This window comes from Cervus elaphus, chromosome 23, assembly GCF_910594005.1.
Source record: "Cervus elaphus chromosome 23, mCerEla1.1, whole genome shotgun sequence".
Lineage (NCBI taxonomy): Eukaryota > Metazoa > Chordata > Mammalia > Artiodactyla > Cervidae > Cervus > Cervus elaphus.
This window is the reverse complement of record NC_057837.1, coordinates 71,370,168-71,440,487: the sequence shown is the minus strand read 5'-3', so window position 1 is coordinate 71,440,487 and position 70,320 is coordinate 71,370,168. Positions and strand designations below refer to the sequence as shown.

General features: G+C 48.4%; 3 protein-coding genes across 7 annotated transcripts in view; all 3 read right to left on the bottom strand.

Moving 5' to 3' along the window:
- The window catches only part of SGK2 (serum/glucocorticoid regulated kinase 2), a 28,616-nt gene extending 23,231 nt beyond the window's left edge, over nucleotides 1-5,385 (bottom strand). For 3 of the 4 annotated variants that reach the window (XM_043884447.1, XM_043884449.1, XM_043884448.1), the window contains exon 1: nucleotides 5,201-5,383. The gene's annotated coding sequence lies outside the window, so the exon portion shown is untranslated. Of the gene's footprint in view, nucleotides 1-5,200 lie in introns of all 4 variants that reach the window. The other variant, XM_043884450.1, reaches the window with a different exon arrangement.
- Nucleotides 5,386-13,657: 8,272 nt separating this feature from the next.
- L3MBTL1 (L3MBTL histone methyl-lysine binding protein 1) lies at nucleotides 13,658-44,606 on the bottom strand. 2 transcript variants are annotated; one of them, XM_043884456.1, is made up of 21 exons: nucleotides 44,574-44,606; nucleotides 37,971-38,116; nucleotides 37,571-37,797; nucleotides 37,096-37,237; nucleotides 36,648-36,798; nucleotides 36,354-36,486; nucleotides 35,677-35,761; nucleotides 31,842-31,930; nucleotides 31,250-31,354; nucleotides 30,274-30,409; nucleotides 29,844-29,935; nucleotides 28,242-28,393; nucleotides 27,554-27,630; nucleotides 26,624-26,709; nucleotides 26,328-26,438; nucleotides 25,494-25,608; nucleotides 24,607-24,706; nucleotides 24,097-24,434; nucleotides 20,292-20,449; nucleotides 19,801-19,863; nucleotides 13,658-16,354 (listed from the first exon to the last, which is right to left on the bottom strand). In XM_043884456.1, exons 2-21 carry the CDS (start codon nucleotides 38,104-38,106, stop codon nucleotides 16,220-16,222), a joined length of 2,631 nt encoding a protein of 876 aa, XP_043740391.1. In that variant the 5' UTR covers nucleotides 38,107-38,116; nucleotides 44,574-44,606; the 3' UTR covers nucleotides 13,658-16,219. The 2 variants fall into 2 exon arrangements, with proteins under 2 accessions (XP_043740391.1, XP_043740392.1); XM_043884457.1 differs by having other exon boundaries at nucleotides 13,658-16,318.
- Nucleotides 44,607-51,107: 6,501 nt separating this feature from the next.
- Nucleotides 51,108-56,790, bottom strand: SRSF6 (serine and arginine rich splicing factor 6). The gene is made up of 6 exons (XM_043883656.1): nucleotides 56,526-56,790; nucleotides 56,151-56,299; nucleotides 54,739-54,863; nucleotides 54,389-54,597; nucleotides 54,033-54,116; nucleotides 51,108-53,927 (listed from the first exon to the last, which is right to left on the bottom strand). The coding sequence occupies exons 1-6, from the start codon at nucleotides 56,630-56,632 to the stop codon at nucleotides 53,564-53,566; spliced, it is 1,038 nt and encodes a 345-aa protein (XP_043739591.1). The 5' UTR covers nucleotides 56,633-56,790; the 3' UTR covers nucleotides 51,108-53,563.
- Nucleotides 56,791-70,320: the final 13,530 nt, after the last annotated feature.

Sequence of the window (70,320 nt, the reverse complement as noted above, 5' to 3'; positions counted from 1 at the left end):
TGTGTGTGTCTATGTGTCTGTGTGTGTGTGTAGGGGGCCTGTCTGGGAGGAGACATGTTCCCCGGGGCCTACCCAGGCCCGCTGCAGACCATCTGGAGCTGAAGATGAAGCTCAGAGACCTGGGAGCACTTTGGCTCCCAAGAAACACCTGCAGGTGTTTCAGGGCCTGGGTGTCTGGTTCAATCAGCCTGGCCTTGGTCTTTGCTGAACACTTGGACTTTGGGGTCCTTCCCGATGGCCCTCCAGGTTCTGACCATTGTCTCCAGAGCAGGACTGGGACCTAGCACTCTGCTGCAGCGCTGCAGTGCTTGCACCTGGACACACCTCTCCTCTGGCAACAAAATACAAAGAAACTGTGTGGGGCTAAAAATAACTGCATGCCTGGCAGATGGGGCAAATTTCTGAACCCAAAGGATACAAAGAGACCAAAAAATCCAATTGCCACTTTTGAGGAGCCTGGAGCAAAAGCAGGGTACTGTGCATGCCTCCTTCACTCAATACCACTTAAGGGTGGGGGCAAGATACCTAAAGTTACCCTTCCCCCCCCCACCCCTGGACACACCCCTGTGCAGTGCTTACTTGCCCCTTCACATCTGATTCTTTGTGACTCCATGGACTGTAGCCCACCAGGCTCCTCTGTCCATGGGGATTCTCCAGGCAAGAATACTAGAGTGGGTTGCCATGCCCTCCTCCAGGGGATCTTCCCAACCGAGGGATCAAATCCAGGTCTGCATTGCAGGCAGATTCTTTACTCTCCGAGCCACCAGGGAAGCCCAAGAATACTGCAGTGGGTAGTCTGTCCCTTCTTCAGGGGATCTGGCCAACCCAGGAATCGAATCGGGGTCTCCTGCATTGCAGGCATATTCTTTACCAGCTGAGCTACCATGAAAGCCCTGGACACACCCCTACTCTCACCCATATAAGGAACAAGCTTGTCCCCCACTTAGGGAGTGAGCAAGCAAGAGGATCTTTTGTTTGTTCTCGCTCACCCTGCTGCAACATGGACCTCAGAAAATCCTGCCTGAATTTCTTGCCTGGTCTCTGGTCAATTTCTATTCATTGTGAAGGTCAAGAACCCTGGTTGGTATCACCAGGAAGCAGGGTCCCGGTGGCAACCTAGTGTGTGATGACCTAGTGCAATAATCAGGTACTCACAGGGTATCTTCCTCTCTCTAGGAGGTTATACGGGGTGTTCTGGGGAATGAAGGAGTTGACAGGGCCTGACACGGCCCCTGCTCTTCTGGAACTTTGTGTGGCTACCACATGCCACACTCAGACCTCTGTAATTCACCACAGTGTGGGGATCTGTGGAGCTGGGGCCAAGGGGGCTCGTCAGAAAGGGACCTGAGCCCAGTGGCCTTGGGGGGGGGTCCTCTGTGGGCTTTGATGTAGGTGGGGGAGTCATCCAAGGAAAACCCGAGTGAACAGTACCAGAGCCTTTCGTTTTTTAAGAAAATGGAAATGTTGAGCCAACACACAGATGGGTAGGATATTATGTTGACAAAACATAATGCCCAGAACAAGGTCATTCTTTTCAATGACAAGACCCTGATGCAGCCTTCATTTAGGAGCACTGCTTAGAACAGGAAATCAATAATGAAAATAATAGTAACCTCAAGGTCCAAGCATAGGGCACATTAGAATACTCGCTGACCATAATAGTTTCCTCTCTGGGACTTACATCTTGAGAGACTGTCCCATTTTCTATGTTCCCTTTTCAGTTAAACTCCTTGAAATAGTTGTCTGGACTCAGTTCCTACTCCTTCTTCCTTTCCTGTCTTGGAGCCATTCCAAAGAGGCTGTTATCCCAACATGCTCCCAAAAGAATAGACCAGTAACCTCCATGTGCCAGAGCCAGTGATGAATTCTTTGTTCTCATGTCATTCTGTGTCTCTGAGGATATGACCCCCTTTTCCCACTTGGCATTAGGATCTGCTGGTTTTCCTCCTACTTCGCCAACTGCTTTTTCTCCATCTTTTCTACTGGATTCCCTCTTATTCCCCCAGAAACACTGGCCCGGCCTTTCTCTACACTTGTTCCCCAGTTGATAGCAACCAGTTTAACGGTTTTAAGTGTTGACTAAACCCCACAATTCCCAAACTCATCTCTCTAGCTCTGATACACTCCTGACTCTGGATTCTCTGACACTTCACCAGTTAAAGGTCTAGAGGCACCTCACTCTTAACATGTCCAAAACGAAAGTCCTAATTTTCCTTCTTTCCACTCTCCCCAGCCTGCTCCTCCACTGACATCTATCTCCGTAATGATACTACCACCTACTCAAAAGTTCTGACCAGCAACTAGAAATTCATCCTAGAAATTTTGCACCTTCACCCTGCTTCCACCACTACACCATAAAATCACCTTAGACTTTACCTTCAAAATCCCACATAAATGTGGGATCTAGAAAAATGGTACAGATGAGCCTATTTGCAGGGCAGGAATAGAGACACAGATGTAGAAAATGGACATGTGGACACGGTGGGAGAAGGGGAGGGTGAGATGAATTGGAAGATTGGGATTGACATATATACACTACCATGTGTAAAACAGAAATCTAGTGGGAACGTGCTATAAAAAGCACAGGAAGCTCAGCTTGCTGCTCTGTGATGACTCAGGTGGGTGGGATGGGGGTAGGTAGGAGGGAGGTCCAAGAGGGAAGGGATATATGTACGCATATGGCTGACTCACTTCATCATACAGCAGAAACTAACACAACACTATAAAGCAATTATATGCTAAATAAATAAATAAATGAAACTAAATCTATCCAGACTCTCCTGCTGCAACCACCCGGCCCTGAGCCCCCATCATCACTTGCATGGATTATTGCGCTCACTTCCCCACTGTGTTCCTATTTCTTACTTGACCCTCTACAATCTTTCTTCACCAAAAACCAGAGTGACTCTTTATAACTGGACGTCAGATCATGTGACTTTGTTGCTCAAAAGCTCCAGTGTACTTGCCACCAAATTTAGGATTAAAATCCAGTCTTTACCACAGTCTACGAGATTCCACGTGACCTGGCTCCTGTCTCCCTTTCCTCCTTGGTCTCCAGGCTCTCCCTTTCACTGCGCTCCAGCCTGGCTTCTTTTCTGTCCCTCAAACACACGGAGCACCCTCTGACCTCCTGCCCCTTGCCCTTACATTTCCCTTTGCTTAGAATACTCTTAGAGACATCTGCGTGATCGCCTTCCACTCACATCACAGAGGTCTCTGCTCAAACGTCACCTCCCAGAGAGGCCCTTTCCACAACCAATTGTCCTGGTTAGGGGTTTCCCGGGATGTGAGACTTTCAGTGTTTCAACCAGTGCAATCCTGGGCAAACCAGGATGGTTGAACACTCTGCAATACCAGTCCCACCCGTTCCCCATCCACATTTTTTGCTTTATATTTTACTTTACAACAACAATACTTTACAACTTTACTCTACATCACTCTCTGACACCTTATCTTACAACGCTTTGATTGTTTATTTTTTGTCTTGAACTTGAACATTGGCTCTGCAAGGGCAAAGACTTCTCTTATTCACTCTGAATCTCTATCATCCAGATCAGAGCCTGGGATTGGGTTGGAGCACTGTACATATGTGACTAATGAATCGAGGAATGAATTGATAAGATAAATTAGAGTATATCTATAATTTGGAAAATCACCCAGTTAAAAAACGACATATTGGCCTATGTAAACAGAAATGGGAACATATATGTAATACAATGTCAAGGCAAAAAAAGCAGGTTTCCAAATGGTAGGTGACCAATGGTAGGTGACTTTGTTAGGAAAATAAAGACATAACGCACATAACCACCAAAAAATGGCTGGAGGGACATGACCCAAGGTGATAGTGGAGTTGGGTTACCTTAGTTATCTTTTTATCTTTGTACCATTACATAAAAATTCTCAAGGTATTGCTGTTCATTTACTGCTTGGGTACTAAGTCCTGGTGGGAACTTTGACAGGCTCATTGCCCACCACCACACTCTCCCATCACCTTGACTCTGGCGCCCACACCTGAGTAGTTCTCAGCATCTTTCTCTCTGCACCACTGCCTTCTGATTTTCTGGCTAGAGGTTGAATGAGCATCAGCATTTTCTCCCAGTTCTTTAGACCTACAGAGACCCCTGCAAACTCTCGGGAGGTGGTCCAAGTTCCTCTGAGAGCCCTCAAGCCTGTTCCTTCCTCCAACTTGCCCCAGCCTAGACGTGCACCCTTCTGCCCCATCACTCCATGTTCCTGCCCGCGTCTTCTGGACCTGTTGGATGCAGTGGGAATGCGGGGGGCGGGGGTGGTCACACAGTTCCCTCTTTTTGGAACACCCTCTCAACCAATCAGGTCTGCTCCGCTAACCCTTTGCATCTGTCCTCACCAGCCTTTCCCATAGGCTTCACCAGACCACCCCCAATCCCACGAACCCTTCCTTCCTTGTGCCCACTTCTGTTGCTACAGTCTTCTCTCTATTGCTGTTTATCCATTTACAAGCCTGCTTGCCCAGCGCCTAGCAATGACATGCCAGTGACATCACGTACCACTTCGGTCTTATTTTGTTTCCGCAGCGCCACGGGTTAAGAACTATCAACATTCTTGTTTTGAAAAGGAGGAAACAGGCACAGAGAGGTGAAGTGATGTGACTCAGACATCTAGGTAGTAAATGACATAACTGGGATTGGAAACCAGCCAGTCTGACGCCAAAGCCCATGGCCTGGAATTTCAGGGAGAAGTTAGGAATTTAGAAAAGGAAGGAAGGGGGACTTCCCCGGTGATCTAGTGGTTAAGACTCTGCACTTCCTATGCAGGGGGTGCAGGTTCAAGCTCTGGTTGGGGAACTAAGTTCCCACATGCTGCGTGGCACTGCCAAGAAATTAAACAAACATTTACCTTTTTTTTTTTTTTAATTCAAAAAAGGAAGGAATGAAGTTAGTGGGAAGGAAGCAAGGATGAAATGGATTCGTTAGGAAGGAAGAAAATTAGGCAGCACAGGTAGAGAATTAGCTGAGAGGGAAGGAAGGAAAGAAGGGAAGAAGGAAGGGAGGGAAGTGATAGGAAGCAAAAAATGAAGGAAAGGAGTTAGGGAGGAGGGTGTCAAAAAGGAAAGGAAGTCAATACGGGCGTTAGGAAGGAAATTAGCTAGGTAACCAGTTTCCCGTGTTGGCAGACAAACACATTGGCAGGCAGGTGTCCTGCTCACGGTGGAGTCACTCACCTGAAAAAAACTAGGTCCCGCTCAGGTCCTGGGCTCCGGCCCCGTACCCAGCTCTGCCTTCCAGGCTCTCTGCATGGTCCCTCTGACCCACAACCCAATCCTGACTGGCCGAGCAACCTTCCCAGGCAGGAGCGACCTGTCACCCACTCACTCAGGCTCCCGAACCAGCTGAAGTTCAACCTTCAGCCCTGCTGGCTGGGCACTGGCTACCGGGCTTTCCAGTTACTAATTAACCACTGGACCTGAATCACAACGCTGGCCGTGTCCACTGGCTCCTCCACCGGGCCCTGCCCTGGGGACCATCTTTTAAAAGGTACAGCACAGCTTACGTTGTGTGACCGTGGGCAAGTGACTCCAGCTCCCAGAACCTCGTGTGAATCTGTGATGCTGCCCAGCAGGGAGCGGCTCTGAAGTCCCTTTAACATTCTCACACTTCATTCTCTGAAATCTTGCCCCCACCAACCCCACCTCCAAGCCCTGCTCAAATGCTGACTCTTTCTACGTAGCCTTCCCTGATTCCATTATCAGAGTCACTATCCCTTCCACTTAGAGCCTGAGAAATTGACCAAGGAAGACACTTGTTTTGCACGGTTCTCACTAATGGGGACTCCCAGCCTCTTTGATTAGCCCAATCGTGGATCCATCTGGGGGAGAGCAGCTCATTTGCCCACTGTGCCAGCCCGGCCACCTGATACCCCTGGAACTCTCTTGTGTTGAGCCAAATCCTGGGCCCAGAGCTCACCTGCCCCAGCACTGCCGGGGCACCGACCTGGGAGGAGCACCCTGTCTGAATGGAGACCCATGCCCCACTTTGCCCTTTGGAGAACTGAGACTCAGGGACCAGGTCTCAGCTCGCCCCAGGCTTTGTCCTGTTTGATCTGAAGCTGCCCAGACTGAGCGTTCTAACTCAGGGCAGGGGTGGAGCCTGGATTGCCGGACAGGTGAGCAAAGCTTTGCCCCATGTCCCCCTTCTCTGCCAATGCAGGGGACATTGGTTTGATTCCTGGTCTGGGAAGATCCCACATGCTTTGGGGCAACTAAGTCCTTTGCCACAACTACTGAGCCCAAATGCCTAGAGCCTGTGCTCCACAACAAGAGAAACCCATGCGCAGCAACAAAGACCCAGTGCAGCCAAAAATAAATTTTTAAAAATGTCAACAACTTTCCAGTCATTCCAGTGCCTTAGAAACTGGTGATGTGCTCGGACAGCTCTGCCTGCCTCACTCCTCCGCCAGCACACACAGCAGCAGTTGCCTGGCTTTGGCCCAGAGAGGGGCAGCGGCTGGCTCCAGGGCACCGAGCAAATCAGGGCAGAGCCCAGGGTCCTGCCTCTTTCCTGGTCTGAGCTGCTCCTCCTCTGCCAACCTCCTCCTCTCTTCCAGCCAGTTTGGAAAAAACCCCACAAGATGGTATTGCGTAAACAGTATGGAAGCATTCCAACCCACCGAAGACCTTGAAATAAAAAGTGAAAACTTCTCCTCCAGCCTATCTTCAACCTCATTTCCAGAGATAACTGCTATTAACTCAAAGGTGACTTTTCTTCCAGACTTTTGCCTACACCTTCATCTGCATATCTCATCCATCCCCCCCCATCCCGCTGAAAAATGGACCATACTGTGCATATTGTTCAGCAACTCGCTTTTTCCCCTCAGACACAACTCTCCGTGTCAACACACGTGTACATGCTGCATGCTAAGTCACTTCAGTCACGTCCAATTCTGTGTGACCCCACGGACTGCAGCCTGCCAGGCTCCTCTGTCCGTGGGATTCCCCAGGAAAGAATACTGGAGTGGGCTGCCATGCCCTTCTCAAGGAGATCTTCACCCACCCAGGGATGGAACTCTCCTAAGTCTACCTGCATTGGCAGGTGGGTTCTTTACCACTAGCGCCACCTGGGAAGCCCGTGTCAACACATACAGCATTTTAAAGACATCTGTATCAGGGACTCCACACTTCTTCTGCAGGGAGCATGAGTTTGTCGGGGAACTAAAGGTCCCGCATGCCTCGCTGTATCACATTCCTAATGTGGGATTAATTTCCCCACTACTATTTTCCATCCTCCGTTCCTTTGCTGATAGACACTCAGACTGTTAACCAAAATCACAGTAATTCTAATGAGGCTGCAGAGAATATCTCTGTGTTAATATTGTGTGACCTTGGCAAGTGTTTCTCTGGTAAACTCCTGCAAGTGGGAGTTCTGGGTTCATTTTGACCTACCTACCAAGTTACTCTAAAAAGTTGTACCAACTGACATGCTATCACTGGTGGTGCTTAAACTTGTCCTTTCCTCTCAAAGATGCTGCAGAAAATGGCCAAGGCCACTCCTTCCCTGAGGCCACGGCAGTAAGGCATTCCCCCTTCCCCCCTTCATTTTCCTTTTTCTTTTCCCTCTCAATCTCCCTGTATCCTCTCTTTCAGCTGGCTGGATTCTGTAGCTTGGATGTGATGGTCAAAGATTTGTTCTCAGGGATAAGAAGGGGGAACAAGACTGAACCAGTGGGAGTCCACCACTGTGAATACTCCCTCCACTTTGGCATCCCTCGGCCCACTTTTCCCTGCTTTATCTGTCCCGCCCCATCCCTACTCCTGCCAATATCCCCACCTACACATACCCTCTCACATCTGCAGATTCATCCATAGGCAGAGAGAGATCAGGGGTCAGGATTGAGAAGCCTGTTATCCATGTGGATTGAGTGCAAGACCCTTGGGTCAACAGAGTTCACACACACGATGGAGATGAGGCCCCCCCCCCCCCGCCCCACTTACTTTTCTTTTAAAAGAAAAAGATTTTCAGAAAGTAATAAATGTACAGCATTTTTAAAAATGGAGCTGGACTATGAGGTAGATAATGAGAAAGGTCTCTTCCCCGTCTCCTTCCTTATGGACAAAGAATGCACTTTAGCTGCTTCCTTTGGTATTTTTTAAAAAATATATTTAGTTTTAATTGAAGGATAGTTGCTTTACAATATTGTGTTGGTTTCTGCCACACATCAACATGAATCAGCCATAGGTATACATATGTCCCCTTCCCTCTTGAGCCTCCCTCCCACCTCCCACACCATCCCACCCCTCTAGGTTGTCACAGAGCTTCCTTTGGTGTTTATTAATACTTCCACATGTCTAAATAGCATGATTATACTGAGATTCCCTCCATCTGTCCCTTTTTAGAAATTCTCAAGTGGTTTCCTTACAATAATTCCATCTCACCCATCCAAACATTCACCTCTGCTTTTCCTAAAATTAATTGGTCATTGTCTCATTTGATTGTTTGAAATATTCAATGTATACCTCTGCATATATTGCACACCTGTACAAACACACATGCAAATAATTCTCAAATGCTCTGATAGAGCTGAAAATAGCCTCTTAATACAATAATATTGGGTTAGCCTAAAAAAATTCAATCAAGTTTTTCTGTAATATCTTAGGGAAAAACCTGAATGAACTTTTTGGCCAACCCAATGAATTAATTTGAGTTTGTTTGGTTGTTTTTTTTCTCATCCTTCCTGGAGATTTTCATCCTTCTCTTTTCACCTGGACAACTGCTCAGTTGTCAGCCTGGCCCTTCTTTTTCCATCACTCTGGAAATTCCCTTTGTCTTTCTCTTTTTTAAAACAATTAAAAAAAATTTTTTTGAGTGTGCCATGTGGCATGCGGAATCTTATTAATACTTCCACGTGTCTAAATAGCATGATTTAGATGAAACCATGCCCCCTGCAGGGGAAATGTGGAATCTTAACCACCGAACCAGAGAAGCTCTTTCTTTGTCCCTCTCCTTGTTGGATGTCCTATTTCCTGGATCCTATGGGTGTCCTCTTTTTTACTTAACTGTTAAAACTGTGGTTAAATCTATGTAAATAAAATTTGCCATTTTAACCATTAAGAAGTGGACAATTCAGTGTCATTAAGTATTCACAGTGTTGTGCAAGCATCATCATTAGCTCTTTCCAAAACTTTTTCATCACCCCTAAGAACTGTGTGGCCATTAAGCAATAACTCCCAATTCCCTCTTCACCCAGCACCTGGTAACCTCCAGTCTACTTTCTGCCTCTATAAATGTGCCTATTCTAGATATTTCACGTAAGTAGAATCATACAATATTTGTCTTTTTGTGCCTGGCTTATTTCACTTAGTGTAATATTTTCAAGATTCATCCATGTTGCTTAGTCCATTTTGTGGTTGAATAATATTCCACTGTATGGATAGATATACCACACTTTCTCTATCTATTCGAGGATTTCCAGGTGGTGCCAGTCAATGCAGGAGACATAAGAGACGTGGGTTCAATCCCTGGGCAAGGAAGATCCCCTGGAAGAGGGCATGGCAACCCATTCCAGTATTCTTGCCTGGAGAATCCCCATGGACAGAGGAGCCTGGTGAGCTAGAGACCATAGGGTCGCAAAGAGTTAGACACAACTAAAATGACTTAGCACGCACACACGTCTATCTATTCATCTATATTTTGTCTACCTATCCATCTATTAATGGGCTTTTGGGTTGCTTCCACCTTTTGACCATGGTGAATAATACTTCAGTGAACACTGGCATATAAATAATCTGTCTTCAAATCTTTTAGATATATGAAAAGTGAAAGTGAAGTTGCTCAGTCGTGTCCGACTCTTTGCGACCCCATGGACTGTAGCCTACTGGGCTCCTCCATCCATGGAATTTTCCAGGCAAGAGTACTGGAGTGGGTTGCCATTTCCTTCTCCATTTTAGATATATACTTAGGAGTAAAATTGCTGGGTAATATGTGCTGCGTGTGTACTGAGTAGCTTCAGTCATGTCCGACTCTTTGGGACTCCATGAATTGTAGCTGGCCAGAGTCCTCTGTCCATGGGATTCTCCAGGCAAGAATACTGGAGTGGATTGCCATGCCCTCCTCCAGGGGATCTTCCCGACCCACGGATCAAACCCCCTGTCTCTCTTACGTCTTGCGCATTGGCAGCGGGTTCTTTACCACTAGCGCCACCTGGGAAGTTCACTGGGTAGTATGGTAATTAAATATTTAGCTTTTTGAGGAGCCAAACTGTGCCAAACTTTTCACAGTGGCTGCACCATTTTACATTCCAACCAGCAGATTCTTCACATCCTTTCCAACAATTATTATTTTCCTTTATTTTATTATAGTGATCCTGGTAGGTGTGACATGGTAGCTCATTGTGGTTTTGATTTGCATTTTTCTGATACTAATGATGTTGAACATCTCTGTGTGTTCTAGCCATTTGTGTATCTCTGGAGAAATGTTCAGTCAAGTCCTCTGCGATTTTTCTTTTTGGATTGTCTTTTTGTTGTTTCGTTTTAGGAATTATTTATATATTTTAGATATTAAACTCTGGTCAGATATGTAATTTGCACATATTCTTTCCCATTCTGTAGGCTGTTGTTTCAACTTTTTCATTCAGTGTACAGAAGGTTTTAATCTTGATGAAGTACAACTTGTCTGATTTTTCTTTTGTTGCTTGCACTTTTGGTGTCACATCTAGAATCCACTGTCAATTCCAAGGTCATAAAGATTTACCTCTATGTTTTCTTATAAGGGTTTTATGGTTTTAACTGCTATTTGGGTCATCGATCCATTTGGAGTTCATTTTTTATAGAGTGTAAGATAGGCATCCAACCTCACTTTTTCACAAGTGGAAATCTCGGTGTCCTGTTCCTTCCCCATTGAATGGACTTGACATTCTTATAAAAAATCAGTTGGCTTTAAACAAAACTTTAAGAAAATCATTTGGCCGCTGGGATGTCCCTGGAGGTTCAGCTATTAAGATGCCATACTTCCAATACAGTGGGCACCAGTTCCACCAATTGCTGGTATAGGGGAAATAGGATCCCACATGCCGAGCAGTACTGCTGAAAGATTAAAAAAAAATCAATTGGCCATGAATGTATGGATTTATTTCTGGACTCTCAGTTCTATTCAGTTCTTCTTTATGTCTGCCCTTATGCCAGTACCATCCATTTTGATTACATTACCTTTGTAGTAAGTTTTGAAACTAGGAAGTCTGAGTCCTCCAACTTTGTTCTTTTTCAAGATTTTGCCACTTGCAATTTCATACAAATATGAGAATCAGCTTATATATTGCAAAAAAGTGCACTGGAATTTTGTTAGAGTTTACACTGACTCTATAGATCACTGCGTGCAAGTATTGATGTTTTAACAATGTTAAGTCTTCCTACCCATGAATACTGTCTTGCCATTTATTTGTCATGTTGAGGAATTTTCCTTCTATTTCTAGTTTTCTGACAGTTTTTATTGTGGAAAGGTGTTGGATTTTTGTCAAATGCCTTTTCTGTTAATATATCAATCGAGATGATGATACGCTTTCCCATTCATTCCAGTAAAGTGGAATATTATATAGATTGACTTTCTTATGTTGAAAAGACGTATCTTCGAATTCCTGGGATTTTTCTCTTTTTTGATATACTCTTTTCATTTTGATGGAACACATTGTCCAGTGGCTTTCTGAGGAAAGGTGCATGGGAGGTAAAAGTTTGAAACCTTGATTTGAAAATGTTCTGCATTCATATTTGATTGACAGCTTGACTGGGTACAGAATTTTTCTTTGAAACTGTGAAGACATTGCTCTTTTCTCTTGCTTCCAGCATAATTGTTGAGAAGGTCAATGCTATTGTATTTCATGTTCCTTTGGATGTGACCTGTTTTATTCCCTCTGGGAGCTTTTAGATCTCCTCTTTGTTCTCATTTTTCTGACATCTCACAATAATATAGCTTGGTATCATTCCTTTTACATCTACTGGCCTGGGCATGCAGTGGGATCTTTCCATCTGTCTCTCTGTGAAATTTCCTTTTTTATTTTAAGTTCCTTTTTATTATAATAATTTATTTGTTCTCTCAATGGCATTTCTATTAGTTGTATATTGGATTTCTAGTTAGTCCTCTGCTTTTCTTCAGTTCAGTTCAGTTCAGTTCAGTCTTTCAGTCGTGTCCGACTCTTTGAGACCCCATGGACTGCAGCATGCCAGGCTTCCCTGTCTTATCACCAACTCCCGGGCTTACTCAAATTTATGTCCATTGAGTCAGTGATGCCATTCAACCATCTCACCCTCTGTCATCCTCTTCTCCTCCTTATTTTCATCTCTTTTTTAATTCTACTTTTGGGACAATATCAACTTAATCTTTCAACCCTTGTGCTGAATTATCTCTGCAATCACATTTGAAATTTCCAAAAGTCCTTATTTGTCTCTCAATACCATTTCTTTTCCTTTTATAGCAGCCATGGCTGATAGATGGTTAACTTCGGACAAAGGGAAGGATCAGTTCTTCCACTGTGATAGGTAGGAAAGAAGGAAGGATGGATGCAGGATAAGGTGGCAGGAAGGTGGGGTATTCCCTCTGATGACCTCCATTTTCTCTGTGACATAGATGGTGAGGACATTTACTGAGACAGAGTGAAAGGTAACGGGGTAGTTGGTTTGAGGAGCAAGGTAAAGGGAAGTCAGAGTTAATCCACCCCCACCCCAAATTCCAGCTGCTTCCTGGGCAGCCGTAAGGGTTGAAGCCAAAGAACATCAGTCCACCATGGTTCCAACCTGCTCAGTAAGATAAATTCCTGGTTACAGTGTGGGAAAGACGGGCTCTTAGGCAGCTCCATGGCTGGCATTCTTCTAGCCCAGCAGTCTGGAAGAGCAGCAGAGCCCAGGAATTAAGGATGTTGCTGGCGTTGATGTGATGGACTATTTCTGCCACTTCTGCATCTGCTCACACCATCTCTGGGAACTTTAACAAATTCTAACTGTTCATCTTGACATTTCCCCATCCCTCAATTTGAGGTCATTTAAAAAACCTGGAGGGACTTCCCCGGTGGTACAGTGGATGAGAATCTGCCTGCCACTGCAGGGTACACGCACCCCGTCACTGGTCTGGAAGGATCCCACAAGCCGCGGAGCGACTAAATCCGCGAGCCGCAGCTACAGAAGCTCTGCGCTCCAGGCCCGTGGTCTGCAACAGGAGGAACCACTGCAATGGGAACCCCATGCACCACAACCAGGGAGTAGCCCCTGCTCGCCGCAACTAGAGAAAACCCATGCACAGCAACGAAGACCCAGCGCAGCAAAACAAAAACGAAACAAAAAGCAAAAAAAAAAAAAAAAACCAAAACAAACAAAAAAACAAACCCAGAAAACCTGGAGGCTTCATGGAATTTTCCACTCTTGACCATTTATAAACTGTCAAGGATCAGGTCATTTTCACACTATTCTCAGGGGGTTCCCATTGTTTACATTATGTTGACTAATATGACTATTATGTAGCCATCTATCTTTATCCTTTATTTCTTATCTTTAGAATAAAAATCAGATGCTTTAGGACCTCTAACAGCTTTATTATGTTACACTAAAGAATGCTTTATTCTCTCCGTTAATGGAACGGTAATTCATTTTGTGCTTTCTGGATCTCTGACCATGAAAATAGAAACAGACTCTGACAGCAAACCATCCTGTTCTTCAAGTTTATTTATGTTGTTTCAATACACTGACAAAATACACCACATTTTGTTTGTAAATTTTTCTCTCAAGAGTGACTTTATCTTTAACCAGAAGATTCTCTTAAAGAACACGCACGCGTGCGTGCATGCATGAACACACACACACATACACACACAGGCACACTCTCACAAGGCAAGTACGAAAAAACATAACTCCACCAAAGTGCGTGTGAATGAAAAGTGCAAACAGGCTTCATTTTCCAACTCTAGGATCATTCTCTCTGCTTCAGAAATTAAACAGAAAGCGTCTTGCTGCCCTAACCCAGGGCAAGGGCTGGGAGAGGCTGCCAGGGCCAAAGTATAGGCGGTTCTTGCTGCTGGAGAGCAGGTCAGAGGGCACAAGGCAAGGATGACAACTCCCTCCCTTCATCCCTCACTGTGTGCCCAGGTCATGGTGTAATGATCTCATCTGGGGAAGGGAGGGGGTGAAGGGCCAGTGGGGTGGACAGAAGGCAGATTTCTCATCCCCCCCTTTATTTTTATGATTTGGTTTCTTTTCAGAGTTTGACATTGGTGCACGACAGTGCTGAGGCTCCAGGTTCCGGGGTGCTTGGTCCATCTTGTCCTTCCTGTAGACAAGGGTTAGGACAGCGGAGGGCAGACCCAGCCGTCCCAGCTCCTTAGACGTGGAGAGGCCCCACAGCACGGCTGTGTGTGCCTGCTGTTTCCTCACGCCAGAACCAGCGAGATCTCTCGGTCTCATCGGGGAGCAGACGAGGCCATGGGGCTGGTGGGTTTCAGTGCCACCCGAGCAACAAGGACAGAGGCTCAGACGGGCTCCTCCTTCCTCCTGGGCAAGGGGACGCCCATGCAACCTCGGTAAACCCAGACCCCTGCCCAGGGCAGGGCCGGGCCAAGCCTTCCCGGGAAGGTGGTGTCTCTGAGGTCTGTCCGCAGCCCTGCGGCAGTGCAGCAGAGGGCTGAACGGCTGCCCTGGTCCTCTCCTGGGCCGGGGCAGGAACTCAACAGAGCTTTGGGTTTCCCAAAGATAAAGCTTCATATTTTCACAATAGCCCTTGACATTTTCCCACACCGAAACTCACCTCTGCACCCTGACAAGCACATCTCAGAGTACCCGACACACATCTGCACTTATGTATCACGTAGCGGAGACAAGGGGTCCGGGGGAGGCCCCTGGCTCCACAGGAGCTTGGCGGTGGCACCTCACCTCCGTGGGTGCAGCCGGGTCCTACCAGGGCCTCTGCCCCATGCCCCTGTAGGCTGGGAGGCAGGTTTGGCAGTGGCTCAGTGGAGGCCACACTTGGACAGAAAGGTCAAAATCCCAGAGCCGCGGCAGGTACCCGGCTGGCAATGCAAGACAGATGGAGGGTGGTAAGAGAAGCTTAAGGGACATGGAGAACTCAAAGCTGGAGGAATTCATCTTCTTCCCAACTCCCACCTTTTAAGAGCCTTTGTAAGACTTCCCAAAACCAAGACATCTAAGAGACAGGTTGAATGTGACGCCATGGCGGGGAGGTGCATGCCAGGCAGAGTGCATCCCAGGCAGGCATTCCCATGGCAAAAGGCCTGGCAGGCATGGGGCCCTTACCTCCTGGGAAACATGCTGGCTGAGACCCATGGCAGCAGGGAAGGATGCTCTGCTCTGCTTTGAGAGCCACCATGTCTGCCGACCACCCTGCAGGCCCATGGCCCGGAATTATCTGATGTACCCAGGGGGTTGGCCTTGGCTACCTAGCCGGCCAGCCTGCCTCCTCTCCACAGTTGACACAGGAGGGGTGTGTGGGAACATCTGGGGAAACTTAGCCTCTGCTGCAGAAGCCAAACATGTTCTAATCACCCCTCTTCTGGGAACAAGACAGGGCATGGGCGATACTAAATACCGAGCGGTCCAGAGCTGGGCACGCTGAAGAAGGCATCCTGGCTCAGAATTCCCCACTTCCAGGCAAGAGACAGAAAGGCATCCACAGCCCTCAATGGATGCTATGAAGACATACCTCTGGGAATGTCTGGGAAAACCAGACAGCAGAATGAGGGCAACAAAACCGGCAGACAGAAACAGGGGAGGTGCTTTTTTGAATAAAGGTGTTTGTGGCAGGGTGGCTTCCTGGAAGGAGGAAAGGAGATGGGGGGAAAGCACAGAGAGATGCCTAAGAAAGAAGGGCTTCAGGTTGAAGGACTCCCGTTCTACCATACTCTCTTTTAACTGCTGAGAGAAAGACCCTTTGGTGATGAAACAGGTCGCTGGAGAGGTGGGGCCGTCGTGGGTGGGGCACCTTCAACCTTCGCCATCAGTGACGCTCTCGAGGCCCGCTCGCACCTTCACTGGTGTGCCTGGTGGTGGATGAGCTCCAGGACTCGGGGGGCTAGGACTCCATCCTCCCCAGGGCTCCTCTGCTCCCCTGTACCTTGCAGGAAGTGGCCCCGGAGAGCAGGACCACCCTGGTTAAGGGCCAGAGGGTGGGGGGAGCGGGGGCGGGGCACAGGTGGGATGGGAGGAACTCAAGTGGGGAAGAAGCATCAGCTGCGGAGGGAGGGCCCAGCCCTGAGCCAGTCACTTTAAGGTGTCATCGGCGTTTTTGAACATGAGAATGGCGTTATAGATCTTCAAGGCTGGGCCCAGCTTGACGCTCATGATCTTCACAATGTCCGCCTGTGTCAGCAAAAGGAAGGCCTCGCCGTCAATCATCTGAGGGGTCGGGAGGGAGGTGGAAAGCGGAGAGGGGAAGGAGGAGGGTAGGGGTATGCGTTGAGGGTGGGGAGGGAGAAAGAAGATGGGCGTGAAGGACAGGTGTGGGGAGGGGCAGCGGAAGGCGGGGAGAGGAAGGAAAAAGGAGAAAGGACAAGGAAGGGAGGGAGGAAAAAAGGAAGACAGCGATGGGGACAGAGAAGGAAAGAAAGACATCCACTGGTCTCCCCGTGTCCACACACACACAGTCTCTCTCTCTCTTCCTGCTGGCTGGTCTGGATTTCAGAGTGTGTTTGCAAAACACTCTGCCTCCTCACTGACAGGGGCTTCTAAGAACCTGCTGTTGCTGTCCTCATATAAACCCAGGAGTCTACATCAGTGCCGTGAATAATAAACCAGCAGACACCGCGGGCAATCCCACGGGATGTGGGCTAAGCTCTACGCTGTTACCCGTGAGCTCTTTTTGAGAAGAAAAGGCAGGGTGGGGAAGGAAGAGAGGAAAAAAGAGAGAGATTTAACCTGAATCTAACCAAGCCTCTGCACCCGATGTCCAGTTTATAAGAAACACAGGGGAGAGTGGAATTAGTTAGATGACACTTCGAGGAAGCAATGAAACAAGTATACAAGTTCACATTCACCGAGACTGTTTTCAGTGTTGTGAAAAAAGAAACAAACAGAGGGCAACTATTCTAGAACAGAAGATACCTGAGAGATGTGATGACCCAGATCAGCTGTTTGAACTTTGCTTGGGTCCTGGCTCAAAATTACCAACTGCAAAAGATATCCCAGGCACAAGCAGGGAAATCTGAATACAGCAGAACACAGGTGATATAAAGCAGCTATTGCCCATTTGTTCGGTGGGATAACAAGGTGGTGGTTATGCAGAGAAAGACTTTAGTTTTTAAGAGATGTGTGCTCATCACCAGACTGGACAGGCTACCCATCAGACCACTGATCCCGAATTGGCACAGATCCAATTTCTCACTCATGAAGCATTCCTCTAATGACTGGTCTGTCCCAGCTGGAACGAATCCTGACTCATGTCCCACAAAGCATCACTTCAGCCAGAGAAAGCCCATTCCTTGGAGCAGCATCCTCCCTGGAGATGACAGATGATGTAGACCAGACCCTGGAGAAGGCAAACCTCAGACCTTGCAAAGGGCCCCCTCTACCCTGGGCAGACTCTACTGGACGTCGGTGGGCCACCAGCACACTGCCCCCCTTTGGCATTGCTTTCTTGTATCACAAGAAAATGCTTTCTTGTATTTCAGATCATGCTGGACTGAAATACACAGCAGATGCTCAAGGGAGAGACTGCTCTTCTCCTAAAAACGGGAGAAAGCCCGAGGACCAAACTCTGGGGTGATTCCGTGGCTGGCTAAGCCCCTGAACTCAAAGAGCATTGATTTACAACCTGTCACCACCCAAAGGAAGACCTCTAATGGATGCTACATCTTCTGCTCTGTCTCATTACACACGTGCAGAGAAGACTTGGTGCAAGACAGAAGGCTTAGCACAAGTTGTATAAGGATGGGAAGCCTTATTAATATTAGACATGACAGAATCAAGCTTTAAAACAATGAGACCATGAAACCAGCAAGAGATCATTTAATAGGGATACATGTAAAGTTTTACATTAAGGCTAATACCAAAAAACCTCCAGTGGTACTAGTAACACACTGGAAGATTTAGTGAGACTATAGTAGACAACTGATAGAAGGGGCAACTTGGGGACTTTCATGAACTCCAAGCTGGTGTGATATGGCTATAATAAAGCTCGTGTGAACTTCTGCCAACAAAAATACAGGGCTCAAATCTGGAGAAGGAGAAAACTACCTAAAGGCCCGTTAACATGAGAACTGTGGGATATTCATAACACAGAGCACTGCTCACGATAAAAAGGAGCTGAATACCAGTTACACGTAACGCGGATGAACCTCCAAACACTCCACTGAAGAGGCAAATGCAGAAGACTGTGTGCTGTGTGATCCCACTGACATGAAGTTCAAGAACAGATAAACTAATCTATGGAGCTGGAAATCAGAACAGCAGTTGTCTATGGGAGCTCACAACAGGGGTCAAGAAAGAACTTTCTGGTATGATGGATGTTTCACATCTGATTGACATATTGGGTTCAGGGTGTACACATTTCACAAAACCTGTAGAATTATACTTTTGAGAAGCATAGTTGTATATGTGTGTGTACATTTCACTCCATGCATATTTTACCTCCATTTAAAAAACCTAGGTGTCAGCTCATCAGGTGTAGCCACTCTCTTGGGGACCACTCTCATGGGGGATGCTGATAATGGGGCAGGGGATACATGGGAACTCTCTGCACCTTCCTCTCAATTTTGCTGTGAACCTAAAACTGCTCTAAAAACATATAAAGTCTTTTTAAAAACAAAAGGAACGAACACCCAGAGGATCAGCAGCCCAGTGTGTTCTGTGTTGATCAAAGGGCATCTGAAACACAGGGCTCTGCACACAGTCCGACAAGAAGATCACGAACCAAGAAGAAGAGGAGCTTGGGAGGGCCACCACCCAAGGGTCGATGAAGAGATGCTTCCTGGGAAAGAGTAGACTTCTTTCTCTTGGGCACCTGTAGGCGGCATCTTTGCGGAGCTGAGACTACACTCTCTTAGGTGAAGAGGGTACATGTAGTCTTTGGAAGGAATTCCTAAATAAACTCAAAAGGTCTCATCTGATTTCAAACTATACAAATTAGGAAAGTCATGATAAAGCTCTTTATTTAAGGACAACTACACAGTGAAAGCCAGAACCACTATTGGCTGAGCCCTCCCTGTATCGGGCCTGTGGCTATATGTAGACACTAGGGACATAGTTACACTAGACATTCTGGTACCAGGATCCACTCATCAATTCCAGTGCTCATGTGGCCCTGCAAGGTAGTCATCATTATACCCATTTTATCTCTATTTTACAGATGAGGAGATGCAGACTCAAAAGACATCTAACAGGCAGAATCAGAATTCACACCCACCTGCCCACGAAGCTAGTGGTTTTTCACCTGCAACTCACTATTTCTCATCTTTAGTAAGTTTTTGGGTCTTAATTTTATGTGTGTGTTAGCATCCTTGCAGTAAACAGCGATAGTCATGTCAGTCAAAATACATTTTAATTGGTTGCCATTAGGGAAGCTAAGTTTGGACAGAGAGCAGAGGAGTGAAAGGAATCGTGTTTCTGGGATGGTTTCCCTTCCTGCTGACAGTCTGAACACAGAGGGTTGGGTTCCCAAGCCAGGCCATGGTCATCCGTACCGGGTTTTTCCCAAACACGTGGGTCACTGTGACTGGTTCCCCCGACCTCAGGTGGGACAACAGAGGTCCTCCCTAGCTGGGGGGCAGTGCTGGGGAGGGTGCCCACGCCCTGCCATCTCAACGACCGTGACCCTGCTCGGTTCCCACCCTGCACCGAGCACCCACCTCATCCCTGAAGAGCCGCGCTTGGTCCTCACACCCTGTCAGGGTCTGAACGAAGCCGAAGACCTTGGAAACCAAAGGAGACGTGTTGCCAAGGGGACGGGGCTCGGGAGAGGAGGGAGGAGGTGCCCCTGCATGGCATTGGTGCCTCCTGGGCTCTGACAGTGTCATTTTTCTTAGCAGCCCCAGAGGATCCTGATTCTCTGTGTTGCTGGGGGCCCAAGGTGAGGCCACTCGCTCCCAAGGCCCGGGCTGAGCTGGTCTCTCCTGCTGGATTGGCGGCACGTCCCCCTCCCCACCCCCCAGGACGGGCCTATCAAATGGTGCTCAGGCAGCCCCCACTGGGCAGCTGGGAGAGGCTGTGGACGGAGGGATGATGAGTCAGGAGCGGTATGGGGCTTCCACCTGACGGGGCCCTTTCCTGAGCCCTCCCGCCGGGGCATGGTGAGAGCAAAGAGGAGGCAGAGGAAGAGGGAGGGGTCCCCGCCCCTCACCTCATCAATGGTCCACTTGGCAACTGTCGAGGCCGAGATGCCCGCCACGCCAGGCAGGAGCTTGCAGTGCTGCTCCCAGCACACAGACAGCGACCGGTCGGGGTGGGCCGACAGGGCCGACATGAAGAGGGACTGCTGCGTGACGTCGGTGGTCAGCGCTGCAAGGCAGAGGCAGAGGCCGGCTGGCCAGGGCCGAGGACCAACCTGTCTCCCTCCAAAGCCTGCTTATCCTCAGGCCACCTGGGAGACTGGCTGGCAGAGGGTGCCGGACTGTGGCCCCTTTCAGACAGCCCTGCAGAGCCAAGGGGGTGAGGCAGATCCCGCAACTCCTCACCCGGCGCTTGTCCCTCATGTTACAGACCATGTAGGAAGACCCCACCCTCCCCCCAGGCTATAGCACCTGGGCCCCCAAGGATGCTCTTTTCTCCTGGAGCTGTGGCAGCATCCTGGAAACACCACTCTCTGGAGACCCTGCATCCACATGGCCCCCGATATCCAAGCCACCTCAGTGTGCCGTGCGCTCGGTCGCTTCAGTTTGTGTCCGACTCTGCGACCCTATGGACCAGAACCTGCCAGGCTCCTCTGTCCATGGGATTCTCTGGGGAAGAATACTGGAGTGGGTTGCTGTACCCTCAGCCTAGACATCAAAAGCCCATTCTGTTTGCGCTCCGTTTGCTAAGTCCTTTTGGGCCCTGACTGTTGCAGCCTCAGGGGGATTCTGTTTGAGAAGCGGAGTCAGCCTTCCCAGGAGACTTCCCTGGCAGTCCAGTGGCTGAGACGCCACGCTTCCACGAGAGGAGGCACAGGTTTGATCTCTGGTCTGGGAACTAAGATCCTCACGTGCCATGGCAGGGTGGTGGTGGTGGTGGGGGAGAACCAGCCTGCCCTGTCTGAAGGGAAGCCCCCAGCCGATGCCACTGCCTTAAGCGCCTCTCCTCCCATTATGTCCCCAGCCGGGTCTGGTTCATTCCCTGCATGCCAGCCCCCCACCTACTCTGGCACCTCCAGGGTGATCCCTGACCCACTCGCCCACCCACACTGCCTGTCCCTCTGCTTCATCTGCTCCTGGAACCCCTGGCTCCCAACCTCCAGCCTCCAAGCGGCTCTACTATCTGGTGAGTGACCCTGCTCTCCCCGGCTTCCTCCTCGGCCGGGCTTGGCAGCTGTGTGCTTGGATTCATCTACTTCTGGGGACTCTGGCAAACCTGGCCTCTGCCTACCTTACCTGCCTTGGCTGGCCTTGGGCCATGTGGCCACTGTCCCAGGGGGCTTGCCCTGCCTCTGCCCAGAGTCCAAGAGAGCCGGCTCTGTCCTATTCACTTGGTGCTAATTCCAGACTCTCATGCACATGGCCCCCTGCTGCCCTCTTCTCCAAGGCCTGCCTTGCTTATTACCGCGTCCTTCCATCCCTCCCCTTCATTCAGCCTTTTGCCCTGACTCCTTGGACCTCACAATCATCCTTAGAGCCTCTGGGATCCTGGTTGCAGCCTCATTGATTGTTCTTCTCTAACTGCCCACCCCCTGTCTGTCTGCTCATTGGTCCAAACCAAGGCTCCCATCCACACCCTGAAGAGACCCAGCCTTCAGGACAACCCCGGAGCTTGTAACCGCTGCACAGCCCAGTCAGCTCTTGCAGGACCTGTTCAGGGTACAGCCTGGATCTCCCATGACAGCTGCCGCCACCAGCACTTGGCCTCCTGTCCCTGCCATGTTCCTCTTTGAAGTCCGCTATCTGGTGCTCCGTGTATCCTGGCAAGGAGTCTGGGGGCTGAGCTCCTTATCTTTCTTCCCCAGAGCACAGGACAGAAGCGTTTGTAGGCAGCCCGTAGTATCTTATCTAACTGCAAAACATCTACTGTGTGTGTGTGTGTGTGTGTGTGTGTTAGTTGCTCAGTCTTATCTGACTTTCTGAGACCCTATGGACTGTAGCCCGCCAGACCTCTAGTCCATGGGATTTTCCAGGCAAGAATACTGGAGTGGGTTGCCATTCCTTTCTCCAGGGATTGAACCTGGGTCTCCTGCATTGCAGGCATATTCTTTACCATTTGAGTCACCAGGGTGGTATTTTATCTAACTGCTAAATATCTATTATAGCTCCTCTTCTTTTTTTTTCTTTTCTTTTGCTTAAAAAGAATAGAAATGTGTTTCTCATAGTACTGGAAGCTGGAAGTCTCAGATCAAGGCACCAGCAGACTGGGTATATATTGAAGGCCCACTTCCTGACCCCCAGGCTGCCATCTCCTCACTGTGTCCTCACATGGCAGAAGGGGCAAGGGGTCTCTTAGGAGGGCACTAATCCCATTCATGAGGGGTCCATCCTTGTGACCTAATCACCTCCCAAAGGCCCCACTCCAAATACCCTGACATTGAGGATTAAGTTTCAACATATGCGTTTAGGGGGTTACAAATGTTCAGTCCAGAGTTTTATTATTGGAAGTTAGCAACTATGTGCTGAACAGGCACTGTGGGAAGGTGAGGGCAGGGAAGAGGGGGAATGCAGTAAAATAGAAAACACAAATTGGACTTGGAATCAGTTCCTTACTAACTTGTTTTTTATTTCTTTTTAATTTTTTAATTTTTTTTGGTCTAACTTGTTTTTTTAATGCCAGGCACCTCACTTAACATGGGCCTCAGTTTCCCCATTCGAAAATGAACTGGTTGAGGGGACTTCTTTGGTGGTCTAGGGGTTAAGACTATGAGCTCTCAATGCAGGGGCCTGAGTCAGGGAACTAGATCCCACATGCCACAACTAAGAGTTCACATGCTGCCACCAAGACCCGGTGCAGCCAAATGAATTTTAAGAAGAAATAAAAAGATAAAGCAGTTGTGTAAGGAAATCATGGTGGTTTCCTCATTCTTTCCAAGAGCTGACATTCACGGGCCCTGGAGGGCCCCATGAGCACCGTGAGCACAGCCAAGTCCTGAGCTCTCCAGGCAGGCAGCTTTCCCCAGGGAGCTGTTTTCCAGCAGACCCACACTGAGCAGGCCTACCCACGGATGCGTGAGAAGTCTCCGGAACAAAACCCAGAGGGACCAGTGTCCCCTATGCGAGAGCCAGCTGATGGAACAGGGGAGCCCTGCCCAGAGGTCAAAGGCCTGGGCACTGTCCCCCGCCCTGTCCCTGAAGTGTCTCAGGACTCGGGTGAGTCCTTCCCAGTCCAATCTGGCACACAGCCTCATCCATGGAAAGACTTCCCAAGTTCTCAGGATAATTCTGGAATGAACACAGCAGGCAAGCGCCCTCTGGCAGTCAGAACACAGCCTTACAATGGAAGCTGACCAGGTGTACCACATCTATGTTGCAGACCACTTGTGAGAGTCAGCGAGATGGTATAGATAAAGCACCTGAAATGGTGCTTGGTCTATAGCAGATGTTTGATAGTGTAGCAGCTACTATTATTTCAGGTAACTGACACCTGAAAAGCAGGTATTATTCATGTTTTCAAATAAGAAAGCTGAAGTTCAGAAATGTGACTTGCTGAAGGTCACGCAGCTAGAAAGTAATGGCCGTGACTTCCCTCCCAGGAAGCCAAGACTGAGAAAAGCAGAGCTGGGGGCATCATCCCACCTCAAAGCGAATGACCAGGAGCCCAGAGAGGCTCTGCATCTTGCTGGCACACTCACAGCAATGCCTGAGGTACAAAGGGGCTAGCATGTGAGGCCGTTCGAGGCCCCATGCTGTGTCTCAACACTGCTCTGTACCTCCAAGTATTGCGACACCTGCCTCCCAGCCTCTCCCACCAAACACCAAGCTGCCACAGTGAACATGGGGGAGGACACAGGGAACAAATGACCCAGGACTCACTCGGAAAATCTTCCTGTGGGATCTTTCGGTACTTTGGAGGGCGCCCGATCCTGGAGAGAGAGGAGCTGGGCCCGTGGCAGGGACTAAGCGCCTGCTCTGGCCTCGGAGGACTTGAGGCCCCGCACCCTTGTCCTCCGCACCGGCCGTGATGGCGAGGCTTCTTTCTTAGGGAGAAGCCTGAGAGGCTCCTCTTGCGGGCTGAGGCCTCCGTGTCCGACAGCTCTGCCTTCAGCCGGCTCTGGTTCCTCTCGGCCAGGGGGCAACCCGAGAGGCAGTGGTGAGCTGTGAACTTGCCAGTGACGTGGCCAGAGCCATCACAACCAGGAGTGGGGCACTTCCTGGAGCAGAAGAAGGTTTGAGATGAAGCTGCTTGGTCCCACTTGGCTCTTCCCAACCCTGGCCCCACTGGGAGAGTGGTCGGGTGGACCCTGGTTGGCCACCCATGGTGGGTACAAGACAGACCCCTCTGAGCAGTGCCTGAGGGTCCCTGCGCAGGAGCCCTTCACTCACCGGTGGTGAAAGCTGTACTTGGAGGTCCTGCTGTGTGGCAGGCTCCGATAGCTGAGAGGCGGACAGCCTGTGGGGGAGGCAGCGCTGGGCTCTCTGGGTTCTGGAGGGGCAGGCAGAAAAGGGTCAGCGCGGGGTCTTGGGGGTGGAGGTGGGCCTGGGGGAAGGGACATGGAGGTAGGGAAGGTCAGCTCTAGGAACCAGTTCCCAGGTATAGGGGTCCTGAGCCAGGCTGGGACACCACTTCCTGCTAATGGACATCAGCCCCTCCTGGGGGAACGGGGGCTTGGCTCTCATATACACTGTGGAAACCTGCAGGCCATACCCTCTGCCTCTGGAAAGAGGAGTGCCCTCGATCAACTCGGGGCTGGTGTGGACACAGCTGCACCCAAAAGCTACATCAGGCAGATTGATGTTACTCTTGTTTTTCAGTTTCAACCCCAAGACTTTGGGGGTTATTTTTTTTAGTCTCTGCCTATGCTTGGAGAACAGTTGAGAAGGATCCACACCCCATGTGAAACAGATGTGGGTGACCTCCAAGCCCTGCCGGCAGTGGGGAGCAGGATCTGATGCAGGGAGCCGCCCTGCCTTAGCAAGCACCGCGCATGCTCTGCGTGGCTCTGCTGAATGCTGAGAGGACTCCTCAGGGCACAGCTACCTCCTAAGCATTTGCTCCCAAGTGAGCTTGGCCCTTCACACTTCCAGGTCCCCCACCCAGCAACTGGGGAGGCCAGAAGCACTGCTCAGTGCGGCAGAGACCGTTCCCAGGGTGGGGAGGATGAGGGACCCCAGAGTTTACTGTGGGCATGCTGTAGAAAGGGGTGTGCCAGGGCTCAGGGGCAGAGCCAGACATCAGGAGGAAAGGGTCAGAGCACCCCAGGGGTACACACGGAGAGGAGGCTGCAGGGGATGCCCCGTCTTGGAGCACCAGCCCGCCGGGTGGATGTCAGGGTGGTCAGCATCAATCCAGAAGTCATAGGCGTGACTCCAGCCATCAAAGTGGAGCTGGGGAGGAAAGGCCCGAGAGGTCAGGTGTTCCTCGTGGAGCCCAGCTCAGCCGGGAAGTCCTCCAGGCTCCAGGAGGCTCTCCCCACCCCTGGGGCCTGTCAGAAGCAAGATCCTGAATTGGAAGGACCAAGGGGCCAATCTCACAATAATCCATCTCGACCACCACACTTTCCAAGGGTTCCACCTCTGAAGCTACTTGGCATGCATGCATGCCAAGTTGCTTCAGTCGTGTCCAATTCTTTGGGACCGCATGAACTGCAGCCTACCAACCAGGCTCCTCTGTCTACGGGGATTCTCCAGGCAAGCATACTGGAGTGGGTTGCCATCCCTCCTCCAGGGGATCTTCCTGACCCAGGGATAGAATCCGTGTCTCCTGCGGCTCCTGCACTGCAAGCGGATTCTTTACTGCTGAGCCACCAGGGAAGCCCCGGAGTTAACTGGTATCTCCCATCAGTCCTTGGGTAGGACAAGGATTCGTGGGCCCATCTGATAGGCTCAGAGAAGGGACAGGACTTGTCCTGACTCACAAAGGTTAAGTGGCAGATGAGACCTGACTGAGACCCAAGATCTTCGGCCTCAAGTTTAGAGCTCCCTTCCCTGCAACATGCAGCTTCCCTGCAGCCTGGCTCACGCCATACCCTTGACCTCAGCACTGTCTACGGAAGTCCTGCCCCGTTGGCCTGTCCACTCCCACAGCCCGAGGGGCCCAGAGCCACCTTTATCCGATGATCCTCCACATCCTCCACACTGGCCACACGAATTAGGGCTGGGTTCCTGCGGTCCACGGCCTCCAGCTTCATGTTGACCAGGAAGCTGTGTGGGGGTCGCTTCAGGGGGAGAGGGATCTTCAGGCCAAGGCCCTGCTCAGCAGAGCTGAGGCCCCAAGAGGGATGCCCAGGTGCTGTGCTTGGGGAAATTGTAGCCAAAGGGGGAGGCTGGGGCCCCATCCTGCCTGACTGAGGGCTCTGTGCTTTCCTGAACTCAGCTCTGGGGGCAGAGAAAGCCAACTCACCACCTTGAAGGCCCAGGTGGGCACAGCAGAGGCCCCGGTTTCTTCCAGATATTTCTCCCAACAGAAGCTGTCAGGGTCTGGGTAGTCTGGAGGAGAGGATGAGAGCAATGTCTAGGCACCTGGGTGTAGCGGGGAGCTCCTCCCCTCCAAGCAGGACTGGGGGCGTGGAAAGGACAGGAGCCCGTGGACAGAAATCCCCCTGTGTCACAGCCTGCTCCTTGCAGGGGGCTCCTGAAGGGGAGGGGTGCCGGGCAGAAGCAAGCAGTTTAGTTGGTTATCTGGGAACCCTGGCTCCCAGTCCTCTCCTTGGCTCTATTGCCTCGCTCCAGCCCCAGTCCCATCTGAACCCCTAATGTATGTTCTGAGTGCTAAGTCACTTCAGTCGTGTCTGGCTCTTTGCGATCCTATGGACCGAAGCCCATCAGGCTTCTCTGCCCATGGAATTCTCCAGGCAAGAATACTGGAGGGGTTTGCCATGCCTTCCTCCAGGGGATCTTCCTGACCCAGGGATCAAACTTGCCTCTCTGACGTCTCCTGCATTGGCAGGCAGGGTCTTTACCACTAGCGTCAGTGTAATACCCTGACAGGGAAGGATACGCTTTCTTCACTCTGGATTCCTGTTCCCTTACCGAGAGGGCTCATCTAACTTTCGTTTTTTTTTTTTGGCTGTGAGATCTTAGTTCCCTGACCAGGGACTGAACCCTGGCAGTAAAAGGGCAGAGTCCTAACCCCTGGACCAGGAATTTCCCTTCAGCCTCAACAGAGTCAGGGTTGAACAGGACTCTCCTAAGATCAAAGGGTTCTCAGCTCCCAGGCAAAGAAGCGAAAGCTCCAGGCTACACGTGCGCCCTCGGCCTGCCCCTAGAGACCCGGCTAATGAGGCACTGGTAAGGGACCAGGGAGGGGGGGTGGCTCAGGCTGCAGGGTCACCTTGCGGAGGGGTGAGGGGCTTTCCTTGCTTCTGGCACCAGCCCACCGGGTGGATGTAGGGGCTGCTGGAATCACACCTGAAACCCAAGAATTCTTCACTGTCTCAAGGTGAGACTTCGAGGCCTGGAGCCCGCTGTCCTGTGACATCATGGCGACAGGGCCCACCCTCATGTCGCTTCTGAGGGAGAGTCAGACTGGTGACTGGTGAGGGAGTCAGAAAATTCCAACAGTAACTAAAAATTCTAACACCGCCTTAATATCTCAGAGAAAATCATGGGTCACAGGGATCTGCTTATCTTAACCTTGGTACTTTGAGATGAAACATTTAATTGTCATCATAATTACTAACTGATGCAGACTGGGGTCCCCAACCTCCGGGATCTAACGCCTGCTGATCTGAGGTGGAGCTGATGTAATAGAAATAAAGTGCACAATAAATGTAATGTGCTTGAATGATCCCAAAACCACCCCCCAGCTCCAGTCCTTGAAAATATTGTTTTCCATGAAACTGGTCCCTGGTGCCAAAAAGGCTGGGACCCTGTAGATCAGATCCACAGGGCACTCAATTGTCCCCTGAGCAATATGAACATCAGGGCTGAGCCAGGGCTACCTGGCCCATCCCACGCCCACCATCCCTCCCCTTCCCCTTCCCCCACCCCCTGGGGCCAGGTCTGGGCCCTCCCACTACCAGTAGTCGTAAGTGTCATCCCAGTTGTCAAAGTGAACCAGGAAGCGGCCGTCCACCACGTCGGTCACACTGGCCACGCAGACGAGGGACGGGTTCATGCGGTCCACAGCCTCCAGCTTCATGCCCACCTGGAAGCCCAGGGGTGGGGGACTCTGGGGGCAAGAAGAGGGGCTGCCACGGCCAGGCCCAGGCTGGCTTGTGCTGGCCCAGGACCCACTGGCAAAGGAAGAGGAATAGTTTCCCTGGGGTTGTGTTTCTGCTGGGTGGGCATGGGGAGAGGGTGGGAGAAAGAGGCTGAGGAAGAGGGTCTCTCCAGGGCAGAATCAGAACCCCCAGCCCTGAGCCCTCAGGCACTTCTGGCCTCCGAGGGATGCTCAGAGGAAGCTTCACTGTGGAAGCATCACTGACAGGAGGCCACTCACTCACCCAAAGAGCCTGCCAGGCTGAGCACAAGCCTCCCCTCCCCAGACAACCCTGGCCCAGCTTGAGCTGAGGGGGCTGGGTCCACCAAGGGGTGGCGGGGAAAGACGAGCTGACATGTGGGGCAGGGGGTGGGGAGAGGCGGCAGGGAGGCACCTGCCATGTGGTGGACAGAAACTCCAAAAGCCATCACCTCCCTCAGTCTTTACAACAACCCTAGGGAGATGGGTATCATCGTCTCCATTTTTATAAGTTAAGTGACTTGCCCAGGACCACAAAGCTGGTCAATGGTGGGGCCGGGACTTGAACAGTTTGACTTAAAATCTGCATCCCCTGTCACAAGAGCTGGTAGAAGCCCGCCAGTCACCTGTAAGTATGGTCTCTGGGGCAGGACTGGGGTGGGTGGTACCTGTCCATGCCTGAATAATATGGGGCAGGCCCTGGCCCACAGGGACCCGGGACTTTCCAGATGGTCACATGTTTACTGGGCTTCCCTGGTGGCTCAGTGGTAAAAGAATCCACCTGCCAATGCAGGAGACACAGGGCAGTCAGGTTCGAGCCCTGGGTCAGGACGGTCCTCTGGAGAAAGAAATGGCAACCCACTCCAGTATTCTTGCCTGGGAAATCCCATGAACAGAGGAGCCTGGTGGGCTACAGTCTATGCAGTTACAAAGAGTCAGACACGATTTAGCGACAACAATAACATGTTTACTGGGAGTTCCCTAGATCTCTCAGGCCTCTGGTTTGGGATTAGGAGATGCTTTAACTGTGGGATAAAGTTGCCAGTTGCCTCAAACAGACAGAAGGACAAGAGGAGGGCGTTGGGACCACATGGGAGAGCCTCAATGTTGCTCAAAAGGATGGAAAAAGCCGCTTCCAGAATAAAGATTTGGACCTGACAACAAGAATTGCAGGGAAACCCAAGCAAGAAAGGACACCTCTGTGTCCAGGCTCAGAGGGGATGTGTGGAGGAGAGGATTTCAGCAGTAGGGGCGGGGGGCGGGGGGTGGGGGGGAACTGGAGGAAACCCGGAACTGCTTTCTTCTCTGGCCCTGGAGCTGCCCAGGGGGCCCCTCCCGTCCGGTGAGGACCAGAGCTGAGCTGAGAGCACCCGTAGGTGAGCGCTCGTCTGCCGACTCAGATGCCCTGGCCGGCTGCAGTGACTGTCCTGGGGGCACTCACGTGGCTCTGGCTCACAAACAGGTGTTTGGGGGCAGCCTGGGCTCTTGTGCTGCGCAGGTACTGGCTCCAGCTGAACTCCTCCTCCTTGTAACCTAGGCCCCTCGGGGGGGATGAACAGAGCGCCGTGCAGACAGAGGCTGGGCTGTGGCGAGGGCACCCCACACGGAAGCAGCAGAATCAGGCAGGCCTGAGGACCCCACAACCCTTAGGAACCTGCCCAGGGACCCCCCTGCCAATGCAGGACGCAGCCTGGATGGGTTTCTCTCAAAGGGGAAGGGCAGAGCAGAAGCCCTAAGGCCGAGTCATAGCAGGATGAGACGCAGAAAGGCTGGCTGTGCAATGGGAACAGGGAAGGGGGGACCACAGGGAAGGGGTGAGGGAAGGTCTGGGGGCTCACTGCCTCACTGGGACCAACCCAGCTAGGCCTTACCTTTGGGGGGCTGCAGCTTGTGCCCCGTCTTCTCGAACCAGCCAGCCGGATGAATGTCAGGGGAATTGGCATTGACCCAGAAGTCATGGCACTCGGAATACCCATCAAAGTGCAGACGCAGGCGGGAGCCACACACCTGACCCCGTAAGGGGGAAGCACGGGGACTCCAATGCCAGCAGACACCCTGTTTCCCTTCCCGCACCGCTCCTAGGCCAGCCTGGTAGTCTCAGGGGTCTGTTGCTACAAGGTTCCCGCCTTCACCCCTCCTGCCTCCCAGATTTCCCGGCATCCTGAACTTTGCCATACACCTTCCCATCCTACAAGGAGCACAGCTCATGTGCTAATGAGCCTGAGCTCTGGGCACAAGACAGGATATTCTCAGACACCCTCTGGCCCCTTTGAGCCCTGGACAGATTCTAAAGGCACTGATTAAAGCTCAGGGCCCCAAGGACCCTTCCTTCCGCTACCTTCTCTCACTGCTCAGACCTCAGCCTTCCAATGGCGGTTCCTTGAACATGGTGCCCTTGAACGTGTTGTTCCGTGGCCCAGTGCCTTTTTCTCACTTTGCCTCTTGTGCCTGGGACACACTACTCACCTCTCAAGACTCAGCAATGGAGGCTCTTCCCCCTGAAGCCGTTCCTGCCCCTTCAGTGGCCCCCTGCACACAACTGTCATCACCCCTGGCGGGTATCACTGTTTATCTGGCTGATGCCCACACAACTGTGAGCTCCTAAGAGGATAAGGACCTTGTTGGACTCATGCCACCATTCCTGCCCCAGGGAGTGCTGCTCCTCAGTGACCTCACCATCTCAACCCTTCTCCTGCTTTTTGTTTGTATTTTAGTGTTCTGCATATTCTGCCTCAACCCCCTATTAGGTTGGATGCTGTCTGAATCCAGGCCTTCCATGCCCTTGGCTGACTCCTTCAGTCCATCCTGAGGGGAGTCATCAGGATGGGGATGCCAGCCTCAGCTCACCTCGGCCACGGTGAGGATGAAGTACATGCTCGGGTGCTGAGGGTCGATGCCTTCCAACTTCATGCCCGGTCTGAAGCCATTCTTGTTATGCGTGACCATCTGGTACTGTTAACACACAGATAGGAGAGGATCCAGCTCCCCTCTGGCATTATCCTAGCCTAGTGGGCTGGGGGCAAAGGAACTACCTTTGGGGCCCACATGCTCAGCACTACCAAAGAGGTAACTTATTTGGGGAACTTTACTACAGGGATCCAAAGCAGGACAGACTAGCCTCCAGGTCCCTTGAAAAGTGGACTTTAGGGCTTCATCTTACCCAAGTCAGTGTGTAGAATTAAGTAAAAGGCAACAGAATTCAAAAGTCTGCAGGCCCAGTGATGGGTAAGCCTGAGTCCCACCTCCTGTTTCTTCCCACCCAGGAAGCCCCTTACAGTGAGCCCTTCTCTACTCTGGGTCCCTAATCAGTCTGTCCCCCTTCCATCCTGCCAGTCCTTTGAGGCATGTCAGACAGAGAAAGCAGCAGAAGGCCTGAGTCTGAAGGTGAGTCCCTGGACTGGGAGACAAGCCCTTTCTAACACAGAAGTATACAACTCACGTCCTGGAAGAGGCTGATAGGGGCAGCGATGGCCTTCTGCTCCTCAAGGTAGGATTCCCACGACCAGCCTGGTTTCTTCTCCTCTGAGGCTGTGGGGAGGAGGCAGACAGGCTGACCCCTCAGGTGGTTGGTGGTTTACTCGCTAAGTCCATTCCTGACTCTTACAACCCCATGGGCTGCAGCCCACCAGGTTCCTCTGTCCCTGGAATTCTCCAGGCAAGAATACTGGAGTGGGTTGCTATTTCCTCCTCCTGGGGATCTTCCCGATCCAGGGATCAAACCCACGTCTCCTGCATTGCAGGCAGATTCTTTACCAACAGAGCCACCAGGAAAGTCCTAGGTTGTTTCTTAAATACGACCTTCCTCAGTTCCTCCAACCCAACTCTACCTTAACCTCCAAAACAAACATCTGTGATCACATGCTGCCTTCTGATCCCGCTCAGCCACAGGGGTGCCGGACACGCAGGGCCCAGGTGAGACTCAGTCTCAGGTAAGGCTGCACCAAATTCTGCCTACATTGCCCGGCCCCCACTCCTAGACCATTGTCAGCAAAGGCACTCTGGATTACGGGCCCACTAACAGAGGTTACAAAGTCTCAATCACAGAGGGCCAAAGCTGTGTGACAAGTCCTGAGCCAGAGGACTGAACCTAAGCTCACTGGGAAAGAAGAGGAAAAAGAGAAAAAAAAGGGAGGAAAACATGCAAGGAGGAAGAACAGAAGAGACCACACAGAGGGTTTCCCTGGTGGCGTAGTGGTTAAGAACCCACCCGCTGATGCAGGGGACACAGGTTAGATTCCTGGTCTGGGGAGATTCTACACGTCCCAGAGCAACTAAGCCTGTGGGCCACAGCTACTGAAGCCTATACTCTCTAGAGCTAGAAAGCTGCAATTACTGAAGTCTTAGTGCCCAGAGCCTGTGCTCTGAAACAAGAAACCACCGCAATGAGAAGCCCAGGCACTGCAAAGAAGAGTAGCCCCTGCTCGCAGCAACCAAAGAAAGCCAACAGACCCAGGACAGTCAAAAACCCCCCTCAAAGAGCTATGACTTCATACCCACTAGGATGGTTATAATAAAAAAGACAGAGGGCCTTCTCTGGTGGTCCAGTGGCTAACACTCTGTGCCCCCAATGCAGGGCACCTGGGTTCGATCCCTGGACAGGGAACTAGATCCCATATGCTGCACTTAAAAGTCAGGACAGCTAAATAAATCCTTTTTAAAAATAAAAAAGACAAATTATAACAAGACTTGGTGAGAATGTGGATAAATTGGAACTTTCATATGCTACTGGTGGGAATATACGGTGGTTTGGCCACTTTGGAAAACATTCTAGCAGTTCCTTAAGAGGCTAAACATATGGTTACCGCAGCAACCAGCAATTCCACTCCTATGTACATACCCAAGAGAAATGAACACTTATGGCCAGACAAAATTTGTGCACAGATGTTCATATCAGTGTTATTCATAACAGCCTCAAAGTGGAAAGAACACACATACCCATCAGTTGATAAAGTATGATATTTCCTATGATGGAATATTATTCAGCAATAAAAATGGATGAAATACTGATACATGGTACAACATGGATAAACTATGAAAACACTGTGCCAAGTGCAAGAAGCCAGTCACAAAGGACCACATACTATATGATCTCATTTATATGAAATGTCTAAAATAGGCAAATCCATATATACAGAAAGTAGACTGGTGGTTGACTAAGGCTGGAGGGGAATTCGTGGTTTGGGGGTAATGTCAGTTAATGGGTATACGGTTTCTTTTTAGAGTTATGAAAATGTTCTAAAATTGATTGTGGTGATGTTTATACAATTCCATGAATAGACCAAAACCCACTGAATTGTATACCTCAAATGAGTAGATTGCATGTTTTGTGAATTATAACTCAATAAGACTATTAGAAAGCTATTTCTTACAAAAACATGTATAAAGCATTAACTGTAGAAAAAAATGGATACGTTAGACACAGATTCTCTGCACACATAGGACACACGAGCAGCCCTGCCGTCCCACTCCTACTCCCAGATTCTTCTGTCAAAAGATCCCCAAAATGAGTGGGAAAAGATTTTAGCCATAAGAGCAAACTTCTGTCCACTGACAAGGTTTCTTCCCTTGAAAAAAGGCAGAAAGGAGAAAATATCCAGAAACTAATGCCACACATTAATGTTCACAGTTGAGATGGTGAAATGTACAAATCAAAAGATAACTTCAACCTGGTCAACAGGATCCAGCAGAAAAAATGCTTGTTTAAGAATGTACTTTCTTAAGAAAGACAGAGCAGTGGAGCCAATATATCTATATATCTATAGTTAGATATATACAATATAGTTAGATATATTAGCTCCTGCCTCTATTTACGGAGAAGGCAATGGCACCCCACTCCAGTACTCTTGCCTGGGAAATCCTATGGACGGAGGAGCATGGTAGGCTGCGGTCCATGCGGTTGCTAAGAGTCGGACACGACTGAGCGACTTCACTTTCACTTTTCACTTTCATGCATTGGAGAAGGAAATGGCAAACCACCCCAGTGTTCTTGCCTGGAGAATCCCAGGGACAGGGGAGCCCATCAGGCTGCCGTCTATGGGGTTGCACAGAGTTGGACACAACTGAAGTGACTTAGCAGCAGCAGCAGCAGCAGCCTCTATTTAAGACTTAAGAGGACATAAACCAGAACATTCCTGGTGGTCCAGTGGCTAAGACTCCATTCTCCCAAAGCAGGGGGCCTGGGTTTGATCCCTGGGGAGGGAACTAGATCCCCACATGCCTTAACTAAGAATTTGCATGCCTCGACTAAAGAGCCCACATGCCACAATGAAGATCAAAATCCTTCGTGCCACAACAAAGACCTGGTACAGCCAAATAATTAATTAATTAAAAGAGGACAAAAACTAATGAGCGCTAAGACTTTGACTTCTGATGTGACAGCCTTGGGTGAGAAAGAGAGCCATGAAAATATGATTTGGCTAAGATAGGCAGAATATAGAATAGGTACTATAGAGTTTGAAGCCCTGGACACAGATCAGGCTCCTCTGACTGGCAATGGGTTCATAAGGGAGAAAGATGTCCTAAAACTGACCGCACTCTCTGGCTCTCTAAGGAACAGGAAAGACAGTAACTCATGCAACTAACCCATGGTCCAAGAGGAAGCACTGACATACAACTCATTTATTCATCCACTGAACAAACATTTATTGAGAGTGTACTCCACACCAGCCTCTGGGCTAAGGACCAGGGATATAATGACTAGTAGAAGAGATTCAGTTTTGAGGGAGGCAGCGAGACATTGCTTCAGTCTCTGGGTGAGTTTGATAAACTCTACTTGGCTCCAATTGGCTGCTGTCACGGCAAGTGGAGATGGTAATGCAGAAGGTCTGAGGGCCACAGCTGGCTATTAATGATCTTTGTTCCATTTTTCTTGGAACCAAAGGATTAGAATGGAGGCCCAAATAGCAAGGTCAGACCAATGACCAGTATGGACTTGCCCACACCAGCACAGGGAAGCAATACCATGTGGTGCCATTAAAGTGTGCTCAAGTCTTTGGATATTATGAGGCCTACTCACAACTGGATGCTGCTGCTATTGCTGCTAAGTCACTGGATAACAGAGGATAAACAAACACATGATATAAGCCTCAAGAAGATACATATACCATGGCACAAACCAAAAACACACACGCTCTGTCACACACGCACACATTACTAACTTATGGTCATCTATATATGTACAATACACCATCACAATGGTAACCTGCACTCCCAGCTTCACACCTCCAAAGGGGTACACACACGGCTCATGAATATGTATACACAGGCTACCATACCAGGCTGGCTGCTGTTCCATTCCTCACTTTCTGGGGTGTTAGTGGTAGCTTGTCCCTCTGGATCCTTTCCTCCTTCTTGCTTCTCCTGTAGAAGGCAACAGATCCCAGCTTCCTGTCTTTGTGAGTTGGCGTGAAGCCCCTATCTCTATTCCTGATCCAGGCCTAGCTCTCTGGTCACACGGTGTTCTGCTCCCAACGGGTGGATATTCTTCTAGGCTACCAGCAGGAACACAGCTCTGGTAGACAACCCTTTACCACATGGGCACAGTCTCATACCCCCTAGTTTACACAGCCTGATTACAGTTCTCCTCATTCCCAGGTGGGGAAACTGAGGACATGAATACCTGCCCTGTGCTCCATGGCCTCTAGCCCAGAGCTGGGGCCCCACTGAGGAATCTGTCCATTTGCCTGCACACCTGCTTGGGTGCTGGTTCATGTCACCATGACAGACCCGCCACTAAACTGAGGTGGGGGCTCTAGAAAAACAGGAAAGGGGTTTATTTATTTCCCTGGAACCAAGTCCACGATCTGACTCCAGAAAGGACCCCAAAGTATGATGAGTGAGTTACTATGTGTCTTCTGTGGCCCAGCCCCACCATCTGGATTAATGGAGGGGCTGGTAAGAATTGAGGTATAGCCTCCAGCCTCCCCTGCCCTCCCAGCTGTCCGCCTCCTACCATGGCCTCTGGCTCAGACTCCTCCTCAGATGGGCTCTGATATTCCCTGCGCTTCCTCTTCTTCACGGGTTTGAGGAGCTCAGAAGCGCTGGTGCAGTTGTTCTGGCCTGAGGAGTTCTCCACTATGACTGACCTGAGGGACGGGCAGCCTGAGGGAAGGAACCACCCACCCTGCACCATCCACCTCCCTTCAAAGCTCAGAACAGAAGCAGGGGCCTCGGGGCCAGAGAAGCCCCAAAGGGGCTTTGGGGCGGGAGAAGGCAGAGAAGTGGGGCTTAATTCCTTCCGGCTTACCGCTCCTGGAAGCGCTGAGGGCAGCCATCATTGCAGGAACTAGGATCTGGACCAGCGCCTTGCTGAGGCCCACAAGCCTGGCACGGGCAGGTGCCATCATCCTCTGGTGGGTCTTGAGGCGGACCTTCTGGAGGGTCCTGGGGGAGGCCCGCTGGGGGAGACCAAAGGCACCTCAGAACGCCCACCCAACACATCCACACTCAGGCTCCGCCCATCTCGGAGCCCACTCTGGGCCTCCACCTCGGTCCTGTTCCCCACTTTTCCCACTGGACAGCCCTGCCTCCCTCGCCAGAGCCTTCTCCGCCCTAAGACCAACACGCCGGCCCGGGCACACCCGCCGGGACCCGGGCCACGCCCCTTCGGGCCACGCCTCTGGCTTCGGCTCCCCTGCGAGTTCGGGACTCTCCCAGCCTCCGCAGGGGCCCAGCTGCGGGCCTGAGGCTCCTACCCAGCTGTTGCGGGTCCGCGCCGCCACCCCTCGCCGGGGCCTCGCCATCTTCGTACTCGGCCACGCCTTCCCGCCGCAGCTCTGGGCTTGGGGGTTGCTCTGCTCCCACCATGTTCGGCGGCGCGTACTCGCTTATCCGGAACTGTAGCGCGGGAGGGTCAGAGGGGCACAACTCCTGGACTGGCCCTTGACCCACCCCCAGTCAGCATGGTCCCCTCTCCCGCCGCCACACTACAAGCCAAGCCTCCAAGGCTCATTCACCGTAAGACAGGCCCTAGAACCTCCCAACTGTCTCCTCTTGGGAGCGCAGCACTTCAAGCCCCGCCCCCAGAGTCCCTCACCTTAAGCCCCGCCCCCAGAATCCTCCCTCTCGGCCAGCTTCCCCACCTTCCGCCTCTGGCCCCGCCTCCGGGCCCGCAGGCCCCGCCCCACAGCGGCGGCTCGCGGGACCCCTCCAATCCCCACAGCTACTGACCCGCAGGCCACTCCCCGAAGGCGGGGCCGCGGCTTCGGTCCACTCCAGGAGCCGCACTGTGCTAGCGCTGGGGCTGCCCGCTGGCCCCGTGCTCAACTGCGGGAGAACCGTGGCTGTGACAGGTACGCTGCCGGCCGCTCGCTCCGGGGTGCCCACGTGGATCGGCTCCCGCGGAAAGCAGGACACATCCAGGGCACTGCTGGGCAGACCCAGGGCGGCCGAGCTGGCTGCGAACAGATACACGGACAGACACGACACAGGGGAAGCCTGACGACCCTGCCCCAACCCTGCCATGCAAGTGTGGGGGCAGGTGAAAAGTATCGTCTCCTCCCCAGGACCCACATCTGCTTGGGCATGGATGTGGATGCTCCTGTTCCCCCAGACCCCTGGCTCGGCCCACCTGGAATGATAAAGGCAGCAGCGGGCAGGTGAGAGCCGGAGCCTGGGTTATCTCTGGCCACCAGGTGCACGCTGACCTCCCCTGTGGAAGGTCCCTTCAGTGTCCTCAGCATCTCCATTTCAGCATGCCCCTCCATCCTGGTAGGCCTACAAATGGAACACAGCCCCCAAGGGGATCAGGGAGGTAGGGGCCCTCCATGAGGAGGAGGTGCCGACCCTCAGAGAAAAGTCTCAGCCATGAGGGGAGTAAGGTGTTTTAGGAGCCCAGCATAAAGTTTGGCTCCTGGCTCTATCCAGGTCACCCAGGTGAGAGCTCTGGCCAGACGCTGCTCCTCCCCCCAGTCCCTGTAAGATGGGCATGTGTGAAGATGCTTTGTAAACTGCTGTGCACTCTCTAGGGAGTCTCGGGGAGTGTCTCCGGCCAAGGTTCTACCTGGTCAGCTATCTCATGGCACAGCCTAGGCCAAGTCCAAACTCCCCTCTTTCTCAACCTCCACCTCCATCCCCAGTAGAATCACTCCCTTCTCCCTCTGGGAATTCAGAACCCTCAAGTACCAGATTCTCCTTCAATCATACAGGTCATTTTCCTGGGAGATGATCTTTCCTGATAGTGTTCTTTTATGCCTCCTGCCCACCACTCCCTCCAACTCCAAGCAAAGAGTGGGCACTCAAACATCTGTTGAGGGGACTTCTCTGGTGGCCCAGTGGTTAGGACTCCAAGTTTCCACTGCAGGGGGCACAGGTTTGATCCTTGGTTGGGGGAACTAAGATCCCACATGCAAAAAAAAAGAAAAAAAAAAACAAACAAAAAACCCAGCCAAACACACACATACAAAAACAAAACAAAAAACATAAAAACCCCATCATCTGAAGAGCAAAGGGGTAATGTATGAGAATGCAGGCAGTGCAAGATTTTGCTTTAATAAAGCAAAGGCAGACCCTTTAATAAAGGGTCGAACACGTACATATATGGGAAAAAAGACCTAGTGACATAACAAATATACTTAATATCTATCATTTACTTAACTCCTTAAATATGCTGGCATGCAGCAGGTGCTGTGTTGGATTTCACTAATTTGAACTTGTTAATAAAAAACAGTATAGGGAATTCCCTGTGCTTCCACTGCTAGGGATCCGTGTTCGATCCCTGGTTGTGGAACTAAGATTCTGCATGCCGAGAGGCATAGCCAAAAAAAAAAAAAAGCAGTGTATGAGTAAGTGATATTTGGTTGCTTTAAGATGTCAGTAGGGCTTGACAATGGCTTCTGGCATATATGTTAAAGGAAAGAACATAGGTGCAGGCTTAAGTTAGACTTAAGTCAGTTTGAATCTCAGATCCCCCCTTAAACGCCTGTGATTCTGAGTAAGTAGCTTTCTGTCATTGAGCCTCAGTTTCCTCATGTGTAAAATGAAGGGGATAATGGTATTTATCTTAAAGGGCTCTGATGAAGATTAAGTGGAAAAAATATGTAAAGTCTTGATACTAGCAGGCCTTCAACAAAAACCAACTCATTCCCTCTGAACAGAAATTTTGAGGAGCTTGGCAGCTCCAGTAAAAATGGGAAAATCAGCTTGTAATGTTTGCTGTCTTTCCCACCCTCCACTCCTCCCTCCATCCATTCTTGTCACTGATATATCTTTCAGCTTTTCCTCCCTAAAATAAAATACACAGGACACCCCATATAGTATATATAGAGTGAATATTCAAGTAGGCAAAGGCTTAGAGATATAACCTGATTAATTAAAGCAACATTCAAACCAAAGTTTGGGGACTTCCCTGGTGGTCCAGCAGTTAGAACTCAGTGCTTTCACTGCCATGGGCCCAGGTTCAATCTCTGGTCAGGGAACTAAGATCCACAAGCTGCTCAGCATGGCACAAACAAACAAAAACCCAAGGTTTGTTCCCCCTTCTCAAGTGGCTCAAGCGGTAAAGCACCTGCTTGCCAATGCAGGAGAAATAGGCAAAAGACATGGGTTCAATTCCTGGGTCAGGAAGATCCCCTGGAGGAGGAAATGGCAACCCACTCCAGTATTTTTGCCTGGGAAATCCCATGGACAGAGGAGCCTGGTGGGCTGCAGTCTGTGGGGTCCCAAAGAGTTGGACACCACTGAGTGCGTCTGCATGCATGCATGCGTGCGCACACACACACACATGGTTTGTTCTCCCTACTACTTCCCCTTTAAAAAAATTATAAAATAGTATTCTCTAAATTAAAATTATTTTGCTTTGCACAGCTGACATAGTTGTACCATTTTAAGTTCTTTTAAACAATCTTTTTATTCAAAACATTGGCAGTCATTAGGAGTGAATGTGGTTACTCCTGAAAGAATTCCATTCTGTCTCAAGGTCTATTAAGGAAAGGTGGTTGAGAGAACTTCCCTTCTGTTCAGGTTTCTGTCCTTTTCCCAGCAGACACTGGTGGACCAACTGGGAGTCAGCATCCTCCTTTTGTGCTGTGGGAATAGTCTCAAACAAGAGAAACTCCTCTTATGGAGCCTACATTCTAGAAGTAAGGGATAAAGTGGAGGCTGGAGATGTAAATTTAAAAACCATCCTGTACAGATGGCAGGGAAAAATCATAAAACTGGGTATAAAGAAAATGGTGGGGACCTTGGAGCTCATCAAAATAGGTTGGGAAGAGGAAGATCTAGCCAGAGACTGAGAAAGAGCCTGCAATGAGATGAAAGAATATCCAGAAGCATCTGAGCTTCTGGAGGGAAGTTTCTAGAAAGTGGGGCTGCTCAATGGTGTTAATACCACTAGCAGATCAAGTCAGATGAGGGCAGAGAGCTGAGCATTTTAGCAATAAGGCAATCATGAGAAATCTTGACAAGCACCATTTCAGAGGAGCTGTGGACATAAAAACCTGATCAGAGTGGGTTCCAGAGAGAAATCATCAATTAGTTCAGTATTTATTGAGCATCTAATATGTATCAGGCACTTTTCTATGCAATTTGTAGTGAACAGAAGACACAAAGGCCTCTGCTGAGTCTGCATGCTAGTGGGGAAACTGACAGTAAGAACTGGTCCTTGTCGGGGGATGGGAGAAAAGGAAGTGGAGACTAACAGCTCTTTCCAGGAGTTGTGATACAAAGAACATTGATGTGGGGGATAATATTTGGAGAGTGATGAGTTCTCAAGGAAGGGGTGTTGGTTTTGCTTTTTATTTATGTATTTATTTTAAAGTTTTATTTACTTATTTATTGCTGGGCTTGGGCTTTGTTGCTTCGGACTTTTCTCTAGTTATGGCAAGTGGGAGCTACTCTCGGTGCGGTGTCCCGGCTTCTCATTGCAGTGTTGGGGGTCTGCGCTGCCACTTCCCTTCTCTTCTCTCACTGCAGAGCGCAGACTCTAGTTCTGGGAGCTTCAGTAGTTGTGGCTTTGGGGCTCCAGGGCACAGGCTCAGTAGTTGTGGTACACAGGTTTAGTTGCCCTGCAGCATGTGGGATCTTTCCAGACCAGGGATCAAACCCTTGTCTTCTGCATTGGCAGGCAGATTCTTTACCACTGAGCCACCAGGGAAGCCCTGTTTTGCTTTTTAATATTTATTTATTTAGTTGCAGCATGTGGGATCTAGTTCCCTGACCAGAGATGGAACCCAGGTCCGCTGCACTGGGACCAAGGAAGTCTCCATTGTTCTTTTTTAAGACTATTTTTTAAAATTTTAATTAATTTACTTATTTGACTGTGCCAGGTCTAAGTTGTGGCATGCAGGATCTTCAGTCTTAGTTGTAGCATGTGGGATCTACATTAAAGAGCCTGACCAGAGATGGAACCCAGGTCCCCTGCATTGGGATCACCAGGGAAGTCTCCATCTTGCTTTTTTAAGACTATTTTTAAAAATTTTAATTAATTTATTTGACTGTGCCAGGTCTAAGTTGTGGCATGCGGGATCTTCAGTCTTAGTTGCAGCATGTGGGATCTAGTTCCCTGACCAGAAATCGAACCCAGGTCCCCTGCATTGGGAGCTCGGAGTCTTACCCACTGGACTACCTGGGAAGTCCCCCATTTTGCTTTTTTAAATAGAAGATGCTATGCAGCCTGTTTGTAACTGATGGAAATAAGCCTATAGAGGGAGAAACTGACAGAGCAGGGGAAAAAGAATAATTCTAGAAGACAAGTCCTTGACAACACAGGAGGGGAGAGGCTCCAGGGCACCTGTGATGTTTGAGACCCACTGCATGTGGCTCTGGGTTCCTGGCTAGCAGCACCAACTGTGTTTTTCCCCAGCTAGACCGTTAGCTTTTCCTGAGACCTGGGAACTACTTTCTCTGTGATTTGAATGTACTTCTCCTCTACCACTGCTGCTGCTAAGTCACTTCAGTTGTGTCCGACTCTGTGCGACACCATAGACGGCAGCCCACCAGGCTCCCCCGTCCCTGGAATTCTCAAGGCGAGAACACTGGAGTGGGTTGCCATTTCCTTCTCCAATGTGTGAAAGTGAAAAGTGAAAGTGAAGTCGCTCAGTCATGTCCGACTCGTAGTGACCCGATGGACTGCAGCCTACCAGGCTCCTCCGTCCACGGGATTTTCCAGGCAAGAGTACTGGAGTGGGGTGCCATTGCCTTTTCCATCCTCTACCACTGCCAACCCCCAAATTTGCAGCTCACACATTTTCATAAGCTTTGTCCCACTAGGTCCACAAAGCAGCACCACCAATCTGACATGGCTCCCAGGCCTGAGCCAGATACCAGGAATCCATCCACTCCCCCTCTGCAGTCTGGTCACACCTTCAGAGCACCACTTTTGTGGCCTCTGCACGTGCTGATTCTTCTGCTTGGTCCATTTTCACATCCCTATGTCTGGGAAATTCTTGATGATCCTTCAAGATCCAGCTTGAGTGATACCTCTTTTCTGAGAGGCCCAGAATCCATGTCCCCCCCAAACAAAGTTAACACACAGCTCTCTCTGCTCTGCTCTACTTCATCACAGTCTATCTATGCATTGACTTGTCTCTCTTCCACGAGACAGAACAAAGCATTAAAGAGCCTGATCCAGAGACTGCACTCACAAATAGTCAGTGAATGAATGAATGAAAGATGGGGGGACTTCCCTGATGGCCCAGTGGCTAAGACTCCATGCTCCTAATGCAGGAGGCCGGGGTTTGAGCACTGGTCAGGGAACTAGATCCCACACAGCTGCAACTAAAGAGTTCACATGCCCCAGCTAAAGACCCTGCATGCCGCAACTAAAACCTGGTGCAACCGAAAAAGTAAATATTTTTAAAAAGAAAGAAAAAAAGGTGGGAGTAAAGAGTGGTCAATAACACAAGAAACACAAATTTCTGAAACCTATAAATGGCTTAGACATTCTTGCCCTAGGGGCTAGAGTACTATTTCCTCCTCTGTGTCTCTCAGAGGCTAGAAGAGGAGGGGATACAGTGAAGGCTGTCACTGGCAGCCCTCAGCTATCATCTCCTTTCTGAATTGCCCTCAGCCAGGGGAGCTGCCTCGCCCAAGTGCCCTCTCCTGGACCCGAGGTATAAAGGCCTCGCCCCCTTGCCTCCATCTGGGGCATTTCAGCAGAGCCATCTCCCCTCCAGAACTTCCTTTGGGACTGACGGAGGCCTCTGTTAAGACTACATCAGCAGTTCAACGTCGTCCACCCAACTGCCCTGCTGTCTTCCCTCTCCTGCAGGTGGATAACACCAAGGGCACCCTAATACATCTACACTTAAACCTCAGAGTCTTGTTTCCAGAGAACCCGGCCTAAAACAGTTGTTGGATCCCCAACCCAAATTGGTGTCTGACACATAGCAGGTGTTCAATAAATATTTATTGAGTGAATGTGTCCCTGTTTATTTTCTCTTGGTCTGTCTGCCAAGATTTCCCCTACCTCTTGCCCATCAAGGCCTCGTATACAACAGACGCTCAATAAATACTCTCACTCTAGGTGTGGAAGGTGGGGCGCTATCGCTCCAGACAGATAACCCCTGACACACACTCAGAGCCCCAGCAACACTGAGCGCCTCAAACTTGGGGCCTCGGCCCCGCCCCCCGCGCTGCAGCTGCGGCTGGAACGCGGGAGGGATGGATGCGGGCTCCAGGGTTGGGACCGCCGCCCGCCTTCCGAGTCCTCCCGGGACTGGTGTAGACGACGGCGGGCGGGGCGGTCACCGATCCGCCAGCCCCGCAGAACGGTTACTTTTTAAAACGCCAAAATGGCGGAATTCTTTTTTATTCTTCCCCTTTATGGCAAAATAATAATAATAATTCAATTTTCCGTTATAAAAATTGGAAATTAATGGTAGGAAAGAGAAAGTTTGCCAAATGACCCATTTCCTAAGAAAACCAAACCCCCGCCCTCCACGCCCTCTCTTTATTAATGAACAACTCTTAATTGATTGCATTTCTCTAAAAACCAAGCCGCCTCCCTCTCCACCCTCTGGATCGCCTCCAGCGGCAGCACAGTGGACGCGCTCGCCTCGCCCTCGAGCCCCGCGACCGCCCAGGTCCCCTTGCACGCCAGCTCCCCGAGCCTCCTCCTGGACCCGTGCACCCCGCCTCACGCTCGGGAGGAGCAATGCCCGGGGGCCCCAAGCCCCATAACTGCCGTGCGGGGCGGGGCCGGGCGCCGCGGAGCCTCGTACCCCTGGGTCCCTACCTGCAAGGCCCGCGTGCGGCCGCCCAGCGCCGAGCTGCGGTCCGAGCCCCGCGCGGCGCGCGCCTGCGCGCACAGGGGGGCGGGCCCGCCTTCCCGCAGGACGCGGGGCGCAAACCGCGCGCAGAGCAGGTTTGGGGAGCGCGGGCCGGGGGCCCTCTGGCCAGGCCACAGCTGCGTGGGCCTAGTGTCCTTTAGCCCCGGGGTTGGATTGCTGCGCGGGCGAGGCGGGTCGAGATTCTTCCGGTCCCCAACTCCTTACCTTACAGCACGCAATGGGGACCACGGAGCCGGGAGAGCCTGGTGGGCCCTGAACTGAGTGGTCAGTGACAAAAAGCGAGGTTGCGCTCCCCGCGCGCACCCCAGCTGGGTCGCTTCGCTGTCCAACGCCTTTCCTCGGCTCCTGCTCCTCACCTGAGATAGGCGAGCCAGGGAACATCGGAAAACCATCTCAGGGAGGGTGAAAGGAGGGCCGTGCCACCAGAAGAAAGGAGCCCCCCTGTGAGATGCGGTTCCCTTCCTGACCCTCATAGCCTAAAGGAAAGCATCAGCGGCGCCTGAGTTTGGATGACCTGACCCCATTGCTGTTGGCTGGTGGTGTGACTCACTTAATCCTCCTGGTCCTCCATTCTTCTGTTTGTAACGACTACCACCTACTTCACCGCAAAGGGTTTTTGTTGTTTTTTGAATGGGTTACTGTGATGGTGTTGTCTTGCGCAAATTGTTGCTTCTCTGTGCTTCAGTTTCCTTAGCTCATCTAACTAATCAAATCTCCGTTATTGGTTCTTGTAGTACAAAACACCTCTTAAAACATAATGGCAGCTATGACTTCACGTACATTTGTGTAATTGAGAGGTTGAGAGACTGCAAGCTCTAAAAGGGAAGGAAACACGATAATCTAGGTGTATCCCTAGTACCTAGTACAGAGCTGGACACTCGGTGGGTGCTCAATAACTGTCTGTTGACTGATGGACTGCATGCAGAGGAAAACAAGGATCCTGGTACAGTCTGGAATTGTGTCCACTCCCTCATAGTGACTTAATCTCTTACTTTACAGAACAGGATATTGAGGTCCATCTGGCCTAAGGTCACAGCCAAAGGTCAGGCCACCAGGTTCAACCTCCAGTGCAGAGGAGAAAAGGGTTCCTAATTAATTGTAGGCAAATCCCACAAATTGTTGTGATCCTCAGGTTTAAATTTATGCAGACTTTATTCCGGTTGCTACACCAACGCATTACATGTGTTCCTCCTCACTGCAGTGTCAAATTTTAATTAAAACTCGTATTATTGGGAACAGGATTGCATCAGTTGAGGATGCTGGTTGCCATAACAATATAAGTCTCTTTATACACACCAACATACACCCTCATCCACTCTTTTCTTTCATCTTTACCCAGACTGTGCTTGTTCTAGATTCCAAAAGGTTTATTTTAGGTATTCAGAAGTTTAAAAGAAAGTGATTGGGCCACACACTTAGCTTCTCAATAAGGAATGTATCTTTTAGACTAAGGGAATCTGGGCCAGTGGGATGCAGGAATAAACAAAGAACGCAGGTCCGAGTTGACGATGTATTTTCTGCTCCTTAGCAGTGTTTTGGTGGTCTTGCTTCCTTGAACACATTCAGGGATGGGGAGTTCCTCCAAGTAGATGTGTTTGGGGAGGGTCCTACCTCTAATGTAACCATAGCTTGCTCTGCTGGTCCAGTCTGCCCTCAAGTGATGAAGTCCTATTCTTCCCTCAAGTGACAACCCCATTTTCTACAAGTTTTAATAGCCTTCAGTATTTTCAAGTTAACTCCCTACTCAAGAGTGGACTGTTGTTCAGTTGCCAAGTCATCTATGACTCTTTGCAACCCCATGGACTGCAGCATGCCAGGTTGCCCTGTCCTTCACTACCTTCTCGAATTTGCTCAAACTCATGTCTGTTGAGTTGGTGATGCCATCCAACCATCTCATCCTCTGTTGCCCTATTCTCCCTCTTACCCTCAATCTTTCCCAGCATTAGTGTCTTTTTCAATGTTGGCCCTTCGCATCAGATGGCCAAAGTAATGGAGCGTCAGCATCAGTCCTTCCAGTGAATATTTAGGGTTGAAAGTCTGTAGTCAAGAGTGGATGGACCTCGAATTTTTTGAAATATTGGTGAACAGAAGCAGAGAGAAAACTACTGCTAGTGAGCAGCCCACACCTTTCCGTTCCTAGATTTTAATTCACCGTTGGGACAGTGCATGTATTTTAGGAAAATGCACCCTTTTTATAAATAGGAAAACACTTCTGGTTCCAGCGGTATGGCACATTTTGCTAATACAGAGCACTTTCTAGCATAAACACACCCAAATCCTGGATAAAATATTACAAGAAGGACGCAGGCAAGCCAAGAACGAAAAAAGAGTAAATTTATGGCTGAATTTGCAAGAAGAGAAATCAGCAGGAGCCAGAAACAAAGATGGAAACAGAGGAACCAGGGGGTGGCCTGACACCTCTCATCCTGGAGGTGGTTACTGGACAGGGATTTGGGCTTCATCACACACTACTGATGGGAGATGGGATCTTGGGTCCGTGCAGTACTGGGAGTTTAAACTGAATCCCTTGTATAAAGACTGGACACCCCTGACTGCCAGACTATATAGTTGGGGGCCCCACAGTGGAAAAGGCAGGGGAGGCCCAAGTTTCCAAATATAATTAGCTTCAGGTCCTGCTTTCCCCCTGGACATAGGTGTATGGGTGTATGCTTTCCAAAGACTCGAGACTGACAAAATTTATATTTTAGCTTTGTAACTGAAGCTTGTATTTCCAAGCACTAGGAAAATTTGTCTGTGTGGGCCACAGCCTCAGCTATTTCAGTTACTCCAACCCTGCTAAATATCTGACTTTTGTTCTCAACACATTTGATAAAATTCATGTCTCATGTGGCTGCCGAAAACCCAAAGGGGGAAAAGAACCTCTGAATTAAGCTTATTAGTTTTTAACTGCTGCAGAACAAATACCACAAAGTGGCTTAAAATACAAATTTATTATCTTTTAGTTCTGGAAGTCAGAAATCCAAAATGGTGATGCTGAACTCTTTTATCTTTTGCTTATCCCTGAAACTCTTTTATCTTTCCTTCAAATTTACTTTTTAGTTGTCATTTTTGGTGGTGCTAGGTTGTCACTGCTGCCCGTGGGACTTCTCTAGTTGTACTGAGGGGCTGCTCTCCATCGTGGTGCACACGTTTCTTACTGCAGTGGCTTCTCTTGTTGCGGTGTGCTGGCTTCGCTGCCTTACAGCACGTGGAATCTTCCTGGACCAGAGATTGAACCCGTGTCCCTTGCGTTGGCAGGCAGATTCTTACCACTGGACAACCAGAAGTCCCTCTCCTTCACATTTAAATGATCCCTCACTGGGCATTCCTGGTTGTATGATTTTTCATCACTTGGCAGTGAAAGCAATGTCCTAACCACTGTCGGTTGAGCTGGGCCTCTAATTGTGACTTGTGGGTCCCACGGCCTGTGGGATCCTAGTTCCCTGACCAAGGGTTAAAACCTACGTCCCTTGCATTGGAAGATGGATGGATTTTCAATCACTGGACCCCCAGCAAAGTCCCTGGAATGTTTTATGATAAAAGCAGCTACTATTTCACAAGTGATTGTGCCAAATGCTCTGAGAAGAGCATTTACTGTCTACAGCATTAGAAGACAGTTTTACAGCTGAGGACGCAGCTTGCTTTCTATTGCACACTCCTCTCATCTATGTTAAGTTACCTCCGGCTCCTTTTGGCCCTTGGCCAGAAGAACCACTGTCCTACTTTCAGAGCTATTAAACACAAACTGATGTAGTTAAAGCTCTCTCTTCAGCAACTTTCTCGGGCTCCAAAATGATTCCATTTCCTCTTAAAAACCAAACACCCCTTCTTTTCTCCTGACCTTTATTTAAGGCTACCCCACACAGAAAGCACCACCTTAGTGAAATGCCAATGAACAGAACTTAGAAAATCAACAAATGTTAACAGTGGGTGACAGTTTGAAAGGAACTGGATGTTTGATAGGCTCTAGTTACCTCCCACAAATTACTGATTATAAAGGGAAAAAGTGACTTTATATAAGTGACTCAGGTTATTATTAGAAGATGCCATTAGATATGATATACTGAAGACAATCTCCTTCTTGGGTGATATTCCTGCCAAAAATGCAATCATGAGGAGACATCAGACAAACCCAAATTGAGAAAACTTCTACGAAATCATCCTTTACTCTTCAAAAATGACAAGGTCAAGAAAGGTTGAGGACCTGTTCCAGTTTAAAGCAAACTAAAGTCATGACAACAAAAAGGAGTAAGTGATCCTAGGGCCAGTGGAAATATATATAAAGGACGTTATTGAACAACTGACAAAACAGTGGAAAAGATAAGATTATATCAAAGCTAATTTCCTGGTTTTGTTAAGTAAACACAATAGTATTAACTATAGTTAATACACAAAGTTTTAAGAATAAAACAGATATGTCTAGCTTACCTTTCAGATGGCTCAGGAACAGTGTAAGTAAAATGAAATATTATTGGTAAATGGCAAAGGGGATATAACTTTTTGTATTACAGTGCAAATTTTCCCTGAGTTTGAAACTTTGTCTAAACAACTGTAAAAGAAGCCCGCTCATTCAGGTTTCTTCCGTGCTTTTCACGAAGAGGAACTGAGTATCTGAAATAGGCGTGTTTTTTTTTTTTAAAACACTGTTAGGAACTGAACCAGGATTTAAATCCTGCCTGTTAACAAATTCCCATACAAATATAATTTCCACAGTAATGATCTCAAAAAACTAGTAATCCTGACTTCCTTCAAGGGGTCAAGGATGGAACTTACTGTTTATTACCCGTTTGTATTCACTTTCTGATTTCTGAACCATTTCTTTCTATTCACTTTAAGTTAATCACTCTACTAATCACTACCCTGGGGCCCACCTGTGGAGTTGCTGCCAAATCTAAGCAAGCTACTTAGGATCTAGAAGACCAACTACAAACCCACCTGCACCTACTCATCCTTTCAATTAATGGAAGCATACATGGTTTTAGGCACACGAAGTTTAAGATGTGGTTGCTGCTTCAACAAGCTCAAAATTTAGAGAATCCCCAGGCAGTTCAGTGGTTAGGATTCCATAGTGCCAAGGGTTTGGGTTTTATCCCTGGCTGGGGAACTGAGATCCTCAAGCTGTACAGCTTTACAAAAAAAAGAAAAACTTGAGTATAAACTGGTAATTACCAAGTGCTAAAATGTTTTAAGAGCTCTAAAATACATATTTTATGAAGGACTATTGGTTATATAAACCAAAAAATTACTTCCTTAAAAAAGTTGGCACTGAAAAAAATTCTTATATATCTATTTCATGGTAGTGCACCATTTAGAGTGGCAGATCTCTGTACTACTCTAAGTAAAAATGAGCTGCAGAACACATTCATGGTATGAACTGCTTATTGAAGAACACAGGCATTACGGATGGATTAGCCTGGGTAAATACAGTGTTAGAAGCAGCTACCTTAGTGCATGCATGCTAAGTCGCTTCAGTTGTGTCTGACTCTTTTTGACCCTACAGTCTGTAGCCTGCCAGGCTCTTCTGTTCAAGGGATTCTCCAAGCAAAAATACCGAGTGGATAACCATGCCCTACTCCAGGGGATCTTCCTGACCCAGGGATCAAACCCTTGTCTCTCAAGTCTCCTGCATTGACAGGCAGGGTCTTTACCACTTGTGCCACTTGGGAGGCTACCTTAGTAAGTGGACGCTAGAAGAGAGATACTTTACAAGACATTCATTCCATTTTCACAAGACTAAAATTGCACACAACCACAAAAACTGAAGTCAGAAAACATTTTCTGAAAGCAAGGTAAGTAAGAGTGAAATTAGGTTGAGGACTTGGGGAAAGATGACAGTTTCCTAGTTTATCTGGGTAATTATCACAGAAAATGTTCAAACTGCTACAAGATAAAAGAAGGTAAATTTTATGTGAAATCTAAAGACTTAGTTGAATACAAAAGACTTAGCATGTTTAGCCCTTCATAACAGCAATTATTTATTATGGTGCTAATCTAAGTACTTTTCATGTATTAAACTTTTCTCTTCATAACCCATGAGGGGTTATCCCTACCACTGTGGGTGACACTGAAGCACGAAGGTTAATGGCTTGCCCCAGATATGATGATGATGATCAAAGTCACTTAGTCGTGTCTGACTGCGACCTCATGGACTTCTCCAGGCCAGAATACTGGAGTGGGTAGCCTTTCCCTTCTCCAGGGGATCTTCCCAACCCAGGGATTGTTGAACCCAGGTCTCCTGCATTGCAGGTGGATTCTCTTTACCAGCTGAGCCACAAGGGAAGCCCATGATAAACCATCTATTAATACCATGTTGGTCCTAACCTCATGTTTCTGAGGAGCTGAAAAGTCCTTTTCTCATATTCAAGTCAGGAAAGAAACAAACTTGATAATGGCAACTCCGAATCAAAAAACACCAAGTATCAGATATTTGCCAAATATCTGATGCTAAGTGGGAATACACAAGAAACTCAAATCAAGCCTTTCCCTCAGTGAACATTTTATTGAGGCAATAAAGCACAAAATAGGTTAACAAAGTGGGAGAAAGAAGATACCAAGAGAAAAGACGGTAACAACACAGGAGTGGAACGTTAAGTCACAGGGCAGGAAAGACTCGAACTGGCCATAAAGGCACTATGGCATGTTAACACACTATCAGGTAAAAGAACGGGGGATCCAGGTTATCACATTTCTATTCTGCTCTCTACCAGTTTAACACTCCCATCTAGCCACAGGTAAAAACGTGGCAAGTTGCAGAGACTCAGATTCTACTTAAGTTAGCAAGGAACTAAGCATTTTATTGGTCAACTCTAAGTGGGCCAGTGTTTATATATAAACAGTAGTTTAGCATGTCCAATGATGGGGGTCCACAGGCGTGGAATAGGAACTAGAGTTTTAATAAACTGGTCTTTGCTATTAAATTCTTATGCGTGCAGGCATTAACCTATACAGTTACCCACCTGCGGGGGTGGCAGCTAACAAGGATAGAAAACCTGCCTATTACCATGTGATGTCATAAGACAGCCCAGTTGAAGGATGCTGCATACTTTTAGAAAGTCATATTGTATATTGTAGTATTTCCCCCTCCTTCACTTTAAAAGGCTGTGGTTTTAAAAGCTTTTGTTCTTTCCCTGAAAACAAGAGAACTTTGGTCAAAGCCAATTCTTAAAAGTAACTTGTCCTTAAACACATTTTGAAAGGCAGTGGAGACTTGCCTCTTTATGCAAATACAGTTGCAACTCTTTTTCTTTGAAACAGGCAGAACAATAAACTGTAATTACAGATACCAGTTTTTTTCTCTCAAAATCCAAGGTCTACATGGGGAAACAAAAACAAACCATATTTCTTATGAATATCTAAAAAAATATCAAAAGCATTTAAGAAAATAAGGTCGTCAAAGAAGTGTCAACCTTTTGGGGCACTATGTTCCTAAGATTAGACTCTTTAAGATTTCATAACAGGAAGCCCAGAAATTCTCAAAATGACGGTATCCATCACACTGTACCCTAACACTACCCAGCCCATGACATCTTATACACTGACAGCTCCTAGAAAGATGTTAAAGCTGAGCCAAACAACCTACAGCCCAATTTCAGACTAAGATTAATGAATGGTTTTTAAAATGAAATTACCTTAACGAACCTGAACAGAGAGATATAAGGTAATTCATTTCTCAAACTGCAATTTCGACTAACTAGGCTTACGGACATAAGGACTAATTGTAACCCAGTAACTCCTATGAATTTGCAGATTATAATCTGGTTTCCACAGTATTTATTACACTTTATGATGAAGTACTAGGGTTTAACCCATTTAAGTTTTTTCCAAGCCAACCACATTAAGTTCATAAGGATGATCTAACCAATTATCACAGAATCCCACTAACTACAAAAGGATGACTGTTAGGCAGAATTTTGCTTTAAATGGTAATTGATTTACCAAATGATCTGTTAAGTGCCTGTTAATATTAAGGATTTTCTAGTAGAAAACACAGTATTTGCTTTTTCATTGTGAATAACATACTAAATTTCTGATCAAAGAAAGGTTACTTCTATTTTTACATAACAAACAGTAAAGATCACGGAACCTTACTCTTACAAAACACTAATTACAATGATCACTTTCAGAAAGTGGGATTACCAGGCTAGATGAGATCCCAAGTATTAGAACTACTTTTTTGAGTTCAACCAATTTAAGTTGAAAGAACATTTTAAAAAGCTATTAACTTAGGCAAAACTGTATAACAGGTCCACTACAAAATCTTTTATTTTTAACTTAAACCTGTTTAAGGGGCCAAAATGACTTTGGCAAATTTGATTAACAGCACAATAACATATCCAAACTTATTGCATCTGAGACTTGCCTTGTTTTACACTTAAGTAGAGTTTACATCGTTTCCACAGATAGATTATCAATGTCTCGAGGAATTTATAAGAGTGACCTATTCAAGTAAGGCAATCATCTTGGTAGCAAACTTTTATTGAAATCTTACATAACTCAAGCTTTATAAAAAGCCAACATAATTGAAAATTGGGTTCTCCCTCTAAAGCCTTAAGTATTCAAAGCCTGAAACGGTTAATTTAAAATTAAGCAAACAAATATAACAATAACAAAACCCCTCCAGCAGATCCTGCTGAAATACTTAAAAAAAAAAAAAAAAATCTAAATGAGCTTAATCTTTACAAAAGTTATTTTAGCTCAAAAGCTATAAAATCAAAGTTATCTTAATTCTACAAAGAAGGGAGAGGATCTTTGACTTCATGCCATTTCTTTAGAACCTCATCTTTTTCATTAAATTTGGCTACAAATCCAATTTCTGTGTGCCCGTTTTGGGAGGTTTCTTCTTGCAGAAGAGGCCAAGTAGAAACATGAAAGAGTAACTGACTAAGCAAGTAGGAAAGTGTTCTGTAATAGTGTGCAAAGAATGGAGAGTTCTGGGTTAATCTCTGGAACTTGATCTGGATCGTGACCTTGACTTTGAACGAGATCTAGAATGGGATCTTGAAGCTCTTTTTGGTGCAGGGGACACAGAACGGGCCTTTGAGGGTGGAGCAGGTAGGGGTGAATTGGAACGGGATTGGCTCCTTGATCTAGATTTGGACTTTATATCACCTTTTCCATTTTCTTTGGGGGAACGAGATCGAGAACGAGACCTGCTTCGAGATTTCTCATACTCATCCTTCGATCTGCTCCGAGAGCGCGAACGGGAGCCCCGATCGGACTTGGGTTTAGATTTGCTTTTTGATCTAGATTTCCTGCCTTTGGAACGAGACCGTGACCGACCTTTGCTCCGAGACCTGGATCTAGACAAGAAAAGCCAGATTTTTTTTTTCAGTACCTTGCCAGAACACACAAGCACTCTATAAACAAAGTAAGTTATTAAAAAAAACACTCAAGAACACACTTACCGGGAGCGACTTTTTGAGATACTTCGAGATCTACTGCGGCTGCTCCTACGACTTCTAGATCGTGACCGTCTTCTAGATCGTGACCTGTAACAAGAAATGTGGTAAATACATTTTCATCTCAAGACACCACAACACGAATGAACAATTTATAGACAAGCCAAACATAAAACTCCTTAATTGCTCACTACAAATTAAATCTAGTATCAAAATATTTAAAAAAGAACTCAAAAAGGCCAATAACAAAAGAAACTAAAAGCTGACCTAATTTCAATTCAGCAGTAATTGAAATACTGCTGTTTGAATTTTCTTTTGTTTGTGGCAAATATTGTCTCCCCCCATATCCTTCAATAAATTACCTAGATCTGCTTCCAGAATAAGACCGCCTATGGCTTGTTCGTGGCTTATCTTCAATGAGTCTAATATTTCTCCCATTGATTTCTGTACCGTCCAGTTTATCCAAAGCACGCTTCATGTCAGAGTAGGAGCGAAACTCAATGACACCTTCATTTGTGCGTTCTTTGTGAGCATCTGCATAGGTTACTTCACCTGCTTGTCTCATGAAATCCTAAAAGAGCAATATGACTAGTCATTCCCAGAAATCTAAAGAAAAAAGATTTGCTGTATTTGATTCTCAGATATAAAAGAATACAAAAACTTATCTTCTAGACATTAAGTCAAATCTTTTATCCCAAATTATAGCACTTACCTTTAAATCTTGCCAACTGCAACGACTAGAAAGATTTTCTACAATAAGTCTGAATTCTGTGCGTACAGGTGGCCCATATTTGTCTCTCCCAGAGGTTCTCCGACTGCTGTATCCACCTCCACCACCTTTATCATGTGAAGAAAACAATTAGATGCTTTGCAATGATAGGCATGCATAATGTTTTTGAAAGTTAGTACAAACATAACAACTTTTATTTACTGGAGTAGGACTTTGCTATTATACTGCTAAACCTTCGATACAGTTATGATTTGCCATAAATTAAATTAAGGGCAAGTCAAAACAGACTAAAACCAACTAAACTTCTCCTACATTCTGTTAGAGAGTGACTGCTCCTTTATTCAATTTACCTCGCTAAGTTTTATTTTACAGAACATTGTAAAATATAAAACTTAACTGATTACATGCATTTCTACATTTTACAAAAATGTTTACTAGTTACACTAAGTACTTACATCACAGTGTGAGGTTTTTGGTGGTGGTTTGGCCACAAAACACGCAAGGTAACAGTCACCTAGTTCAGATTAACCAGTTTTGTCTAACCCTTGGAATCCTCACCATCACCCTGCGTCTAATGGCAAAAGGCTGCTGTCGTCATGGCTTCCGGTAAGGTCAGCCAAAGGGTCATAGGGCAAGGGTCACACAATGTATGGAAAAGCCAAGGCCAATCAGGAAAGGCAGTCATCTTAGCCTCAGTGGACACAGCCTCAGCCCCATTGGTCACTTTCAAATTGAAACATCAAGGACTTGTTAAAAAGTTTGAATTCAACATGCAACAATTTCAACATCAAACATTTAACATAACCAACCCCCCCCCTCCTCCCAATAACATGCCCCAACTAGTGCATATACAGCATAAAGTTCATTTAGATCTCCTTTGTGGTGTAAAACCACCTTACTTATATTTTCTTTGGCCCCCGTCAATTTTCGTAAAGCTAAAACCTACACTTAAAACCCCACCTAATTCCCCGCCCCGCCCCCACCTCCACCCCAACCAGTCCCAAACTTCTACGCTAAGTCATTCACATTTCTAGCTAATGCACTGACAGGCAAGTTGAGGGCATACAACAAATACAGCCACCCCTCACTTCCTCCGTGGGTAGAGCCCACGACAGTGCTGACAGGGGCCCAACAAGTCACTCCCCCCCGACTTGGCAATTCCCGCCCCCAAACACCCAAACCCTGCCTAAGCAAAACCCACCACCCAGTCCCCGCGCTCCGGCGTCCCGTGTCTTCCCCGGGCAGGCGCGAAGGTAGCGAACCCCGGGAGCACCCGAGTCAAACTGCCGCGGCCACCTCGCCTGCCCGGCTGGGAGGCCCCACCCCGTCCCCCCTAAGCCTGCGCCCAACCCCCGGGGTCCCAAGGACGCGGAGCGCGCGGGGGTGGAACTCACTGCGGCTTCCGTAGCTGTAGCCGTCGCGATCCCGGCGCGGGCCGCGGGCGTGCTCCACGATCACGCGCTCGCCGCACAGCTCCTTGCCGTTCAGCTCGTAAACGGCGTCGTCGGCGTCGCGGGAGTCCTCGAACTCCACGAAGCCGTACCTGGGGGGCGGTGCGAGGGCCGGAGACCGACGGGCGTCGTTAGGTCGAGGGCGCGCACGCGCGCGCGCCCCCCCGTCCCCGCGCGCTCTCGCGGCTCCGCGCCGCCGCCATCTTGGCGGCCCTGCCACGCGGCGCCGCGGCCTTGACCGTCTTCTCCCTCAGACGGGCCCTGCCACCGCAGGCCCGGGGCGCTGCGGGCGGACGCGGGCTCCCGGGGCCGACTCACCCATTTTTAAGGTCTATTTCGAGAAGGCGGCCATAGCCACTGAAAAAGCGCTGGATGTCCTTCTCCCTGACGTTGTAGCTCAGGCGTCCTATGTAGACGCGCGGCATGTCCGCAGCGGGCAAGGGGCCCGAGGGCTGGCGGTCGAATGGCGGACCGCACGGCAGTAGCCGCGGTGCGGGTGCGGTGACGGCGAGAGCCCGGACACGCACCTCACACCACAGCGGCGGCCGAGTCCAGCCACACAATGGTGCGCGCGCGCCTGGGCTACGCTATAAGGGCGGGCGGTAGGAGGCGGTGCCCGGCGTGTGACGTCAGCGCGCTGCACGTACTCTCCCGCTCCGGAGCGCGGAGCGCGGCGCTCGAGGGTGACTTGCTGTTCCTCAGCCCGCCAAGTTTCGGGGAAGTGAGGCTTTACCCGCTCACAGAGTTTTTTCCCACACATCTTTGTTAGCGTCACATTCTGTCTCCAGCCAAGGACTCGTTTTCTAGTTTGTGCTTAAAAAAACAACAACCCACAAACTTTCTCCATGCTAGCTCTTCTGGACGGGCGCTCGGGAGGCCGTCCCGGAGAATCCCCTTATTTCATTGGTTCTGAAGGTTGTCATAATAGGCCTCCACGATCTCTGATTGGTCCCTCAAAACGAGGCTCGAATTTTCTTCGCGGATCATTGGGCTCGCGCTCCGCTGGTGTGGAAGGCACCTAGTTAGTGGGTTAAGTGCCCTTTTCCACAGCATAGTAAGTTTCTGTTCCGAGGCCGTGTGGACCCGCACCGGGGTTCACAGCCCTGCTGGCTTCTGTCCTTCGTGCCCCCACAGCCGCCATTGCGGTCTCACTTCACTGCCTCCCAGTATGTCCAACTGTCCTTCCAGGAGTCTTTTGAAGCACTGACACCTGGAGACCTGCAGATTGAAGTATACATGGCAATCCCACGATCGCTGTGCGTCCTAAATTGCTTAAGTCGTGTCCGACTCTGTGCGATCCCATGGACTGTAGCCTGTCAGGCTCCTCAGTCCATGGGATTCTCCAGGCAGGAATACTGGAGAGGTTTGCCATGCCCTCCTCCAGGGGATCTTCCCGACCCAGGGATGGAACCCGCGTCTTCTGCGGTTCCTGCCTTGGCAGGCGGGTTCTCTACCACTAGCACCACCTGGGAAGCCCACTTGCTATAGGTACTGACAAAGGGAGCAGGGCCAAGACCTCTGGCCCAACAAAGTTGAGCAAGCCCTGACAGCCCTCCCACAGAGGTACGCTCATTTCCTTCCCTCAGTGGAGCGTCCGTTGTCCCAACGTGATCCCTCACCGCCCCCACCCGTTGGTTTGAAGGGTGTCTTATCTATGTGGCAGAAACGCACATTTTGGAGTTTACCACTAGAAATACTATTTAAACCCCAGAGGAGTAAGTTTAAGTGGAGATCAGAAGACCCTGGAGTTCTCTGAAACTTAAGTGCAGGAAAAGATGCTGGTAAAAAGTGACTAGAAAAGTGGGTAGAAGGGTCGGAGGGCAAGGTGTAACGCAAGCTGAGGGGAAAGGGCATCATGGGGTTAATACTGGCTGTTAAGGTATCTTCGTGTATTCCAGCGGGGCAGCCTTGATCTACAGTTTCTGGTTTAAAGACAATGATTTTTCCCTCCCCCTCCCCTCACGGGGGCATTTGCCAAAGTCTGAGAGTCTGTCGGTTTTCACGGCTGGGGGAGGGGGAGTGTTAATAACTGGCATCTGGTGGTAGAGGCTACACTGTGCTTAAAGTTAGAAAAATAAAATATATAGGTGGATCGTAAAAATTTTGTGTGTGTTTGTGGAATATAGTAATTGGGGAAAGGAGAATTAATGGGATAACTTTTTTCACTCACTGAATTGTCAGTATTTTGAAGTTTGTTGAAATTCATTGTTGTCTGGGAATCCCCTGGAGGTCGAGTGGTTGGGACTCCACACTTTCACTGCCTTCGGGCCCAGGTTCAATCCCTGGTCCGGGAACTAGTATCCCATAAGCTGTCCAAAAGTTCATTATTGGCAAGAGGCGACACCCCACTCTGAACTAAGATGCATATGGGAAGTAGGGTGTCACCTCCTCTCTCCTTGCAGTTCATTTGTGCAGAGAAAGATGCAGCTGACATGTCCTCCTCTCCCTCACCTCTTTTTCTCCAGAGCCCAGGGGCTACTCTTCTTTTTTTTTTTTTTTTGGCCACAGTGGGACCTGCAGGATCTTAGTTACCTAACCAGGTGATGATCTTGGTGAGGCAGCAGTGAGCGATGGCATGAAATGAGATCTTAATTCCCTGCCCAGGAGTTGAACCTGGGTAGCTGGGATGAAAACCAGAAATCCTAGCCACCAAATCAGTGAGGGCTAGGGGCTAGAAGCTATTTCCCCCCTGGATCTTTGCCCCAGTAAAAAATGCATTTATCACCCAGAGGCAGAAACTGTAAATGCAGGTACAAAGTTTATTATTAGAGACATAGCACAATGAGTGGGAGAGGACCTAGGAGAAAGGTTTGTTTAGTTAAGACAGAAGCAAGGCAGAGATGCACACCTGGACAGAAAGGTGTGGGTGTCCTCCCTAGTGAGGAGGAGTGCAGTAAAAAGGCAGTTAAGACATTTATATAGGGCAGTTTTTCTGGGCCTTTCTCTTGCTTCAGGCCAATTACCGGTTTCTTTTTCCACACCTGTCCTACCCTGGGACCCTCCCTTGAGTGCATACACACCCGTCAACCAACATGAATCTCGGAAGTAAAGGCTTCTGGAAGGTTGGTCTGACATTATCTCCTGACTTTTGACTCACAAGGAGCCTTTCTGTGCTGTGTAGTGTCTCCCTTGTCCCAAAAGAAGGGGAGATGGGAGACCTGTTAATCCTTTTTTTAAAAAATTTATTTATTTTTCAGTTTTTGGCTGTGCTGGATCTTTGTTGCTGCAGGCTTTTCTATAGCTGTGGCAAACGGAGGCTACTCTATTTGTGGTACACAGGCTTCTCATTGCAGTGGCTTCTCTTGACACATGGGCTCAGTTGCTCCCCAGCATGTGGGATCTTCCCAGATCAGGGATCAAACCCCTGTCTCCCGCATTGACAGGTGGGTTCTTTACCACCAGCCACCAGGGAAGCCTGATCGTTAATCCTTTACTCAAACAGGATCTTGCTCCTCTTTGTCCTTGCCATGACTGTTACCATAAGGTGTTGACAAGAGGTAAGCACTGGCTATTTACCCTGTTTCTGTTGTTACTTCCATTTCGAGGGCAAACAGGGAGGCTGGTTGTAAATGGCAGGCTGATTGTTAAGGCTCCTTCTTAACTGGAGCCCACCTAGCTCTTGTCTGATCGTTTTTTCACTGACTCAGTGAGTTGGGGGTGGGGGGGTGGTGAGCCCAAAGGGGTTCTCACTTCTGGCGTCAAGGGACAGTGCCAGGTGGGGAGTTTGGGGCGGTACACCTGTCAAACGGTAATGCAGGTTCCTAAGGTGAGCTTAGGGAGAACAGAAACCTGTGGAACAGAAGGGCTAAAGCTCACTTGATCTTGATTTTCAGTATGAACGCAGACTGTGAAAAGGGGGCCTCACCATCCTTCTGACTTTTGGGGTTTTAAGCAGGAAGTGTCAGAAAAGTTACCACAGTGATAACTGGCTTGTGGCAGCCAAGTGTTCATAACGACGTTGCATTTTGATCCTTCAACGTCACCTCTTCCTATCACTGTGAAGCCGAATTCACCAAGCGTTGAATTGTTCACCCACTAATAAGGAATGTGAGCTCTTGTCTCAGGAAAGGCTGTTGTAGTATCTTGCCTGCAGCCCGTGTCTTCCTGCCCTATAAAATGTGAATAGGAGGCCAGCTGAAAATGTCTACAATATGGAGCCCATCTATCTCCTACATAACAGGGATCGATTGCCCCTTGCAATGGAAACACAGAGTCCTAACCACTGGACCATCAGGGAATTCCTTCCCAGTGGTTACACTTAACGAAAGATTTAAATTGCCTAAGAGGAAATGGTCTCAAATATCATTATTGAAGGGAGTGTTGGGCCAGCAGCATTCTGTGGAGTCTTGCTGATAATCTAACTTACTTCTGTTGACATTTTGAAAGAACAACTCAAAAGAAATGATGGATGTACAGCATTTGGCAGTGTCTGAAGTGTCTATAATCATGGTGGCAGATAAAGATCACTGCTCACTTAAAAGTTGTGGAGTGTCTGTCAGCAAGAAAGAGAATCTGTCAGCAAGAGAGGGTGAAAGGAGCCACAATCTGATCCAGAAGAGAGTTAATAACTTCAAATCCATGATTGTTGTTGTTCAGTCATCAAGTCGTGTCCCACTCTTCACGACCCCGTGGACTACAGCACTCCAGGCTTCCCTGTCCATCACCAACTCCAGGATATTGCCCAAGTTCAGGTCCATTGAATTGGTGATGCCATCCAATCATCTCACCCTCTGTCACCCTCTTCTCCTTCTGCCTTCAAACTTTCCTAGGATCAGGGTCTTTTCCAGTGAGTCAGCTGTTCACATCAGGTGGCCAAAGTATTGGAGCCTCAACTACAGCATCAGTCCTTCCAAAGTGTATTCAGGGTTGATTTCCTTTAGGATTGACTGTTTTGATCTCCTTGCTGTCCAGGGGACTCTCAAGAGTCTTCTCCAACACCACAATTTGAAAGCATCAATTCTTTGGTGCTCTGCCTTCTTTACGGTCCAGCTCTCACATCTGTACATGACTGCTGGAAAGGCCATGGTGCTTTGGTCACTAACTTGTGTCTGTCTCTTGCCACCCCATGGACTGTAGCCTGCCAGGCTCCTCTGTCCACTGAGTATTCCTGGCAAGCATACTGTAGTGGGTTGCCATTTCCTTCTCCCGACCCAGGGATTGAACCCAGATCTCCTGCATTGCAGGCAGACTCTTTACTGACTGAGCTACAAGGGAAGTTGGATGGAAAGACCATAGGATTGACTATATGGAACTTTGTCGGCAAAGTGGTATCTTTGCTTTTTAACACACTGTCTAGGTTTGTCATAGCTTTTCTGCCAACAACCAGTGGTCTTCTAATTTCATGGCTGCAGTCACCATCCACAGTGATTACGGAAATTGTGAAGTACAATCTGGAGTAGGGCATAGTTGTTGTGGTTTTAAATCCAATAGGAATTCTTAACATACTTAGCTGGAAATCAAAAGTATTTCCCAAGCATCCATGTGATTCAAAGTGATATAAGCTGGTTTCAGACAGGTTTTGCTGTCTTTTGTTTGAAAATTTTATATACCAGAGGCTGTACTTTTGAATGGATTTTGACAACCCAAGAGGGTGAAGTAGAGTGAGTGTCTGTGGCAAACTATGGCCCCAGGCGCAAGCAGGCCTGCCTTTGAGTTTTGTAAATGAAGTTCTTTTGAAGCACGGCAACATCCACTTACCTATTGTCTGCTCTTAAGTCACAACAGAGATTCAATAGCAGAGACTGCCCAGAAAGCCTACTTGCTGGTTCTTCACAGAAAGTCTGCTTACCTCTGACCCAAGTTAGGTATTTGTAAAGATGCCTCAATGCTATATATGAACATACATGTCTATAAGGGTTGGGTTTGTAGTTGTCTTTGGTCATTCTCAGAGGTGGGTCCTACCCAATCTTTTCCCTCCTAATGCTCTCCTAACATTCCTAACTCCTCCTCCCACTTGCTTCTTCCTGTGCCTTGAATGTGCCAAGTACCCACCCACCGCATGGGCCTTTGCATTGACCATCTCCCAGAGTTTGGAGCTCTCTTTTCTGATGGTTCCCTCACTTTCTGTGTCTGCTCAAAATCACTGTGTCACTTCTCTAGCCACTCATTTTATTTTTTCCCAGTTTTATTGAGACAGTATTGACATATAACTTGTAAGTTTAAAATGTGCAGTGTGATGATTTGATACATGTATATATTGCAAAATAATTACCACAATAAGGTTAGTTAACACCCCTCACCTCCATTCCCCTCACATAATAACCATTTTTGGAATGTGTGTGTGGTGATAATTTTTAAGATCTACTCTCTTGACAACTTTCAAGTTGTTAACACAGTATTATTAATCTAGACACCATGTTGTATATGAGATTCCCTAGAGCTTATTCATCTTACAGCTGGGAGTTTGTACCTTTTGACCTACATCTTCCAATTTCTCCCACTCCCCAGCCCCAGGCAACCACTCTTCAGTCCTGATTTTATGAGTTCCACTTTTTTGGATTCTGCGTGTAAGAGCATTTGTCTTTCTCTATCTCACATTTCACTTAGTATAGTGCCCTCAAGGTCCACTGACGTTGTAGCAAAGGCAGGGCTTTCTTCTTTTTTATGGCTGAATAACCTTTCACTGTGTGTATATATATCATATCCCCCACATGGTTTTTATCCATTCCTTTGTTGACATACATTTAAGTTTCCATGTGTCAGCTACTGTGAATAATGCTGCAGTGAACATGTGAGTACAGACATCCTTTGAGATAGCTTTCTCTTTTCTTTTGGATATACTGTATACCTTGAAGTGGAATTGCTGGATTATACAAGAGCAATATTTTTAATATTTTGAAGAACCTCTACATTGTTTTCCATAGTGGCTGCACCAATTTACACTCCCGCCAACAGTGCACATGGGTTCCCTTTTCCCTACATCTTCAGTTTTTGATCACAGCCATTTGAACAGGTGTGGTGAGCTGCAGTCCATGGGGTCGCAAAGTGAGACACGACTTAGTGACCGAACAGCAGTTTTAACAGATGTGAGGTGATGCTGTGATCACCCACTTTACAATAGCATCCCGGGACTTCCCTGCTTGTCCAGTGGTTAAGAATCGCCTCCGAAATGCAGGGGACATGGATTGGAGCCCTGGTGAGGGGAACTGATATCCCCCCTGCTGGGAACTAACTGATTCCACGTGCCACAGAAGAACTAAGCCCCAGGGCCACAACTAGAGAGTCCATGAAAGAAAAAGAAAGTGAAGTTGCTCAGTCATGTCCGACTCTTTGCAACCCCATGGACTGTAGCCTACCAGGTTCCTCTGTCCATGGGATTTTCCAGGCAAGAACACTGGAGCGGAACTCCTTCTCCAGGAGATCTTCCCAACCCAGGGATTGAACCCTGGTCTCCTGGATTGTAAGCAGACGCTTTACCGTGTGAGGTACAAGGGAAGTCCAGAGAGTTCATGAACTGATAAACAAAAGATCCTGCATGACACAATGAAGATCCTGGTGCCACAACTAAGACCCAACATAGCCAAATAGATGGATAAATAAATATATATATACATAAAACAGCATCCCTTCCTGCACACTATAATTTCTTACCTTCTTTTATTTTTCTTTATTAAACTTCCCCAGGTGGCTCAGTGGTAAAGAATCCGCCTGCAGTGCAGGAGACTCGAGTTCGATCCCTGGTTTGGAAAGATGCCCTGGAGAGGAAATGGCAACCCCCTCCAGTATTCTTGCCTGGGAAATCCCATGGACAGAGGAGCCTAGTGGGCTACAGTCTGTGGAGTAGCAAAGAATTGGACATGACTTAGCGACTCAACAACAATATCAAACTTTCACCATGTGACATGTGTTTATTTACTCTCTCCCCACCCCGACTAGAGCATATGTGTCATTAGAGTGAGGATGGTGTCTGTCTCTTCACTGCTATATCCCCAGCATAAAGGAAAGTGCCAGGCCCACAGTAAGAGCTTAGTCTGGTCATTGTTCAGAGCCTGTGAAGTGAGGCTCTTCATTCAGCAGACACCTATGCTCCGAAGGGCTCATCAGGACATCCTGGTGGGATGGCATTTTCCTCCTCCTGGCTCGTGCTCACCCACTCATGCTGCCCAGACACTCACTCTCATCTGAGGGTAAGAGGTGTGTTGTCCTTCATGTTCAGTCACTGAATCATGTCTGAACTCTTTGTGACCCCACGGACTACAGCACACCAGGCTCCTCTGTCCTCTACTATCTCTCAGAGTTTGCTGAAATTCATGCCCATTGAGTCGATGATACTATCTAACCATCTCATCCTCTGCCGCCCACTTCTCCTTTTGCCTTCAATCTTTCCCAGCATCAGGGGCTTTGAGTTGGCAATGAAGAGGCAATAAGTTGGCTCTTTGCCTCAGGTGGCCAAATTATTGGAGCTTCAGCAACAGTCCTTATAGTGATTATTTAGGGTTGATTTCCTTTAGGATTGACTGATTTGATCTCCATCCTTTCCAAGGGACTCACAAAAGTCTTCTGCAGCACCACAATTTGAAATCATCAATTCTTTGGTGCTCAGCCTTATGGTCCAACTCTCACATGGCTACTAGAAAAACTGTAGCTTTGACTTTACGTACCTTTGTCGGCAAAGTAATGTCTCTGCTTTTTAATATGTTGTCTAGGTTTTTTATAGCTATAAGTATCCTACACTTCCTCCACCCACACTTATCTAGACAGAGAAAGAAGGCTGGGGTGGCTACGGAGCTACCAAAATTCTCATATATTGTCAGTAGGAATGCAAATTAATACTCTTACTTTGGAAAAACTGGTTGATAGTGTCTACTAAAGGTGAAAGCTGCTAGTGTTTACCCCATGACCTAACAATTATACACTCAACAGAACCATGCACATATGCTCTCCTTAGGGAATGTGCTAGAAATTCATAGCAACATAACATGTAGTAGCCCCCAAATAAGAAATCACTCAGATACCATCGACCAGAGAGTAAACAAATCAATTGTGGTTTATTCACGCTACAGAGCATACTACTATATTCATACTACACAGCAACAAGAAAGGAATCACAGCCATACACAGCAAAATCAGTGGCTCTCACAACGATGTAACCCTCTAAGATTCCACTGGAATCCACACTATATGATTCAATGTATGTGAGACTGAAAAGCAAAACTACGTTATGGTGTTAGAAATCAGGTATGGGCTCTGTGGGAGTGACTAGATAGGCTTCTGAGGCTCTGGTCATATTTTTTCCGATTTAGGCGTTATCAGGGTGTGCTCTAGTGGTGAGAATTCATTGCTCTGTATGCTTATGATTTGTGTACCTTGCTGTATGTGTACTTCAGTGGAAAATTAAAAAAAAAAAAAAGATTACCTCTCTCAGAAAAGATTATAACTTCCTTTACTTAGAGCCCCCAGGTCCTGCTGGGGACCAAAGATCTATTGAGGATTTGATTCATAGATTTTGCCCATAAATGTCAATTTGAATCAGTTTGTTTGCTTCCAATTAGGTTTCTGTGTTACTGAATTGCTCCTTGGCCGGGACGATATGGCTCTGTCGCCACCTGGTGGCTATTTGCTATTACAGTATTAGATAAATTCCACCTGCTGCTTCATCCGTGCTTCGTGAAGCTCAGTGATAGATCTTTAAAGGTCTCTAAATCCAAACCTTCTAATTGTCAAACCCTTACTTACCCAGACACCCCACTCCAGTACTCTTGCCTGGAAAAGCCCATGGATGGAGGAGCCTGGTGGGCTGCAGTCCATGGGGTCGCGAAGACTCGGACATGGCTGAGCGACTTCACTTTCACTTTTCACTTTTATGCATTGGAGAAGGAAATGGCAACCCACTCCAGTGTTCTTGCCTGGAGAATCCCAGGGATGGGGTCGCACAGAGTCGGACAAGACTGAAGTGACTTAGCAGTAGCAGTACTTACCCAGAGGTTTTCTGGCCCTGACTTGAACACCTCTTCTAATAGAGAGTTCACTGCCTAACCAGGCAGCTAAGTCCATTCTAGGGCATCTCACACTGTGATTACATTCTTTACAGAGAGTGAAAAAAAAATTGCTCTCTTGAGTTGTCTACCTTCTGGTCCTGAGTGTGCCCCTGCGGCTATTCAGTAACCATACCTGTTTCCCACACGTAGGTCTTTCAAATATTTGGGGGCAGCACACAGACCCTCTTCCTGTTCATTCTTTCTTTTGGCTGATTTTTACAGTTTCCCCCAAAACTTTCCTGGGGCTACTTTCAAGTCCGTTTGTCACCTGGGCTGCTGAATGTTCGTGTGTTGAGACTCATTTGTGACCCTCTTCAGGCGCTGCCTTCAGATTCAAGCTTGCCTCCCCTGGACCTTGTCTGGACCTTCCCATTGATGCTGCGGCCCCAGTGTTCTCTGGGCCAGTTAAGAGCTGTGGCCCCTGTTGGCACAGATGGTGGCTCCTGTCTGATTCCTCACTCAGCCCTGCCTCTCCTGCATGGAACCAAATTGGCTTCGAGAAGCTCCTGGAACAGCCCACTGTGGCAATCAGTGCTTGCGAATGGAAGCAGGCAAGGTGGCAGGATGGAAATCCAGGGCTTCTGGGCAGGTGGATGCAGAATCAGTGCTCCAATTCCTGGGTCAGCCGGGAGACAGAAGTGCTGATGAGGAAGATCCAAGTTGGCCATGTGTCAGGTGAGGAGCTGGGAGGAAATCTGAGAAGAATCACTACAGAACCCACAGCAGACTTCAGCCAGTGCCATGGGCTCTAAGCCTGTCAGAGTCCCATGAGAGGCGATGGTGGGTCCCTTCGCAGATGTTCCCCGAGGCTGCTGCATGAAGGTTTCTGTTCTTCCACCTGGCACTGAGCTTAGTTTGCAGACATTTTCCCCATCATTAGTTCCACTGTTGCTGTTCTTTGGACAAATTTAAACTGAAGCTTATTCTTGAATGCCTTGTCAGTGCTCATGCTTGTCACTACAGCTTTTATCCTGGCAGCAAAAGCTGCATCACATGATGGCCTTCTAACGTTGTAGGGCAGAAAAGCTGAGTGGAACCTGTTGGAAAGCGTCCAGGGGTGTTCCCAGGGCACGAAACCCACCTCCTAGCAGAGGGAGGGGAAGTAAGTCTTTTAAAAGGCGTTTTGCATGGCCCTGGCATTGTGCAGGGCTCAGGCGACATAAGCAGGGTCAAAACAGATCCAGTCAGGCCCTCCAAAAACTAGTCCCAAAGCTGTGATCTTTGGAGACTGGTGAGCATGATTTCAACTCAAATGCAGGCTCTATCTTCAGAGATGGGGTCAGTGGGGGAGGGGCAGGGCCTGGGAATCTGCATTTTTAACATCCTCCTGCATGATTGTAAAGCACATGGTCAAGTGAGCATTCTTGGGAAATACCGGCCTGGGGTCTTACTACTCAAAGTGTGGTCTGTGGACCTCCCTCCCATCAGCATTCCCCAAGAGCTTGTTAGACATGCAGAATCTCAGACTCCACCCCAGACCTGCTGAATCATAACAGGCGTTTTAACAAGATTCCTCAGCAGATTTGTGTGCATGTTCAAGGTTGAGAAGCGTTGCCAGGGCAAGGTGCAAGGGCGTCCTCCTTTTGACTCTACTTATTATTTTGATGAAAGGAAGAGTGTATTTATGTGTTATTTGGTAATTAAATAAATGAAAATCTTTGCAAAAGCCAGGAAAATCTCATACTTAAATGTAAACAGCAACTCTATCCGTAATAACCCCAAACTACAAACAGCCCAGGTGAATGGGTAAATAGATTCACAAATTAGAATACTACTCAGCAATAAAAAGGAACAATGTGGATTAATGTGTCATACTTTTTGGAAGAAGCCAGATTCAAACATCTTTATGCTGTGTGAGTTCACTTATATGATATTGTGGAAAAGGCAGAACTAAAGGGACAGGAAGCAGATTAGGGGTTGTAGGGAGCTAATGTATGAAGTTGAGGATTGACTGCAGAAGGTTAGGAAGGAACTTTTTGGAGTGAGTTCTGTGTCATGATTGTGGTGGTATGAATACAGACGTATACATTTACCAAAACTCATTGAAGTGGATGCTTAAAATGGGTGTATTTGATTGTATATAAATAGTATGTCAATGATAGGGCTTCCCTGGTGGCTCTGATTGTAAAGAATCTTCCTGCAGTGCTGGAGACCTGGGTTCAATCCCTGGGTTGGGAAGATTCCCTAGGAAAGAGAATGGCAACCCACTCCAGTATTCTTGCTTGGAAAATCCCATGGACAGAAGAGCCTGGTGGGCTATAGCCCTTGGGGTCACAGTCGGACACGACTAGGCAACTAACCCACATATACACACACACACACAAACACACATATATCAATAAAAATGATTAAAAAAAAAAAGACATGCAATAAGACCAAGACCATCTGTATTGTTTCCAGAGAGCCTAGGTTAAGCCACCCCTCATTGCCTTGCACCTCACTCCACATACCTGAACTTCCTCCTCATCTTGCCAAAAATGAGCCCTGGCTCTCCAGGCCTGATGGGGGCACTGTCTCTTGCACTGTCTCCCTTTAATAGGACATTAGGAGAAATTTACTTTCTGCTACAGGCAGAGTGTAGTGAAGAGAGTGTGAAATTAATTAAGCAAGGAACACTGTCAGGCTGAAGTGGCTCTAACTCTTTGGTGCCCTATGTAAGCAAACCAAAACCTAAGCAGGTATGTATGTCTTGAGGTTAAGAAATGTAAATGTAAGGATAACCCATCACAACCAACTAGGCTGTAAGCCGCAGCCTTTCTTTTCCTCCCCTCCTTCTCTGTTTAAGTCTTTCCAATGACTCTGTGGGAGAGAGCGTTTGTTGGTTTGTTGCTGCCTAATTTGGATCCATTTTTCTCATATAAAATCTAATGTGCCTCCATTTATCTTTCAACAAGTAATAAAAGCATATCTTGGGAGCCAGATTACTTGGTATATGGTCAGGCTGCTCAAGGTTGCTATTTTCTTGCTCTCTGTATTCACCTGCTGGACCAGTGCTTCATCTATACCCTGCTCACATGACTGACCTTGCTACATACTTGCCCCACGCCCAGCTAGCAACTGAATTCTTACGAAAGGGGCAGTGAGGTGTGTGCCAATCTGCTAGTTTCCCTGATAACCAAGGAGCCAACCTGATGTGGATCTGTCCCCTACCCCACCCCAAGCACAGACTGCACACGGTAGGGTGTCACTCCAGGACCTTGCTTCAGACTTGTAAGATCCTTCATCCGTAAAACCATTGATGTCTCTGTTGCTGACTCCGAGTTCTTTCTCCAGTTTTGAAGTTGGGCAAGCACAAGCCTTACATGCCTGTGGAGTGTAGCCCACCACTTGGCTTCCGTTTCCAGCTCTACCATCTCCTGGGGTATGAATTTGGACACATTTCTTAATCTCTTTGTGCCTCAGTTTCCTTGTCTGTAAAATGGAGAAAAGAATAACACCTGTCACAAAGTGAAAATTTTAAAAAGTTATTATATGGTAAAGCATTTAGAACAGTGCCTAGCACTTAGTAGGTACTAAATACATGTTGGTTATTATCATTTAGTAAGTGCAGATTTCATCCATCCCACTTTTTTCCCTATGGAGATCATTTTTATGAACTTGCTGCAAGCTGAGAACTCTTGGTTCTTCATGGTTTATGACAGGCTGATTCTAGAAGCAGTCTCCCATCCCATTCCAGTTGTCTTCACTGATGGAGGGTTCCAAGGGAATGGCCGCTTGAGAGGCAGGAGTAGTAGCTGGAGCGGAGTGAGTTCAGCTGGGTCTGGGACAGTTTTGACCTGTGCTCAAGAAGACAAGCTCCAATCCCGTCTCCCTGGAAATCTTTCTTGAGCACTCTCTAGACTTTGCTGATGATGCCTGTCAGGTTGGCTTTCTTATCACTTAACCTCTCTGAGTTCTTCAGTTTCCATGTCTGGAAAGCGGGATGATTCCAACTCCCAGGGCTCTGGTGAGATCAGATGAGATGGCTTGTGACATTCTTGGTGCTTATCTGAGTTTGGAGTCCTCTGGAAGGAGGCCCTGAGACAACACGCAAGTGCAAATAGTTTATGTGGGAGGTGATCCCGGGAAACAGTGGTAGGAGAGAGAAGATATGGGACAAGGAAGGGAAGAAAGCCATAAGGGGTGTGTTACTGTGC

Coding starts and splice junctions, on each gene's coding strand:
- L3MBTL1 (XM_043884456.1), bottom strand. CDS start 38,106: ATGGAGGGGCATGCTGAAATGGAGATGCTGAGGACACTGAAGGGACCT. Junction 35,762..36,353: donor AGTCTGAGCCAGAGGCCATG/GTAGGAGGCGGA, acceptor TGCCTTCTACAG/GAGAAGCAAGAAGGAGGAAA. Junction 19,864..20,291: donor CCAAGTGGACCATTGATGAG/GTGAGGGGCGGG, acceptor TTGGTTTCCAAG/GTCTTCGGCTTCGTTCAGAC.
- SRSF6 (XM_043883656.1), bottom strand. CDS start 56,632: ATGCCGCGCGTCTACATAGGACGCCTGAGCTACAACGTCAGGGAGAAG. Junction 54,117..54,388: donor TATTCTGGAAGCAGATCTAG/GTAATTTATTGA, acceptor TTCTTGTTACAG/GTCACGATCTAGAAGACGGT. Junction 53,928..54,032: donor ATCTCAAAAAGTCGCTCCCG/GTAAGTGTGTTC, acceptor TTTCTTGTCTAG/ATCCAGGTCTCGGAGCAAAG.